Genomic DNA, 72,089 nt, shown 5'->3' with positions numbered 1-72,089 from the left:
CGTGAGGTGTTTTGGCAACCTTCTTTGTAGGGACTAGATTAAGGATATGGGCGGCAGTCTCTAAGGCATACCCCCAAAATGAGATTGGTAGCAAAGCTCGACTCATCATGGAACGAACCATGTCCAACAAGGTCCGATTGCGCCTCTCAGCTACACCATTCAACTGTGGTGTCCTAGGAGGTGTCAATTGTGAGATAATCCCACATTCCTTAAGATAGTCAAGGAACTCAGTACTAAGATACTCACCACCACGATCGGATCGAAGCATCTTAATGTTCCTGCCCAACTGATTCTCCACTTCTTGCTTAAACTCTTTGAATTTCTCAAAGGTTTCTGACTTATGCTTGATTAGGTAGACATATCCATATCTACTAAAATCATCAGTAAAAGTCACATAGAACCGATTAGCATCTCTTGTGGCGGTTCTGAAGGGTCCACACACATCCGTGTGTATGAGGTCCAACAAACCTTCGCCCCTAGCACAAGTGCCAGTAAAAGGTGACTTTGTCATTTTACCAAGCAAACAAGATTCACAACTATCATCTGACTTTAGGTCAAATGACTCCAAGACTCCATCCTTTTGGAGTTGGACTATGCGTTTCTTGCTTACATGTCCAAGACGACAATGCCATAAGGATGCTTTATCTAAGCTAGTGGAAGAGTTAATACACAATACATTATTTCCTAGATTATCTACAACATATACAGTTTCATACACGCCATCACAAGGTAATGCTTTAAAATAAAGAACATTATTAAAGAAAGCATCAATACTACCATTATTATTATCAAAATAAAAGGTAAAACCTTGTTTATACAATGCATGAAAGGAAATAACATTTCTTTCCATTTCTGGCGAATAATAACATTTATTCAAATCTAATGTAAACCCACTATTTAGCACTAAGGAATAAACTCCTATCTTGGTGACAGGTGAAGCTTTCCTGTTTCCCATGATCAAGTTTATCTTTCCCTGCTCCACATTCTCACTTATTTTTAGTCCCTGCAAATCACAACATCTGTGAATACCACAACCTGTATCAAGGACCCAAGACTTAGAATGAGGTGAGTTATTAGACAATATAGTGTATATACCTGCATGGTTGGGTTTTACTTTCCCATCCTTCAAATCTTGCTGGTACTTTGGGCAGTTTCGCTTCCAGTGCGACTTTTCATGGCAATAGAAGCATTTAGCCTCATTAGGGTTAGCAGAAGGAGTGACAAAACCTTTCCTGGTTTTGCTTGAAGAGGAGCCTTCAAGGGTCTTACCCTTGGTAGCCTTAGAAGGGTTCTTTCTCTTCTTCCCTTTGCCATGCCCGATTGCCAAGACATTGGCCGCAGTTGGAGTAGGAGTAGGAGTAGTAACAACCGACTTACCCTTTAGACCACTTTCAGCGGTCTTCAAGAGTCCTTGAAGTTTGCTGAGGGTGACTTCTTCCTTGTTCATGTGATATGTCATGCGGAATTGATCATAACACGATGGCAAGGAGTGCAAAATGATGTCTATTGCTAACTCCTCAGGGAAGTTCACATTCAGCTTCAGTAAACGGTCCACATACCTTTGCATTTTCTGCATGTGGCCCGTGATGGGTTCACCATCCTTCATTCGGGTTGTTATCATGGAGGAGATTATTTCATATCGCTCTTGACGAGCACTTTGATGGTAGCGGTCCATCAAGTCCTGGTGCATCTCAAAAGGATAATAGTCCTCATAGGACTTTTGGAGCTCGGCTGTCATGGTGGCCATCATGATGCATGCCACTTTTGTAGCATCTCTTTCATGTACCTCATATTCAGCAAGCTCTTCAGGAGTAGCAGTTGGCTCGGGTACCTTCAGCTCCTTGTCGAGAACATATTCTTTGTTCTCATACCGAGTGACCATCCTGATGTTTCTGATCCAATCTGTAAAGTTGGACCCATCAAAGATGACTCTCCCACAAAGATTCATGAGAGAGAAAGAGCTAGTAGGGTTTGAGCCAGAAGCATTGTTATTGGAAGACATCTGAAAAGAAGAGGGGATAAATTAGATTAGATATAGAGATAGTCCTTAACAAAACACCCAAATGTAATATTAAGGCTAGGACCCAACACAATATTTTATAACTTAGAAGAGGGATGCCGTAATCTAAGCTATAAGATATTTGAAGGTAGGTGAATGACGATTCACCAATTTCCACCATGAAAAACAAAATATTTAATTAGGTTTTAATTGGTTTAGAAACTCCTAGATTCTTTGAGATTCATTGAACTTTCTTCAATGGCATGTTTCAATCTCGAGTGTGCCCTTCAAGTTTTGTGACTGGGATGCCGAGGATCACAAAACAAGGTGTGAAGTAACCATGCAAATTACTTGGTACCCTTAATGTATTACCCCTCAATCGATGTGCCGGTTAACCACACACGCTCCATCGATACTATGATAAACATTAAGTCACCCTTTACCTACCTTGTTAAGTTCAAGTTAGTGTGCCGGTTAACCACACACGCTCCACTAACGACTTAAACAAAGTGTAAAGTGTAATTTCATGGATTAGCACCTTATTCACATTTTCCTAAAATAACTAAGATTGGGAATTCAATAAAGTTTAGTTACTTTAGTATTATCATTATACTTTTAATGAGAATTTATAAGTCCTTGTCCTACCCGTTCGGCTAACGACCCTCCACCGATCAAGGAAGCGGTGGGTGAGAGTGGACACCCATTAAGTTGCCATTTTATAGGCAACAACCTTATACCCCCTTATAGACCGGCTTCGTGAATGAGGCGTACTAGCGGTAAGACGACTTGATCTTATACATATATAAATATTATTAAACTTATAATATTATAAAGTATAAGGGTTGAATTTTAACTTTTAAAATTCTAGGGGTTGGAACTAAAGTTTTTAATATGACTTTACATGTTCCAAAACTTGAGGGAAAGTTTTGTAAACTTTCAAAACTTTTCATTTCTCATAACTTATGAGTTAATGGTTATTAAAAATGAATACTCTTCATTTTTTGTAACCTATGTGTTCTTTTAATGGTTATTTATAAATGTGACTTTTGGTTATCCATAACTTAAGAACTAGTTATGGACTCCATTAAAACACATAAAGATCAAGAATTAATCTAATCAATTATTAGCACATAATTTCTATGATCTTCTAAACTCATATGTTTATGAATGTTCATATCAAAAATTTCAAGAATCGTAAGTACATATACAAAACTTGAAATTTTGATACGAGCTTTTGAACAAAACTTCGATTTTCAAGTTTTTTTTTTTTTTTTTTTTTTTTTTTTTTTTTGCATCAAGTATCAAATAAACAAACCAGGCTCTGATACCACTGATGGGTTTTCAGCATTCTAACACTCCTATGGTGTACATGCAACCCTAGAAACCTTGGATCTATGTTTGACTAAGATACATGCAAATAATTATTTTTCCAAGGTTCTTATCCTAACTAGCATGGCATGTGGTACTTGAATCAAATAAAACTAGTAGAATTACTTACCTTGTAGTAGTAGTTGATTGCTTGGAGTTTGAGAGCCTAGCACCAATAATGTGGATGACTCAAATGGAAGTCACAAATCACCACAAACTTGGAAACTTGAGAGAATAGTCACAAACTTCTTGAAATCGGCCCTCTTAGTTTTCACACATCAACTAACGCAATTTCAAGAACCAAAGCCTCCTTTATATAGTGTGGTGGATTAGGGTTACATCCATGTAAACCCTAATACCCATGTCTTTTCATTTCCATGAGATCCATGGGTTAAAGCTCCACGGAGTAGCCATGGACTTTCCATGCAAGCCTAGCCCATTCCAAATAAGCATTAGCCCACACTATATAAATACAAGAGCCCATATTTAATTAGTCATACTTTTGATCTCTAAATTAATTCTAAATTAATTATAGATCAACACTAATTAAATAATATGATTTTATATTAATATATTAGAACTTATAATATATTAATAAATCATAACTTATACTATTCTCAAAAGATTATCCGTAAATTGTTTGGGTGAAGTGCAACCCAAATGGACCATGCCGGGTCGGGTCAAGTACATACCAAATATAGTTATGGACTTAGACACTATCTCCAACACTTTGGGACGATCAAGGAGGGCATGATGGAGATCATGCAGGAGAGGATCAGGTCATTCAGATCCGAGATTATTGCGGGCCAGATCGGCGCCCGAACTCCCTCGTTTCAGGAGTTCAAGGTGTGAGGAGCGCCGAAGTTTTTCGGGGTCAGGGACCCCATTGTGAGCAGACGCTGCGTGGCAGATATTGAGAACGCCCAGCGCACGAGTTCTTGCCCGGATGCGGCAAAGGTGGGCTTTGCTTCATGTATACTGAGAGACAGAGCCCGAGACTGGTGGGGCGAGGTGACTAGTCAGGTGGGAGCAGCTGGTGTGGCTGAGATGACATTGGCCGAGTTTGTTTGGCAATTTGACTTGGAGTTTGTAACAACTATTGAGGTGCAACGGATGGTGAGGGAGTTCCAGGAGCTCCATCAGACCACTGAGAATGTGGTGGAGATCACTGCCAAGTTTCGGGAGTGAGCATTGTTGATCCCACAGTATGCTACCGATGAGGACATGCGGAGGACGAGATATCATTCCATGTTGAGGGATGATATCCGAGAGTTTGTGAGCTTCACAGGGTGCAAGACCCTGAATGAGATGGTGGAGAAGGCCCGTGAGCGGGAGATGGAGTTGGATTTCCTCACCAAGAGGAAGCCGGAGCAGGCACAGGCAGCGGTGGGTCAGGCTAAAAGCCTAAAACCTCAGTTACTTCCAGCAGGGGCCAGCAGGGTCGGGGCCGGTGTGCCAGGTGCGGTAAATCGCACAGTGGGGATTGTCGAACAGCAGGCTCAGGATGTTACGCATGTGGCCAACAGGGTCACTTGAGCAGGGAATGCCCCAAGAAAGGCTTGATATGTTTCCACTGCAACCAGACTGGCCATAAAAAGGCCGATTTTCCGAGGTTGAAGGAGGGGGAGGAGCAGTGGCAGCGCCTGCGCCCGCCACGATGAGGATTACTGATGGCCCCCTTCTAAGGCGGATGCTCCAGCGGTGAAGAGCCGCGCATTTCAGCTGACTACCGAGGAGGCTCGGGCAGCGCCAGACGTTGTGGCTGGTACGTGTTTATTCTTCTCTGCTCTATGTTTATCTTTATTGCTTATGTGTAAAGTGTACTTATGTATAGGGACCTTTTTGGTCAATGGTATGTCGGCTCATGTTTTGTTTGATTCGGGTGCTACCCGATCGTTCGTGTCTCTTGCGCGTAGCAAGAAGTTCCGGGATGCGCCGGGAACTTTAGATTCCCCGCTCGAGGTGGAGATTGCAAATGACCGCACTGTGAGTGCTGCGAGGGTGTATCAGGATTGTGTACTGAATATGCTTGGAGAGAGATTTCATGTTGATTTAGTCCCAATACCGTTGCAACGGCTGAAGGTGATTGTCGGGATGGATTGGTTGGGGGCCAATGGGGCCATGATTGATTGCGAGTACCAGTTAGTGAGGGTTCGAACCCCAAGTGGGGGAGAACTAGTTATACATGGTGAGAGAGCCTCGCAGGGGCCAACCCTCTGTTCGGCTGCGAGGGTAGGAGATTTCTGCAGCAGGAATGTACGGGATTTCTGGCTTATATCTCGGATACGAGGGTTGAGACCAAGACAGATGTGGTCAGTGTGCCGGTTGTACAGGAATTTCGGGACGTCTTTCCTGAAGAGTTACCAGGATGCCTCCGGAGAGGCAGGTGGAGTTTCTCATTGATTTGGTGTCGGGTGCCGCTCCGATAGCGAAGGCACCGTACCGGCTAGCACCGCCCGAGATGCAGGAGCTATCTAGGAAGCTTCAGGAGCTGCTAGACCGAGGGTTTATCCGTCCGACCAGTTCCCCATGGGGAGCTCCAATCCTGTTCGTGAAAAAGAAGGATGGATCACATAGGATGTGCATTGATTATTGAGAGCTGAACAAACTAACGGTGAAGAACCGTTATCCATTACCGGGGATAGATGATTTGTTCGATCAGTTGCAGGGTGCGTCTTGGTTTTCCAAGATTGATCTTCGGTCGGGATACCATCAGGTGAGGATTCGGCATGAGGACATACCGAAGACAGCTTTCAGGACTCGGTATGGGCATTATGAGTTTGTGGTGATGCCATTTGGGCTCACTAATGCCCCAGCAGCGTTCATGGATCTCATGAACAGGGTGTATAGACCGATGTTGGATCGGTCGGTGATCATTGTTATTGATGATATCCTGGTCTATTCTAAGAACAAGGAGCAACATCTGAGGGAGGTATTGGAGACCATGAGGGCAGAGAGGCTGTATGCCAAGTTCTCCAAGTGTGATTTTTGGCTGCGAGAGGTACAGTTTTTGGTGCATATCATCAACCAGGAGGGAATTTCGGTTGATCCAACCAAGGTTGAGGCAGTGATGCGGTGGAAAGTACCAAAGAATGCTTCTGAAATCCATAGCTTCTTGGGTCTAGCGGGCAATTATCAGAGATTCATATAGGATTTCTCCAAGATTGTTGTGCCTTTGACTTGCCTGACCAAGAAGAATGTGACATTTCGGTGGGGCACGGATCAGCAGTTGGCTTTCGAGACCCTGAGACGGAGGTTATGTGAGGCTCCGATTCTAGTACGACCCGAGGGGTTAAATGATTTGGTGGTGTACTACGATGCATCGATCTCAGGGTTAGGTGCGGTACTGATGCAGAGGGGGCATGTGATAGCTTACACCTCGAGGCAGTTGAACCCTCATAAGGCGAATTACCCCACTCACGAACTGGAATTGGGGACAATGGTGTTTGCCCTCAAGATTTGGAGGCACTAGTTATATGGAGTGTGGTGCACCATCTATACTGATCACAAGAGTTTGAAGTATTTGATGGATCAGCATAACCTCAACATGCGACATAGGAGGTGGTTGGACGTACTGAAGGATTATGATTGTGATATCCTCTATCATCCAGGGAAGGCCAACATGGTGGCCGATGCTTTGAGCCGCAAGGCGGCAGGTTCCCCGATTGGGAACATTTGTTTGAGGATGAATGTGATCTCTCCATTGTTGGATACGATCAAGGAGGCTCAGGTCGAGGGGGTGAAGAAGGAGAATTGGAAGATAAAGCGGATTTGGGGACAATATCCTTTGTTTGTTAAGGATAGTTGTGGCCTTCTGACACAGTGTGGCCGGGTGTGGGTACCGGTGACTGGAGGAGTGAGACAGAAGATATTGGAGGAGGCACACAAGTCCAAGTTCTCTATACATTCGCGGGCTATGAAAATGTATAGAGATTTGAGACCGAGTTACTGGTGGCCCTGCATGAAGCTGGAGATCACCTGGTTTGTGGAGCGGTGCTTGACCTGCAGGAAGGTCAAGGCCGAGCATCAACGGCCTCATGGCAAGGTTCAGCCGCTACCCATTCCTATGTGGAAGTGGGAAGAGATCACAATGGACTTCATCACGAAGTTATCGAGGACGGCGAGGGGTGTGGACGCCATATGGGTGATTGTGTACAGATTGACAAAGTGTGCCCACTTTATACCGATCTCTGAGAGTATATCCGCCGAGAAGTTGGCGGATATTTACGTGCGAGAGGTGGTGGCTAGACGTGGGGTGCCGGTGTCGGTAGTCTCTGACAGGGATGTTCGGTTTACATCTAGGTTCTGGAAGATGTTCCTCGAGGAACTGGGCACTCAGTTGCAATTTAGCACAGCGTATCACCCCTAGACAGATGGTCAGAGTGATAGGACGATCCAGACACTTGAGTACATGCTTCGAGCATGCGTGTTGGATTTTGGAGGGAGTTGGGATACGTACCTTCCACTGGTAGAGTTTTCATACAACAACAGTTACCATGCTAGTATCGACCGAACTCCATTTGAGATGTTGTATGGTAGGAGATGCGGGACCCCGGTGTGTTGGGGCGAGGTTGGACACCGGGTCATGGGGAGCACTGAGGTAGTGCTCAAGACCACCAGGCTGATTCAGCATGTGCGCGACCGGCTGCGGGTCGCGCAGAGCAGTCAGAAAAATTATGCTAACAGGCGGCGATCGGATCTCGAGTTCCAGGTGAGGGGCTTTATGATACTAAAAGTGTCACCATGGAAGGGAATCATCAAGTTTCGGAGGAGGGGAAATCTAGGACCCCGATATATAGGGTCGTTCAGGATTACGGCCCGAGTGGGCAAGGTGGCCTATCGGTTGGATCTGCCAGATGAGCTTAGACAGATTCACAACACCTTCCATGTGTCGAAGCTTCGGAAGTGTGTCACAGATGAGGCCGCAGTCGTTTCGGTGGACGATATTCAGGTGGACGAGAGCCTGAACTACATTGAGAGACCGGTTGTATTCTTAGATAGGAAGACCAAGGTTCTTCGGAACAAGGAAGTGAAGCTGGTAAAGGTGCAATGGCAGCACCGTAGGGGCTCCGAGTGGACTTGGGAGCCAGAGGACGAGATGCGAGACCACTACCCGGATTTGTTTGAGCGAGCAGACTTCAAGGAAGAAGTCTAATTTAAGTGGGGGAGACTTGTAACACCTGTTCCAGGTATTTATTAATTTATATCATTTTTAGGGTTTTGTGCATGGACTCGACGAGTTGGGGTGCTCCAACTCGTCGAGTAGAGACTGTTAGGGGACGCGGGGTTTGGGTCCTACTCGACGAGCAGGAGCTGTAAAGAGAAACCCTAATTTTTAGGGTTTTCACCCTATTTAGGGAACATAACATGCCCCTTGTGGCCTCCCTTATCACCCTATTAGCCAGAGAAAACCTAAATCGACCTTGCACCTTTTTGAGTGAGAGTAAGAGCTTTTGTGAGTGATTTTGGGGTATTTGTGAAAGGTTCTAGAGCTTGAAGAGGAAGGAGCAAGTGGAGGAGCAGTAGATCCGATATCTACTCTGTCTTGGCCATCATTTTGAGGTATAAAGTCATCACCTTGATCTCTAGTTGATTAGATCCCTTTTCTTGGAAGTAAATGGCCATTTTTGGTGCAAAATGGAGTCAAGCTTGGATTTGGACTTATCACAAGGATATGGTTCCAGATCTGGACCTCTCAAGGTCCCCAATGGCATAAAGTTTCTCAGTTTATGCAGCCTAGCCTCTTTCCATGCACAAAAATCTTTTTGGAAGCCTAGTTTTGGTGCTATGGCCTTAAAGGGCCTTGCATGCATGTAAAGTTTGCAACTTTACGTGGTATCTGCACTAAGGGAGTTTGGATCTAGAGTTTGGGACCTTAGATCCCACTGATAAGGGATGAACTTGGAAAGGACTGAAGGAACTTGTCGAGTCCCTTAGCTGACTCGACCAGTCGGGGTAGGTTTGTCGTTTTTGAGTTTCTGGATGAGTACAGTGAAGGATTAGGGTTTTGTCTGTTTAGACATTAGTTTTCTGGACATATGATGAACTCGACGAGTCACTAGGGTGACTCGGTGAGTTGAGGCGGGATTCAGTGGAATGGACTCGGGAGGAACTCGACGAGTTACAAAGGTAACTCGGCGAGTTAACGAGTCATACAGCTAACTCGACGAGTTGCTGGATGCACTCGACGAGCTGAGGTCAACATGACTGTTGACCTTGACTTTGACCAGGGTTGTCTAGGGTTGACTGTGGGGGTAACTATGGGATTATGACAAGTTAATCGTATGTTTGTTATAGGCAGTTGAGGAGAAGTGGAGTGTGGGATATATCTGATCTTAGCTTGACAGTTCAGCACACGAGAGGTGAGTCTTCTCACCATACCAATGGGTCTACGGCACCAAGGCCCGTCCATTTTATGATATGTGGTACACTAGCTGTAGTAGAGATATGTGGTATGCTAGTTAGCTTTATACTAAGTGGTATGCTAGTGATTATGTGATATTTGCATGGAAGACCCCGGGGGGAGCCCGTGACAGTTGGATATAAGACCACGTGGGGGGGGCTGTGGCATTCCTAGGTAAAGACCATGGGGGAGAGCCCATGGCATGATGGTGTAATACCTTGGGAGGAGCCCACAGCCTCCTTATATGTTTATGTATGAGTTATGTAGTATGATAGATACTTCTGTGATATATGATATGCTAGTTGATTATTATGTTATTACATGGAAGACCCCGGGGGGAGCCCGTGGCAGTTGGATATAAGACCATGTGGGGGAGCCCATGACATTCCTAGGTAAAGACTATGGGGGAGCCCATGGCATGAAGGTATAAGACCCTTGGGGGAGCCCACGACATCCTTATATGTTAGTATGCATGGCTTATGTGATATATGTAGCTTTTATAGCTAATATGATATGTGTTATGTGGATTGTGTGTGGGGTATGCTCTGGGGACTCACTAAGCATTAGCTTACAGTTTGTGGAATTGTTTCAGGTACATATGAGCCCAAGGGCAAGGGCAAGGCTTGATGGCGTGGCGTGCACTCTCTCAGGCATTTTTACGGGACACTATGATATTTGCAAATAATGTTGTCATGAATATGAATTTGAAAACAATTGTATTGAGATTTTATGGTTTATAGTAAAGTGCTTTGATTATTTAAAAATGAAATTTTTCTTTGAAAAATTGGGTCGTTACAAGTTGGTATCAGAGCCTTGATTTGAGGTATTCAGGCACACTCTCGGGCGTGTCAGGACTCAAACTAAGGAAACGGTAAAATTGTTTTGAAAAAAATAAGATAAAGGTTAAAACTTTTAAAGTATGGAAAACAGGAGAGTGCAACGCGCGTGATCAGCTGAGCCAAGTAAGTAGTTCCCCAATATGTTAGCCATGTGACAATTCTAGACACCTCTCTCATTTGTAGATCAATCAGTATATCAACTTGGAATCATTGATAAATCTTGCTTATAGGTTCATAATAACGATAATGAACTTAAACATAAGTTACACTTAAAGTAATATAAATGTAACTTAACTTACAAAGATTTCTAGCGAAAAGTCGGGAATTTGACTGGCAGAATTCCGACTCGAGAGCTTCTATTTTTCGGGCTCTCTGACGCCTTAGAGCCTCGCTAAGATACTCCAAAACCCCGAAAACTTTAGAAATTTGGATCTATAGAGAGAGGGATGTTTGGGAGTGATGTGTGATGATGAAATGAGGTAAAATCATTTATTTATAGGCTATTCAGGGAATTCTCACGTCGTGAGACATGCCTCTCATGTCGTGAGCATGCGTAGGCACCAAGCTTCGCCTCTAGTACTGACACATGGCACCGGACGAAGGTAAAACTGCAGATCTTCAAAAATTCATATTTTTCTCATACGAGCTCCGTTTTGACATTCTTTATATCCACGCGTAGGTATTTCCGAGTACTACAACTTTTATTTTGACCCTATCGGCTAATTCTCGACCGATCTTAAATTTATCAGTCTGAGAAGATTACACTGTTAATGATCGTGTAAAATTCATAACTTCTACATACGGACTCCGTTTTTTACTATATTTTTATTGTTGAACTTCTATTAAGGAAATCTTCAATTCCCACTTAGATCATTTCAGCTAAAAATCGACCGATATAATATTCGATTTTTGTGTCCGTACTGTTGCGCTGAAACTTCGAAAAATCATAACTTCCTCTACTGAAGTTAGATTTGGACGTTCTCTATCTGCACGCTCTCATTTTAACGAATACTATGACTTTCTTTTAAATTACTAAGGCTAAAAAGAAAATTATCAAAAATTCACTTTTTACGATACGCAGAGTCATGCCGGGTTAATCGCGAAACTTCGAAGAAGCATAACTTCTTCATTCGAAGTTGGATTTTAGCGTTCTTTATATGTACGGAATCCTTGTCACATATACTATAAATTTTGTTAAGATTATTTGTCCTAAATAATCTTCCATAAAAAAGTCATTTTGAATGCTTATTATCTCTAAATTGTCTAGCCCGAATCTGCGGGCGTTACAATGTGACATGTAGTAAGTGTAAGAACAAGGGCCATAATGCCAGGACATGCAAGGGGTAGGGGAATGGAAGTACCAGTCAAGCAAATGAAGTTTGAAGTGTTGAAGTGTTGCAGGGGTAGGCTACTAGATTTTGTGTTTTATTTGTGGTTGTAATAGTTGGCAATGTTTTAAAACTCTAGTTATTAAGTAATATTTATGCCCTTTTGAACTTGGTTATGTAATAGTTATGCGATATTGAACTTGTTTATGCATGATGCGACATCGACCTCCGGCGAGTCTTCTGGTCTTCTGCTGTGGCGGAGATCTGGACATCACAGTGCAAAGTTGTTAGAGCCGTCCCAGGGACTGTGCCCCGGGAGCGGACTCCGACGGTCAAGTTAGATCAGCTGATAGATCTGAGATGGTTCTCTTTAGCTAGAGAGGACTATCTTGGTGCTGGTGGTGGCGTATGGTGGCTGACGGCAGCGGGTGGCGGCTGAGCCATGGGGGAAGAACCCTAGGGAAAAGGTCATAGGGAAAAGGGGGTTCTGGAAAAGTCCTCCTTCAAGGAGGAGGCACTATTCTATTTATAGTGGACAATTAGGTCAAGGGGAATTGGGTCAGGCCTTGGGCCAGCCCAATTCAGGCCCACCTAGCAAGGAGCTGGGCAAGGCCGCCCGGAGGCGCCGGGCGGGGATGGCGGGCGCGCCCCAGGCAAGGCTGGCAGGTGCGCACCAGGAAAGGATGGCAGGGGAGCGCCAGGCGAGGGAGCGCCTGGCCGGGCCGGTAGGAGAGTCCCCAGTAGGGCTGGCAATGGAGTCCCCAACAAGGCTGGCAGGGGAACACTAGGCAGGGCTGGCAGGAGCGCGCCAGGCCAGGCTGGCGCGCTAGAGCAGTCTAGGCCATGCTAGTGGACCATATATCATCAAGTCTCCCCCAGTCTGGTGTTATTGGTACGCGGCCAATGACATCGGACTGGAACTAGTCAAATAAATTGTGCGTCGTCAAGCCCCCCTAGTCTGATGCGATTGGGTTGCTGACAATCGGATCGGACTAGATGAAGCACCAATACAATAAATAATCAAGAGGAATGACCGAACCTTGCCCACGAGAGCCGTGGGGTTGTGTGATAAGCCAAAAATTGCTTATTCAGCTTGAGCTGGCTTGATACTCCTTCGTTGAGAGGAGTGTGAGTCGATCGGTGCGATGCAACGTAACTGTTGCTGCGATTATGCGGACCGAGGCTGCTAGAGAGTGTTACGCGACACTGATGTCGATAAAATGTCGGGCCGGGGTAGCTAGGAGCGTAAGCTTGCCATTCAGTCCATGAGACTGCTATCCGACTCCATTGTTGTGGTAGTCATGCGCAGATGGGATGTCACTTGTAACCATCTACATAGTCTGCATTAATAACCGTCTTGAGGGTCTTTTCTTGCTTGGGCTACACCTAGCTGGATTCCCCCCAGTCTGATGTGGGTAGCGTAGGTAGCCGCATCAGACTATGTTGTCAAACCAATAAACCGTAAGGTTGTTGACCATAATATAAGTGGAAGATATTCCGAGAGCTGTGCGATTAGGTTGCTAGTGAGGGTCACGCAGTGAGACTATTGCCGATATCCAGACAATAGAATTGTTGAGGTATAGGAAGTGAGGCTATAGGTTGGGGTTGCATAGCAAGACCGTTTCCGAGAGCCAGGAAACAGAGGTGCTGTGGGATACGCGATGAGGCTACATGTAAGATTGCACAGCAAGACCGTTTCCGAGAGCCAGGAAACAGGGGTGTTGTGGGATACGCGACGAGGCTACAGGTAGGATTGCACAGCAAGACCGTTTCTGAGAGCCAGGAAACAGAGGTGTTGTGGGGTACGCGACGAGGCTACAGGTAGGACTACACAGCAAGACCGTTTCCGAGAGCCAAGAAACAGAGGTGCTGTGGGGTCGTAGGATGCAGGGCCGCTGTCGGGATGACCTTATCGCTGGAGAGTATCCTCACTATAGCAGGATGTAATGTGGATAAAATTTCATCGTTCGTCCGATCACAAGAGAACCATGATGACTGTGAGAGAGGAAACATCGAGATCATCGTGTTAGACGTGGAATAGGCTTGATATGTGCGACTTACGGTGCGCGACGATGCGCGACTTATGTTGCGCGACTTAGGAGAATAGCTCGTGCTTAGCAGCCAACGAACATGGAGATGTCATGCAGGAAAGCATCGCATGCAACGGATCGGGTTTGGCTGCTAACGATCGTAGATAGATCACGCGAGAGAGCATCGCGTGGAACAGATCGGGCTTGGCTGCCAGCAATCGTAGATAAATCACGCGGAAGAGCGTCGCTTGGAATGGTCGGAGCAAGTTGCTATAATGGAGTCGGGCTGAGAAGCCAGGCGACTCGAGGCGAGGGTACTGAACCTCGTATGCGGAGCATGCCGCTATAATGGAGTCGGGCTGAGAAGCCAGGCGACTCGAGGCAAGGGTACTGAACCTCGTATGCGGAGCGTGCCGCTATAATGGAGTCGGACTGAGAAGCCAGGCGACTCAGGGCGAGGGTGCTGAACCTCGTATGCGGAGCGTGCCGCTATAATGGAGTCGGGCTGAGAAGCCAGGCGACTCGGGGCGAGGGTACTGAACCTCGTATGCGGAGCGTGCCGCTATAATGGAGTCGGGATTAGAAGCCAGGCGACTCGAGGCGAGGATACTGAACCTCGTATGCGGAGCGTGCCGCCCTACAATTTATGTGTCTAGCCCATGTGATAAGTCTGGGTTAAAGCGGAATGGTACCTGATGCTTTGCTGCATCGCTAGTCGTACTAATAACCGATGCATCGCTGTCTTGGCTGTTTTCGGAGAGCTATGTGGCGGTGCTACTTAGAGCTTGATAGTGTAGCTGCTGTTAGGAGGTGTGTAACGACGTTGTTGTCAGGAACTGGTCAGCAGGGCCGCTGAGGCCCGGGCAGCGAGCTGCTAGCGATAGGTGAGCAACACGACTATTGAGAGTTAGGCAACAAGACTACCGGGAGTTAGACCACGAGGCTACTCTTTCAATCCGGAATACCAATGTCACCTCGGGGATGCACCATCATGCATAGTGTCGGTTCTTCATGTACTTCAACTCTTCCCCTTGGGAATAAAAATCACTTCTACATAGTGTCATACCAACACTATCCCCCCCCCTTCTCTCTCTCTCTCTCTTTCTCTCTCTCTCTCTCTCTCTTTCTCTCTCTCTCTCTCTTTTTTTTAGAGGAGGTGAAGACGGATGTATAGCCGCTGAAAGGCGAGATACATAGCTGCTGGAAAGAGCTAGGCAACCCAAGCACTAACAAAACTGGGTAGCACGGCTGGCGAGAGCTAAGCAGCGCGACTGCTGGGAGTCAGACAAAGTAGCTGCTGATGGTTGGGCTTTGCAGCTGCTGAGCTAGGTCGTGTCGCTGCTGAAGGTCGAACTATGCGACTACTAAGAGCTGGGCGGTAAGACTAGCAGGGGTCGGTCAACATGAATGTGAGAGTTGATTAGCAAGACTTCCCGGGATTAGTCAACACGGTTGCTGATGATCGCGCAGCGCAGTTACTGGTGGCTATTTCAGAATGCTTCACAAGTAGTAGTAGTAATGTACTACTCTTCTCCCTCCCCCATTTTTTTTATGAAATTATCGTGTGATCCGGGCCGCGACGCGTATTCTGGTTGAGCGGGGCTTGCGGTGCGCAGTCTTTAGACAACTTATTTTGTCTTGCAAAGGTATCCCATTTTATTTGTTGATGGAGTAGCCCAATAAAACACAAATACTGATTTCGTGAAGCCCAAAATGGAATTGGAAGAAACCAACTTGAAGAATTAGGTCCATATGTGTTGTTAAGATTGTTTATAAAAAAGCCAAACATAAGCCAAAGCTGAGAAATACAACCCATATGACCAGCCCAACTTTATTTTCTCCAATTTTGTGTTGGGTTGTATTGGAATGGATACCAAAGGTTTTAACATGTAGTCCATTTATAGGAATGATAGCCCAAAGAACTTACAACCCATGTATAACTTCCTTCTTCTTTTTTTTTTTTCTTTTTCGGGTGTGAGTTTGTGAGAAATGAACCAGGCCTAAGTCATTTTCTTTAATTCTTTTTTGCCTGTACACATGTTTGTATACACGGTTTCGTACTAGCAAGACAACATTTTTCAATATGCGGGCCCTACCTTTCTTTTATCAACTTGGACTAATGAGGAAGAAAAAAGTTATCTAGCCCATATTGTTCCTATATCTCGATCAACATAAACGAAAGACATTGGCAATTAGGGATGTTATCCCCTTCTCCCCCTGATGATGACGACCATTGATGGAGCTAAAAATGACTAGCGATGCCGACAGACTGCAGGTGATGGTGAGATCGACGACGACTGGTATGCGGCTGGGGCGGATGTACGGTTGTCGATTGGTGGTCGCTTGGTGGGTTTAGTTCCTCATCGGGACTCATGACTTGTAGGTGAAGGCCAGAGCAGCGACGAATCAAGGAACTGTGGTGAATGAGCGGTGGTGATGGGTTGCACCGGTGGCGCTGCGTTGCTGGGTTGTCGTTTTAAGGTGGCCGGCGATTGGAGACTTGGAGGGGGAGGTAGTCAACTGGTGGCTGGAGCGTTCTTCCGGCGAGAGGTAGCGTTAAGCGGTGATTTTGGTTTCAGCCCATGGCTGTGAATCGAGAAACAAGGGCCGGTGATGGATTTGGTGGTTCTTTATTGGGATTCGTCACCTGCAGGTGAAGCTGGAGGTTGATCTTGGTAGAGGAGCTGTGATTTTTCGGGTGGTTCTACTCTCTTGTGCCACCTGTGCTGTAGGTGGGTGCCAAGGAGTTGACTGGTGGGACGTAGCTTTGGTTGTTGCTAGCGAATTGCGGGAGATGGAAATCAGGTACCGTCTGCGACGACGAGGGCGAGAGCCGCTGTCGGAGGGTTCTCAGCGGAGTCGGGAGCCAGCGGGCGACGGGATGAGATGGCGATTTAATAGTTGATCCGACCCGTCGAGACCCGAGCGGCCAATTGAAAAAGAGATGGCCTGGTGGGGGCCACCTTTCCTTTTGTCTTTTGTACTATGCGGGGGGTTTTTCAAGAGACGTAGGACGCTCCTAACATCTCCTGACGCTGATGTTGCTTGATGTTGCTTTACAGATAGCATGAAGATGGTGGTACTGACCATCTCTGCCGCTTTTTTTTATTGTCAGCTTGACTGTAAATGTGAGCTTTAGAGTACATTTGCTTTTTGTACGAATCTTTTTTGTGTATCACTTCTTCTATACAGTTTTTATCTTTCTTTCTTATTTTGCTGGAAGAAATCAAGAATATATTTTCTTTTTAACTGGTGCTCTTCACATGTAATACCCATTGTATATATATATATACTTTTTCTTCTTCTCTTTTCTTATTGAAACGATTTTTTTTATTTAGAAAACCATTAATGAAAATGGTAAAACCATAGGGGTAAAAGTAATTTTTACCAATGTTTTGAAATGCATAAGGATCCCAAACACAACATAAGTAAATTTATACACAAACTTATTACTAAAATGAATTTTTTATAATATGTGTGTTGGAAGATTGTAACATTTATAAAAGCTTCATTTCTCCTCAACCTTCTGAGTAAATCATCAGAAAGAATGACAATCTGACAAAACTGATTTAGGATAAAAATGGTTTTGCTGAAAGTTTCATAAGGTAAAAAAGTATAAGAACTTATTTTCTTCATTCCACCTTCTGAATAACTTAAATCAGCTTGAAAATCGTAAACTAAATGGGGTTTTCTGAAAGATACATAGATTGCAAGTGGGTTAAGGCCCATCAAAACTTTTCTTCCCTTCTTTCTCTAGGTTTTTTTGAAGAGGTGTTGTAAAATGTACAAGCTACACAGCTGTGTGTACAAATAAATGTTTCAGACATTGAAGTTCTATACATAAAATCTGGATAAAAATCGTTTTTCTTTAACATATAAACTAAAAATCGTTTTTCAAACTTGTTGAAGAAAACCCCAAGATATAACTTAAAAACAGATCTGATAGGGTTTTGTGTAAGCTTGAAAGATGTTTGAATGAACAAAAACAAGAGCAAATCTACAGATCTGAAAAAATTTGTTTTCCTTCTTCAGCTTGCTCAACAAACTATCAAGGTGTGAGCAAGAGCAGATTTGTAAAAAATTTCGTTTCTCTTCTCTAAGCTTTAAAGAGAACACTAAATAATCAACAAAAATTTCTTTTCTGATTAAACTTGTTGGAAAGACACCAAAAGAAAAACGAATTTGATAGGGTTTTCTTCCCATAAACTTTCTTATCTTCTCAAGATGTGAGCAAGAACAGATCTTGAAAAAATTTCGTTTTCTATCTCTAAGCTTCTAAAGAAGAAACACCAAAAATATGAACAAAGAGTGGTGTAAAAACTCGTTTTTTTGTTTTTTGAAATGTACAAACATCTCAGCTGTGTTTACAAGTAGCTGATGCAAATAATGAAGTTGTTCATAGAAAAGGTTAACTGAAAACGATTTTCTGATAATATATGGGCTGAAAATGAGGTAGAAACTCATGAACATTTCTTTTCTCTTCATACTACTCAACAAATCCCCAGGATATGAACCAAAAAATAATTCTAAGAAGATTTTTGCAAACTTGGGGAGTGTTTGAGTGAAGAAAATCATATAGATCCATAGATCTGGACTAAAAAAAACGTGATATATCTACAGATCTAAAAGATGGTGAAGCAAATTTGAACAGATCTTGGCAAAAAATAAACAGATCTGAACAAATGATACTAGAAATTAACAGATCTGAGGAAACCTGAGATGAAAAACCCATCAGATCTGAACAGATGTAAGGATGAACGAGCTTGAAACCAACTGAGGCTTTTGCTACTTGCTAGAATCCGGGATGGCGCCAAATGATGCGACATCGACCTCCGGCGAGTCTTCTGGTCTTCTGCTGCGGCGGAGATCTGGACATCACAGTGCAAAGTTGTTAGAGCCGTCCCGGGGACTGTGCCCCGGGAGCGGACTCCGACGGTCAAGTTAGATCAGCTGATAGATCTGATATAGTTCTCTTTAGCTAGAGAGGACCATCTTGGTGCTGGTGGTGGTATATGGTGGCTGATGGCGGCGGGTGGCGGCTGAGCCACCCGGTCGGAGTATAGTGTCGGCTGAGCCATGGGGCAAGAACCCTAGGGAAAAGGTCCTAGGGAAAGGGGGTTCTGGAAAAGTCCTACTTCATGGAGGAGGCACTATTCTATTTATAGTGGACAATTAGGTCATGGGGAATTGGGTCAGGCCTTGGGCCAACCCAATTCAGGCCCAACTAGCAACGAGCTGGGCAAGGCCGCCCGGAGGCGCCGACCGGGGCTGGCGGGCGCCCCCAGGCAAGGCTGGCGGGTGCGCACCAGGAAAGGATGGCAGATGAGCGCCTGGTTGGGCCGGCAGGAGAGTCTCCAGCAGGGCTGGCAAGGGAGTCCCCAGCAAGGCTGGCAGGGGAACACTAGGCAGAGCTGGCAGGAGCGCGCCAGGCCAGACTGGCGCTCTAGAGCAGTCTAGGCCATGCTAGTGGACCATATATCATCAATGCAATAGCTATGAACTTTTAGTAATGTTTAATGGTAATTTTGGGTTTTTTTCTTATTGTTAAAGCAACTTTTGGTAATGTACTTTTTGGTATTGTGTTATGGTTAACATCATAGTTTTCAATTACACCAAATGTTAACAGTTAACATTTTTACCATTACACCATACACCATTAACATAACCATTTCAACTGAGATAATTTATAATAAAAACTTACACTTTCATTAAGACGAGTTACGATTAACATTCTTCCAAAAACCACAACATTACTACATTCTTAGATTAATCCTTCCAGACCAGCTTAAAAAAACCAACACCAAAACACAGCATTACAACAATCTTCCAAAAACCACACCCTATGTAACGTCCCCAAATATGATCCAAAAATCTCATTTTTAATTTAAATAATACAGTATTCCAAAACATTATCCATACAACCAAATTGAAAATAAGTGTATCAAACATCATACCAATAAGAGTAATATCCCAAAAACGAAAACCATGTGGTGTGTGCAATGTAGTCATCCCGAGCTCTTCCTCTTGTAATCGGAAGTACTTGAAACATAATCTGAAAACCGTAAGTACAAAGCTTAGTGAGTTCCCTAAGATACCACATACCAAACATAAAACACATAACGGGCACCGCCCAAAGAGTATAACGGGCCCCACCGTAACTCGCATAACGGGCCCCACCCAATGAGTATAACGGGCCCCGTCCTAACTCGCATAACGGGACCTGCCCAATGAGTATAATGTGTACTCGCATAACGGGCCCCACCCATATACAATTCATACTACATAATAAGTAATAGCATACAAGATAATCATCGGGCCCCGCCTAGTAAGCACACAAGCACATACACATACTAGTGTCACACAGACAATGAGTATTCTAACATATCAGATCATGGGTCAACATTGGTGCCTTCGACCCGCTATACATGGTGAGGAAACTCACCTCGACTGCTAGATCTCACAGGAAAATATGTGGCTGCTGGTCCAAAAAATCCCCAAGATATCAATATAAAATAACACCCAATTAAGATTTGGGTCTCAAACCATGACCAACAATCCATACTTGGGGTAAAAAGACCACTTTACCCCTTGCCTGGTTTGGTCCAAGACTAAGGCCCAAACTCCCCATTTACAAGGCCCAAAACCAAGTAATAATCTACAGTCCATTTATGGTCCAATTTTCCAAATTGGGCCCAAACCATTTCATGGGCCTTACCCTAAAGCCTAATAAGTTTTCCTATTCCAAAACACTTGTTCTCAGTTGGCCCAACAAGGACCCAAGCATCCAAGCCCAATAAAATGGTTTAAACGTGAAGCCCAAAACGCTAAGCCCAACAAACTGAGTACGCGGGGCGTACTCAGCTGTACGTTAAGCGTACTTGCTAAATGACTTGTACGTCGTGCGTACAGACTTGTACGCCTAACGTACTCACCTAATAAGCCAATACCCACATTAAGCACTTAATGCTTAAGACCAAAAGCCCAAATCACAGATCTGTAACATCCGGATTTTCAGGGATATTATTGTGTATGTTAATCTTGAGATTGAAGGAGAGACTCGATAAGTTGAGGGACCAACTCGCCGAGTCGAGTCGAGTTGCTCATGTGGATTTAATGAGTGGACTCGATGAGTCAGAGGAGGGACTCGCCGAGTAGGTGCTGGGGAGAGAAAGCCTAATTGTCCGGGTTTGTGACCTATTTAAAGGCCCTTATGGCCTTCATTTGCGGCCACACTTTCCCTGGAGAGACCCTAATCGATCCAGAGAGCATAGAGAGAAAGAATGAGCTAATTTTCATCATCTTGGTGCATTCTTGCAAGGAAGAAGGAGAGTGTTCAAGCTAAGCTGACTTGAGGGGGTCAGATCTTCTGCTATTTCATTCAAGGCTGTTGTTTAAGGTATGAATCAATACCTGTTCTCGTATGAATAGTAGATCTCATGAAATTAGGGTTTCTTTACCCTCTTTTAAGTTGATTTATGGAATATGTGAAGTCCCTTTGAGGCTTAGACAACAGATCTGGACCTTGAGAGGTCCAGAGAGTCCCAAGAACCCAGCTTTATGCAGCCACATAAGAGTATTGAGCCTAAGACACCATTATGGAAGTTATTTTATCAAATAGAGCTAGATGTTGTTGGATTAGTGTCTAAGTCCATAACTATAATTGGTATGTACTTGACCCGACTCGACATGGTCCATTTGGGTTGCATGGCATCAGAACATTTGGATAGACCGTTTGTGAGGAAAGGACATTTGTGACATATTAATATATTATAAGTTCTAATATATTAATATGAAATCATGTTATTTAATTAGTATTGATCAAGAATTAATTTGGACTTAATTTAGTGATCAAAAGAGATTAATTAAATATATGGGGATTGATGAAATCATTCATTCTTATATATGTGGGCTTATGATCCATGATTCCTTATGTTGGGTTTAACCCATGTGGTGATCCATGGATACTCCATGGAGGTTAAAACCCATGGAGCATAAGGAATGGGTAAAGTCATGGGTTACATGGTGTAACCCTAATGTGCACACTATATAAGGACCCCTTTAGAAATTTGCACTAGTGATACATATATGAGGGCTAGCCGATTTGAGCATGAGTGTCTTCTTTTCATGTTTATTCCATGTGTTGGTGATGTTGTGTGAACCATTTGTGGTGTCACACTTGGGGCACTAGGCTCTCGAGCTTCATGGAGTCAAGCTACATCAACAAGGTATGTATTTCTATCTAGTTTATTACCCAAGTATCAAAGATTGTATGCTAGTTAGGGTAATACCTTGGAATATTCATATTTGCATGTATAATAGAGAAAACATAGATCCAATGTATTTAGGGTTGCATGTACACCATAGGAGTGTTAGAATTCTCAAAACCCAACAGATGTGTGAGGCATGGACATAAAGATCGAACCTTTACGTGATTAATGAGCCTTGTGAGCATAGATCTGAAGTTTGGGAAAGTATCTTGCACTAAAATAGTCTGAATGCAAGAGAGTCTGAATAGACTTGCGGAGTTCAGCCGCTGACTCGGCGAGTAGCCAGGGTTTGGTCCCGAAGAACTAAGTCAGGTGGTGACCCGACGAGTTAGGGGTTAGCTCATCGAGTTAGAGCTTGCTAGGGTTGCCATGAATTGACTGGACTCGACGAGTGTCCCGAATGCACTCGACGAGTCTGGTCAAAGCTGGAGTTGACTTTTGTTGACCTTAGGGTTTGGTCAAGATGAGTAAAAGAGGTCAGGTAGGGTAGAATGGTCTTTTACCCATCTGAGAGAGCATAGGAAGGGAATAGTCTAGCCTTTGAGAGCCATTGTTAATTAGAGGTAATTTCTGTATGTGATTAGGCGGAGGCTAGATCAGTGTTTCGAGTTCGAGATCATCCGAGGTTACCCGAGGTGAGTCTTCTAACTATACTTTACCTAGAGTGGTAACTATGTGTGACCAGAGGGTCTTATGTGCTTGCTTGAGTTATGCATTTTCTGTGTGATATATGTGTTGTATGTCATATTATGTGATACATAGACCATACCGGAGGGTCCAACGTATTATGAGACCGGAGGGCTCTGAACCAGACCGGACCGGAGGGTCCAACGAGCCATGGGACTGGAGGGTCCCAACCAGACCGGACTAGAGGGTCCAACGAGCCATGAGACTGGAGGGTCCCACTGAGACACATTGACCGGAGGGTCTTGCAGAGCTATAGCCTCGAGTGGCTAATTATTGTGCGTGGTATTTTGGGGAACTCACTAAGCTTCGTGCTTACCGTGTTATGTGTTATGTGTTTCAGGTTTTTCTCAGGATCACGGGAAGGCACCGACTTGATTGTACACACCAGTGAAAGAGTTACATTCTGAGGATCCTGGATTTGAATCAAACAATTACGGAGTTGTGATTTGTAAATTAAGTAAATGAGATTTTCGTGAAATGTGTTATGAGAATTATGCGATTTTTAAATGAAAATTTTGTTTGAAAATTTACGGTGTTACAAGATCTTAGCCCTAATACACGTTTAGAACCATAAAGTCACTGACTTGGTGACTTTGCATGCCCCAAAAGATCCCAACTTCAATATATAACATTTTACTTTCACAAAATGGGCATAAACTCATGCATGGATGGATCTAAACCTTAAAGGTGACAACTTTATGCATCTAGAACCTCAGAAACACCAAGAGTGGAAACTCAAAGCTCCTGGAGTGGTATCAAACCACTAGATCTCATTCTTGGGGCCAAATGGAACTCTAATGATATATGGTCCATTAGCATGGCCTAGACTGCTCTAGAGAGCCAGCCTGGCCTGGCTCGCTCCTGCCAGCCATGCCTGGCGTTCCCTTGCCAGCCCTGCCTCACGTTCCCTTGCCAGCCTTGCATGACGCTCCCTTGCCAGCTGTGCTGGGGACTCTCCTGCCTGCCCGACCTGACTCTCCTTTGCCTAGCGCCCCCTTGCCGTCCCTTCTTGGTGCGCACCCGCCAACCTTGCCCCGCCCGGTGCCTCGGGGCGGCCTTGCCCAACTCCTTGCTAGTTGGGCCTGAATTGGGCTAGCCCAAGGTCTGACCTAATTACCCTTACCTAATTTTCCACTATAAATAGAATAGTGCCTCCTCCATAGAGGAGGACTCTTCCCAAAGTGGCTCAGCTGCCACTAGACTTCCCTCATGGCTCAGCCGCCACACTATACTTCGATCGGGTGGCTCAGTCGTCACCCGCCACCGTCAACCACCATACACGACCACGAACACCAAGATGGTCCTCTCCAACTAAGGAGGACCATCTTAGATCTACCGGCTGATCTAACTTGATCGTTGGAGTCCGCTCCCGGGGCACAGTCCCTCGGGCGACTCTAACGACCTTGCTCTGTGATTTCCAGATCTCCGTCGCAGCAAAAGACCAGAAGAGGCGTTCCTGATCTATGTCACATCATTTGGCGCCATCCCGGACTTGAACGAGTAGCCACCATATCAGTTGGTCTCAAGCTTCTTTTTACCCAGATCCGTTCAGATCTGATGTGTTCTCATCTAAGGTTTTCTCAGATCTGTTCATTTCTACATTCCTTAGTTCAGATCCGTTTGGATCTTGGCAAAAATCTACCCATATCTGATTAGCTATGTTTCAGATCTTTTGATTTCATTGTTGGATTAGTGTCTAAGCCCGTAACTATATTTGGTAAGTACTTGACCCGGTTGTGCATGGTCCTTTTGGGTTGCCTTCACCATAACAACTTGACAGGGTGATTTATGAAGAGAGAGAAGATATTATGATATTATGAGAATAATATATTAAAGGAATAATCATATTATTTAATTAATATTAGTCATAGATTAATTAGGAATGAATTTGGTGACTAAAAGAGGTTAATTGAATAAAGGGGCTTAAACTGTCAAATATGTGATAGTTGTGTTTTGGGCTATGGATCCTTATGAGTTATAGGGTGGCCGAAATTAAGGAGTATGGGCTCCTTGAATTCGTCCAAGCCTTACTCTAGAAGGATCCTTGGATTTCTTAGGGATTAAGTTATTCAATTAGGGTTAAGGATGTAACCCTAGAAGCTCACAGTATAAATAAACCCCTAGGGTTGGAGAAATCGGCCACCTTGCTTCCTTGGGAACCCTAGAGCCGATTTCTACACCTCTCCTCTCTCTCCAAATCATCCTCTTGCTAGTTGGTGTTTGTAAGCCATTAGAGGAGTGACAATTGTGACTCTAAGCTCCAAGAACAAGAAGATTCAAGCAAGCAACTAAAGGTATTCATCTAGATCTGATTTCATATGTCAAGTTTCGATTGTATTCACTAGATCTAAAATTGTATGCCTTGGATACATTGCATGTTCAATTAGAGAAACCTGGATCCAAGCATTAGGGTTTGCATGTGCACATAGGAAAGTTCTTATGGCTCAAACCCATCAGTGGTATCAGAGCTTTGATTGATTTCTATTGAATTGATGCATTGTTTGATTGTTCTTGCCATGAAAAATCATTTTTTGTGCCCCTGACTGACAGACTCTGTGAGTCCCATTGTGGACTCAGCGAGTCGTATGAACTCGACGAGTCCATAATGGGACTCGGCGAGTCGGAGCGTCTGTCAGAGTGATTTTCGGGATTTCTTGCTGTTTTGCTTAAGGATACTTACCTAAAACGTTTTGGGTCCATAAAATCCGAATTTTATCATATGTTTGACTATATCCTTGACAAATCAAAAGATAATTACCATTTTTTAAATAATAATTTCCTTATTTGATATTAATTGATTATTTAAATTAATTGGTGAATTGTCTTGCAAGTAATGTTGACTAGGTCAAATTTAGATAATCATTAAATTAATTAGTTAATTTAATGCCTTCCTGCTATAGCCAGTTCCGCATGACCTACCACATGAATAAGGAATAGGTCTCCTTGAGCAAGCTTCAGGGCTTGTTGAGGACTGCTGAGAGCAACCTCAAGGTTAAATCTGTTGCATCAACTCCAACTCCTGTTGTTGCCCCTGTCTTGGCAATAGGGCAAGGGAAGGGCAAGAAGAGGAAGGCTTCTTCAAGGGGCCACCACAAGGGAAATTCCCATGATGGCACCTCTTCTAGTGGAACCAAAGTTGGTTCTGCTAAACCCAACTCAAATCTTAAAGAAGCAGAGTGCCACTACTGCCACAAGATAGGGCATTGGAAGTGAAGCTGCCCAGAATATATGTAGGCCATCAAGGATGGGAAGATCAAGCCATCTTTTGCAGGTATTTACATAATTAAATCTAATGGTTTATCACATGCTACTTCTTGGGTTCTTCATACAGGATGTGGTTATCACATATGTTCTGATTTGCAGGGACTAAAAAGAAATAGGGATGTGGAGCGTGGAAGGATTAATCTGATCATGGGAAACAGAAGAACGTCGCCTGTCACCAAGATTGGAGTATACTCCTTAGTGCTTAGTAATGGATTAGATTTAAATTTGAATAATTGTTGCTATTCGCCAGATATGGCTAGAAACATCATTTCATTTCATGGTTTATATAGACAAGGTTTTAAATATTCATTTGATAATGAAAAAGGTTCTATTTATGCTTATTTTGATAATGTTTTATATTTTGAAGCATTGCCTTGTAATGGAATATATGAAACTGTGATGGTTGTAGACAACTTAGGAAATGATGTGTTGTGTGTGGATTCTTTCAATAGTATGGATAAAGCATGCTTGTGGCATTGTCGTCTTGGACATGTCAACAAGAAACGCATAGCCCAACTCCACAAGGATGGAGTGTTGGAGTCATTCGACCTTAGGGACGATGACGTGTGCGAGTCTTGTTTACTTGGAAAGATGACCAAGTCACCCTTTACTGGCACTTATGCGAGGGGTGAGGGTTTATTGGATCTCATACATACAGATGTATGTGGACCCTTTAGATCCACCACAAGGGATGCGAATCGCTTCTATGTGACTTTTACAGACGATTATAGCAGATATGGGTATATCTACTTAATCAAGCACAAGTCGGAAACCTTTGAAAAGTTTAAAGAGTTTAAACAAGAAGTGGAGAATCAGTTGGGCAGGAAAATCAAGATGCTTCGATCTGATCGAGGTGGAGAGTACCTAAGTCTTGAATTCCACGACTACCTCAAGGAATGTGGAATAGTTTTGCAATTGACGCCACCTAGGACACCACAATTGAATGGTAGTTGAGAGGCGTAATCGAACCTTGCTAGACATGGTTCGTTCCATGGTGAGTCGTGCTTCACTACCTATCTCATTCTGGGGGTATGCCTTAGAGACTGCCGCCCATATCCTTAACTTAGTCCCTATGAAGAAGGTTGCCAAAACACCTCACGAGATGTGGACAGGGAAAGCTCCCTCGTTGGCACATATCAAGGTTTGGGGTTGCGAGGCTTTCGTAAGAAGAGAAACTCACGACAAGCTCAAACCTCGTAGTGAGCGATGTATTTTCATTGGCTACCTGCAGAAATCCTTTGGATATCTCTTCTATAGACCGAGTGACAATGTTGTCTTCGTTGTGAGGAGAGGGGTTTTCCGAGAGCGAGAACTTATAAACCAAGGAGACAGTGGGGGGCAAATCGATCTTGAAGAGTTTCAAGAGTCGAGCGATGAAGGAACCTCTGACACTGGTGCTCAACCAGAGGAGGAAACTCCAGTTGACCCGATTGACGAGTCCTTACCTCTTAGACGTTCCGAAAGAGTTAGTGTTCCACCCCAGTTTTATGGTTTTCATATTACTACAGAAGGGGATACGTTCATTAGTGATAACACACTAGTGAATATGGACGAACCTAACAGCTATAAGGAAGCCATGGCAGGCCCGGAGTCTGCGAAATGGAAAGAGGCTATGGATAGCGAGATTCAGTCCATGTATGACAACCAAGTTTGGAATTTGGTTGACAATGTACCAGGTCGTAAGACGTTCGGGTGCAAGTGGATCTTTAAGAAGAAGACTGACGTGGATGGAAATATGCACACTTACAAGGCGCGATTGGTTGCGAAGGGTTTCACTCAAACTCCTGGAGTTGACTACGACGAAACCTTCTCATCAGTTGCGAAGATAAAGTCTATCAGGGTGATGCTGGCCATTGTTGCATTTCATGACTATGAAATATGGCAAATGGATGTCAAAACCGCTTTCCTTAATGGGAAGTTGGCTGAGGATGTTTACATGGCTCAGCCAGAGGGTTTTGTCAATGCGAAATATCCCAACAGAGTGTGTAAGCTTGAGAAGTCCATTTATGGACTTAAGCAAGCGTCTCGCAGATGAAATCTTTGTTTTGACGAGAAGGTCAATGAGTTTGGTTTTCTGCGAAGCGAAGATGAATCATGTGTATATGTCAAAGTCAGTGGGAGTGTAATATGCTTTCTCATATTGTATGTCGACGACATACTACTCATAGGAAACGACATCCCGACACTGCAGGAGGTTAAGTCCTGGCTCGGGAAGTGCTTCACTATAAAGGACCTCGGAGAGGCTTCCTATATTTTGGGAATAAGGATAGTGAGAGACAGAAGTAAGAGACTAATAGGACTTAGGTCCTGTTTGATATACGTCTGACCGAGTCGGGTCAGACGTTTTTTGCTGACTCGGTCAGCTAAACTTGTTTGTTAAATAGGTGTTGGATGTCTGACTCGGTAAGCCAGATCCGAATGAAAAAGATATCGGATATCCACTGACTGAGAAAGTTTCCAAAAGTGCCCTCCCTTGTCCTACATTCAAGTTACAACCTCTATCCCGTTTCTTCTCTCTTCAACGATCGACGATTTGAGTCATAAACCCTATCTATCGACGATCTCTTCTCATCAGGTACAACTTCCCTCTTCTCAGTTGCGTTTTTTCTGCTGTTTCTCTACCGATTTCTTATTGTTTGTGTTCCGATTTTTTGTTGTTTGTGTTTCGCTTTTTTGCTTCTTGTGTCGAATTTTTTGTTGTTTGTGTTCTGATTACTTGTTGACTTGTTTTTTATTTTGATTTTTCCTGGTTGTCTTTTGTTCTATGTGCATTCTGATTTGGTGGCTTCTAGTTCGGGAGGGGTGGTGATATCGATGGTCAATGATGTCCAGATCATAAACTGTGGTTCAAGGAAAAGAAAAGGGGGCATGGAATATGGCTGGCGATGGGGTTCAAATCAAGGGTTCCAGGTGGTGCTCGATGTTTTTCGATGTCCAAAATTATCAAATGTAACAACTATGTTTTTGGAGTAATTCTTTCTTTAATTCGGTAGTGGATTATAGTTGTTGGCAATCAGTAGTGAATTGGAACTGTGTAGAGCCAACAATTGTTGGAAGAATTGATACTGGGTTTTTATAAATTTGCATATAAATTTTAAATATATAATATATAAATCAAGGGTGATTTATTATGTTTTGGTAATTGTTTTCAAGTACTATGATTTGGTAAATATTTTGAAAAACTAGCATAGCTTGGAACAAAACGCTTGTATTGTCACCTTAAACTCTATATAAACTGTACTCTATATATACCACAGTTTAGGACACTAATGGTATACCTACAAGTATTTTAGTATAAAATTTATATTTCTATCATTGCATTCCAATAATTTTTCATGAACATCTACAGTTTCATAAAATTTGATTAATAGTATATTTTAACTAATATTATATGTATACAATAATTTTAATTTTTTTGATTAATAGTATATATTTAATAAAAAAAAAGTCTTGAGTGTGACAATTTGTATATTTTTATAATTATTTTTATAACAAATAATACTATGTCAATCTATATGTTTTTATAATTAGTCAGCAACTTCATCAATCATTGTATAGAATATCATGGTAAAATGGTCATTTTGCATGAGTCAGCACATTCAGTCAGATGTATAATCAAACGACATGGTTTCTTACTCAGTCAGAATTTATTACTCAAACAGACATTTCTCAGTCAGCATTTTCTCAGTCAGCAACTATCAAACGAGACCTTAGTCAGAATACTTACTTGGACAAGGTACTAAAACGTTCTAGTATGGAGAATTCAAAGAAAGGGGAGTTACCAATCGAAAGCAATTCTAATTTGAGTAAGACTCAGAGTCCGAGTACTGAAGTCGAGATAGCAGAGATGAGCCGAGTACCTTAAGCTTCCGCAGTCGGCTCGATCATGTATGCTATGACTTGTACTCGCCCTGATGTGGCCTTCGCTTTGAGCATGGTCAGCAGATATCAAGGGAATACTGGCAGAGCACATTGGATCGCAGTCAAGAATATTCTTAAGTACCTTCGGCGGACCAAGGAATGGTTTCTAGTCCTCGGTGGGAGTGATGACCTAAAGGTGCGAGGGTACAGTGACGCCGGCTTTCAGACCGACAGGGACAACTATCGTTCGCAGTCGGGCTGGGTCTTTACCCTCAATGGAGGAGCAGTAACTTGGAAGAGTTCCAAGCAGGAAACTGTAGCTGATTCAACGTGCGAATCAGAGTACATTGCAGCAAGCGAAGCGTCAAAGGAGGCAATATGGTTGAAGAACTTCATTGGAGACCTTGGAGTTGTGCCAGCCATAAAGGAGCCTATGGAGATTTTCTTTGATAATGAAGGAGCAGTTGCCTTGACCAAGGAACCAAGAGATCACGGTAGATCTCAACATATCGACAGAAAATATCACTTTATTCAACATCGGGTGGAAGAAGGACTCCTCGTAGTGAAGAGGGTATCGTCAGAGGATAACCCAGCAGATCCGCTTACGAAGGGACTGAGCAGGGTTAAGCACTTGCAGCACGCTAGGAGCATTGGGCTGAAGGACGATATTAGTTTAGATTAGATAGTTTAGAAACGTGTAATAGATAAAGTTGTAATTAACATTCGATGATTAAATAAAAGAGTATTATTTATAAGTAAAGTTACTGTCTTATGTTAATCTTTTACCTATTGTTTCATTTTGCATGTTTTGACTTCTTGAATAATTGAATTATTTGATAATAATCGAATTATTCGAACGGTCCACAGTCGTTCATATGTTGGAAGTAAATATGAATGAAGACTGTCATGAATTGGTGTGTAGAATGTCTAAAAAGTATTAGACATAGCAAAGGTTTACTACAACGTTCATGAGTGCCTATGAACTTGATTTGAGCATTGGAATAAACCCACACTTGCTGGAATCACTTCATGGAATTTATCACGAGTGATCGCAAGATGGTAATATCATATGGTCTTAAAACCTAGATATATGGTTTATTGTTTGCTAATTGGTTGTGCATTGATAATGCGTAAACGCTCAGTAACTTGATGATTATAAAATGCATTGTTGTGTATGATTTGATTAGTGGATAGTAAATGCATATAAGTCGAAGTTTATCTATTCCTTTTATCCTAAGAGGGTAAAAGCGATATCAGGGCCCCTCGATGATTTGATTTGACTTATATGCCGGGCCCGGTCAGGACTGAATTGATGTGTTCAATTAAGTTCTATGTCAAATGAATCTGAGATCGAGAAACAAATTGCTGGACAATAAGTATGACAATGTTCCATGTAATTGTCCGCACAATATCTAGAACAGAGGATTATACGATCCCTTATCTGAAGGACAGGTTACTGATAAGATCAGAGTTTGACAGCGTCTTTGAGAGCTATGATTGCTAATCGGAATATGCTTACATTATAGTTACTAGAATTATCCAAGTGGGAGACTATTGGATTAGTGTCTAAGCCCGTAACTATATTTGGTAAGTACTTGACCCGGTTATGCATGGTCCTTTTGGGTTGCCTTAGCCATAGCAACTTGACAGGGTGATTTATGAAGAGAGAGAGAAGATATTATGAAATTATGAGAATAATATATTAAAGGAATAATCATATTATTTAATTAATATTAGTCATAGATTAATTAGGAATTAATTTGGTGACTAAAAGAGGTTAATTGAATAAAGGGGCTTAAACTGTCAAATGTGTGATAGTTGTGTTTTGGGCTATGGATCCTTATGAGTTATAGGGTGGCCGAAATTAAGGAGTATGGGCTCCTTGAATTCGTCCAAGCCTTACTCTAGAAGGATCCTTGGATTGCTTAGGGATTAAGTTATTCAATTAGGGTTAAGGATGTAACCCTAGAAGCTCACAGTATAAATAAACCCCTAGGGTTGGAGAAATCGGCCACCTTGCTTCCTTGGGAACCCTAGAGCCGATTTCTACACCTCTCCTCTCTCTCCAAATCATCCTCTTGCTAGTTGGTGTTTGTAATCCATTAGAGGAGTGACAATTATGACTCTAAGCTCCAAGAACAAGAAGATTCAAGCAAGCAACTAAAGGTATTCATCTAGATCTGATTTCATATGTCAAGTTTCCATTGTATTCACTAGATCTAGAATTGTAAGCCTTGGATACATTGCATGTTCAATTAGAGAAACCTAGATCCAAGCATTAGGGTTTGCATGTGCACATAGGAAAGTTCTTATGACTCAAACCCATCATTCATATCTGTAGATCTACTTCATTTTTAGCTCATATCTCTAGATATGAACGTTTTTGTTCACTTAATCACCTCTTAATTTTAAAAACACCAGCTCAGAACCGTTTTTACTTATATTTTCGGTGAGAAAATAGTTTTTTCGGAGCTTTTCTCCATCTTTGTTCATATTTTGGTGTTTTATGCAAGCAACTTGAGAGTTGAAGAACTTTTTGGTAAATATTTACTTTATTTTCAGTTTATGTCGTAAAGAAATCACCTTCACTTTATGATTTTCTTTACAAGACTTCTTTGAAGTTGTCTATTTCGTGTTTTCTTCAAAACTTAGAGAAGGAAAACGAAAAATTTTCAGATCTGCTATTGTTCATGTTCTGATGTCTTGTTGAACAAGCTGAAGAGAAAAGAATTTTTTATTAGAAGAAAATCTTGTTAGATCCGTTTTTTGTTTATGTTTTCGGGTCTTTTCAGTAAATTGAGAAGAAAAGAAATTTCCTATTAGTTTTACCCCATCTTTTGTTCATACATTATTAGAAAACTCTTCCCTAGTTGTGCATTTTCGTATACATTTTTACCCACTGCAACAACTATTTGTACACACGTAACAACCCGTTATTTCGACTTTATGTAATAGAATAAATCAATAATAAAGTGAAATTTTTGTATACTATGTGCATTTACATAATCGACCCTCAAAAATGAAATATTAAATAAACTTGTTTGGGATGAATATAGTAGTAGAAATTGTGTCAAGGGTTTCAAAACTATAAAGAACGCCCAAATCCGAGTTATAACGAAGAAGTTATGACCTATCGAATATCCACGACAAAACCGGCAAAACATTGTTTAACGTAAAAAGAGAATTTTCAATAAAATGATTTTTAGTCTTAACTATCTAAATAAAAGTCGTAGAATACGTTAAACCGTGAATTTCAATAAACAGAACATTCAAATCTGACTTCGTATGAGGAAGTTAAGATTTTTCTAAGATTCGGCATAGCAGTATACAGCCCTGAAAGATCTAATTATATGGTTTGGGCTAGGCATCAAATGTATAGATGAGTTAGGGCATTTGTCATTGTATTTTGGAGTCTTTTGTGTATTTTTGGTGTTTTCGGTCTAGATCACTTTCGGTTGGAAGTGATCGAAAACAGGCTTTCGGTCAGCCTGACCGAAACCTGTTTTCGGTCTATATTGGTATATATAGGTGGTCAGGTTGTCAGTGGTTGAAAGTTGTTTACTGTGTGGTTTTCGGTCCATTGAGTTGTATCAGACGGTTTATAGCTATAATCGTATGCAAGCTCAATTTCAATCATTCTTCTACTCATCTTCTTCTTTATTTCATTTGCTTGATTGATCATTGGTATAGATCCTACAATTCAAGGACCTTACAGTTGGTATCAGAGCAAAACCGGTGTCAATCAAGCTTGTTATTCAGTTCTCGGTTTTCACAGCTTTGTTCTTCACGTTCTCGGTATCTAGGAGCTTACTATTTGCTCGAGTTTTGAAGATCAGATTAGAATCTGCATCGTGTGGAATTGAAATCAGCTTGGAATTCAACTTTTCGGTTGAATTCTCATTGTTTTCGGTTGGATCTTCATAAACCGAAAACTTATCTTTAACCGTTTTTCTGTCCGATCTAGTTTTTTTGGAAGCTGTGTTTGAGGTTTCAGTGTGTGGAAATCAATTTAAGATCGAAAATCTAAGTTTTTCATTGAAAACTGTTAGTTTTCGGTTCAATCTTCAGAAACCGAAAACTATTCTTCAAGTTCTTCAGAAACCGAAATCAGTTTTCATCCGGAAAACTTCAAAGTTCTTCAACCGAAAATCATTTTTCTTTGAATCTTCAGAAACCGAAAACTGTTCTTCATCCGGAAAACTTCAAGTTCTTCAACCGAAAATCATTTTTCTTTGAATCTTCAGAAACCGAAAACTGTTCTTCATCTGGAAAACTTCAAGTTCTTCAACCGAAATCATTTTCTTTGAATCTTCAAAAACCGAAAACCCTTGATCTTCATAAACAGAAAACCTTTTATCCTTCAGAAACCGAAAACCTCCTTAATCTTCAGAAACCGAAAACCCCTTATCATCATCATACCGAAAACATTGTTTTCGGTCAAGACCATTCGGCCGAAAACCTATTTTCCTTGATCTTTTTGCTTGTTTTTCAAGTTAAATTTTTATTAAAAATTTTAAAAAAGTCAATTTGAAGATCGAGTGATTTTTAGACAACACAACCTAAAGAAATCCAACGGTAAAAAGACAGACGAAAACAGACGTCGGATGAAGAAGTTATGAATTTTTAACGGACTTTTCCTGTCCCGGCCTGTTAAAAATATAACTTTAAAAATAAATTCAAAATTAGCCGACGGAGTCTAAACGAAAGTTGTAGAGCATAGTCTCACCTACGCGTGGATATAAAGAACGTCAAAAACGGAGCTCGTATGCAAAAGTTACGAATTTTTGAAGTTGAAGAAATGTGAGTACGCCCAGCGTACTCGGAAACAAGGTCAGGGACCGGCCACGTCGACGCTCTGTTACCCTCTCGCTGCATGCGAGCCATGCATGCATACTAGCTCCGACGCGTAACGACTAGGCTGGGCACGTACGCTACGCCCAACGTACGCAGCGTACGCCCACCGTACGGGGAGGCCTCAGCCTCCTATAAATAGAAACCGAGACCTTCGGGTTTAGGTTGCAAATTCACAACATCTCTCCTACTTTTACATACTTTTAAGCTCTCCTAACTGCCCCGATTCCCCGGTGTCATATCCAAGCTCTGACGAAAGCCCGAAGCGCCGAAATTCTCGAGAAACTAACATCTTTCCAATCGAAGTGCTGCCCGCGTAAAGTCAACTTTTCATCAAAAACTCTCTTCTAAGAAACGAAACTCTGCCCGAATCACCACCTATCAAGTGAGTTCATACCCCTACATTTTTTATGATTTTTAACTATTTTAGGGGGGGAGGGGAATACAAATGAAACACAATAAAAATTGTGTTAATATCTTAAAAGATTATTAAATGTTTTAATATATTTTAAATTGTTATAATTTGACCCTATTTCCTATTCCTTGTTTGGTTGTGGGCTTGGAGTAAAATTATTTAATCAAAGATTAAATTAATCACAATTATATTAATATTATATTTATATAATTATAAAATAGTTTTCAAACTATTTGATACTACTTAGATACAAACAAAGAATTTCATGGAATAACAGTATTACAGATTTTTACAATAAAACAAATAGCTAAACTATAATAGGTATAGTTTACAGAACTCATTCATTAGTTTCAAGTTTCAAAGTACATAACAGGAAAAAAAACATGGTACATATCGGAAAACAAACAGAGTATAACTATTAGAAAACAAACAGATTACTTTACTAAAAACAAACTTATAAACTATATTGTATACAGTTAAAGAATTCTATTTACAGAGTTTTATTACAAAGTAATCTTTCAATATTTTTACGCTTAATCATCAATATAGTTTTATTGAGATTTCCTTCATGTACTTTTCCAAGTACCAACAAAAGTCTTGAAATTATAACCAGAATCTCCTTGAGTGGGAGCATGACACTTGTGTATAGATCTATACGGGACTGACAATCCCGCACCAGAGCTGCTTGCAACAGCTAGGTCGGCAGACCTGTGGTGACAAATGTTGTAACTTTTACGACGCCTGAAGAACGTCGTGTTCAGGCCATCCTAAGCCATCTAGTACTGTTAGAATAACTCACAATTTGGTATTGAACAAAATAATTAGTGTATGAATAAGTAACACTTCACGTAGTTTTATTTAATTATAAGACTATAATATAATATATTAAAAGTATAAACACAGATTACCATTTCAATACAGAGCAAAACTTACTTTCATAGTTTTATGGGAATTTAAAATTATTTCATACTAGTTTAGAACACAAATACATATACAACAGAAAATATAGGATTTTCTGGGAAAAACATGTTTACTTTATCAATGAACAAGAAAACAGATTTCAGTTACAAACATCCTTATGAACTCGCCAACTTAATTGTTGACATCTTTTCAAAATCTACTTGTATTCTCAGGGAAACAATGATACAGGTACAGCCACAACTTTTTGAGAAGACGGAGATCTATAAACTCATGTCTTTTAAACTTGTACTTTTGAGTTTATATACTTTATGTTTTGAATACAATTGTAAAACTTATACTTTGTAAATGCAATGGTTGTTGTACTTTGATTAATATTGTGCATTGTTATGATACTACATGAAGTCCTCCACCCTTGAATGTTTCTGTCGTTCTGGTTTGGGGGTGTGACAACACACAACCATATGGATTGTACATTTTACAAAACCTTCACAAAACTCCCTGATGTCATCCCTCAACATGTCATGATATCTCGTCTTCTTCATCTCCTCATCTACAACGTACTGCGGAACCAACAAAGCCCTCTCGCGGAACTTGGAGTTAATCTCCACCACAATCTCAATAGTTTGGTGAAGTTCTTGGAACTCCTTGCCAACTGCTGCACCTTGATCGCTGGTGCAAACTCCCTCTGGAATCTCGTAACAAACTCCTCCCAAGTCATGACCACCACTGCCGCAGGCCCTGCAGCTCGGTCAACCTCATCCCATCAGTCACGTGCTTGGTCCCTCAGTAGACAGGATGCAAATCCTACCTTTTCCCCCTTAAGGCAACAACTCGTCCGATGATTATTCTCCATGTCATCGATCTAACGTCGACTAGCGATGGGCTCCTTAGCTCCAAAGAACCCACGAGCTCCACAAGCCTTGAACTCCCGAAACGAGGAGTCCGTGCGCCTAACTGACCCGCAACGATCTCGACCTGGAAGGCCCCAAGCTTCTCCTCCATAAGCTACAAAATCCCCTCCTTGATGGTACCAAACATTACAGGAGTATCATCCAAGATACTGCGAGTAACCTCGTGTCACACTCCCAAACCAGACGACGGAAATGTCCGGGGGTGGAGGACTTCATTTGTAGTATCACAACACATGCATCATAGTAATCAAAGTACAAACAACCATTGCATTTAAAAGTATAAGTATTTACATGTGTTCAATCATTGTATATTGAAACCAAAATAGTTTTACAAAAGAAGAAGATATGACTGAGTATAGCTCCATCTTCTCAAAAGCTCGGGGAGTACCTGTCTACTGATTCCCTGAGAATACAAGTAATTTGAAAAGAGAGTATCAACATAAAGTTGAGTGAGTGCATAAGTATTTATGTTTAAAAGTATGTTTCTGTATCTTGAATATGTAAACTGCTCCAGAAAATCCTATATTTTCTGTTGTATATGAAAAGTAGTTTTATTCTCATAAAATCGTTATATTTGTAAATCAATGTTCTGTATTTGTATCCCTTTATGTAAAACTTGTATCTGTGAGTGTGCCTGGTTCCACAAGCTGTTATTGTAAACTTTAATGTACTACTGTAGTTTGTATTTTGTAAACTAGTACTTTGAAAAAAGTACTTACGTTTAGTTGATTATACACTAACGTATTGTTAATATCTTTTTAATGAGTTATTATAACCATACTGAGACTAGATGGCCTGAAACAAACGCTTTGTAGGCATTCAAACTGTTGATAACAATTGTCACTCATTGGCGTGTATGCCTGACTGTAGCTACCAGCCTGAGTGCGGGGTTGTCAATCCCAATATAGATCTACACACAACTTGTTTCGATCCCCTGACTGGAGATTCTGGTTATAATATCAGGACTTTAACTATGTTGGTTAAATGAATTAAACAACCTGAATCAAATGACTCATAAAATCATATAAACGTTACATGTATAATAGTTATGAAAACCCAATCATCCTGAAATAATGATTGATTGTATATTCCTGAATTAGTATTCTTAACATGTATTTGAAAGTTGTATACCCTTGATTTGTTTTGAATCAAACCTTTGTTTCTTGTAAAATGGTGTATTCTAGTATACTTGAATCATGAATTAATGTTCTATGTATCATAAATTATACCTATTATAAATTATATGTACTTTTTGAATTGGTATTAACTGTTTTTGAATATAATTCGTTGCTCAACATGTTACAAAGGGTATTTAAACTGAATCAAATAACTTTTATATTTATATACATATACAATTATATATAAGTAAAATTTAAACGACATTCGGACAAATAACCGATACTGTAAGCCCACATCCAAACAAGGAAAATGACCCAGAATGAGTTATCAGTCCTAAGCCTTTTAAATCTTATATATATATATATATATATATATATATATATATATATATATATATATATATATGTATATATATATATATATATATATATATATATATATATATATATATATATATATATATATGAATTTTGGGGAAAAATATAAGTTTATAAAAGAGTTTAATATTTTGAAGTATTTTTGATGACTTAATTTCATTTTATCACGATTTGAAATCATTTGTTTGTAACACAAAATTCTTGTGTTAGACTTCTATTTCCCCCCCTTAAAACAGTAAAAACTATGAAAATACGGGGGTATGAAATCACTTGATACGTGGTGATTTGGATAGCGTTTCGTTTTTTGGAAAGGAGTTTATTTGATGAAAAATCGGCTTTACTTGGACAGAGTTTCGACTGGAGAAGGTTGTTTTTCTCGAGAATCTGGGGGCTTCGAGGCTTGCTTAGGGTTTTAGATATGATACCGGGGCTGTGGGGGTTGTAAGTAAGTTTGTGGGAGTGAAAGAGGATGGAAAATGGTGTAAAAATGGGGTTAAAACTGAAGGATCTCGCAACTATATATTGGCCGAAGCCTCGGATCCGAAGGAAGGGGGAAGGGACGCATGTCTTGGACAGGTGGTGAGGGGCAGGCTTCACATCGGACAGGTGGCGAGGCGCGTCGGCTTCTTACTGGGCTGCGACTTCGGTCGAATCACGAGAGGACACGGGGCGACACGGGGCGGTCTCGCTTGCGAGGCGACGTGGCCGGACACGCACCAAGCGAAATTTCCCGGTTTTCAAGGATTTCTCGATTTTTGTGCCCAAAAATTGTGAAATTCATAACTTTCGCATACGAGTTCCGTTTTCGACGTTCTTTATATGCCGCGTAGGTAAAATTATACTCTACGACTTTCTTTTAGACTTTTTTTTTTTGCTAATTTTGACTTTATTTTTAATATTATTATTTTTAACAGACTGGGACAGGAAAATCCGTTAAAAATTCATAACTTCTTTATCCGAAGTCCGTTTTTGTCTGTCTTTTTACCGTTGTACTACTATTGGTGAGACATTCGATTCTCGTTTAGGTTGTGTCGGCTAAAAATCACTCGATCTTTATTTCGAGTTTTTAGCTGTATACTACTATACTGAAATTTATAAAAATCATAACTTCCTCATACGAAGTCAGATTTTGACGTTCTTTTGATGAAAGTTCTCGGTTTAACATATTCTACAACTTTCATTTAGTTGTTAAGGCTAAAAATCCTTTTATTGAAAACACACTTTTTACACTAAATAGTGTTTTGCCGGTTTTGTCGCGGATCTTCGATTGGTCATAACTTCTTCGTTATAACTTGGATTTTAGTGTTCTTTATATTTTTGGAAACCTTGTTACAATCTCTACCACTTTGTTCATCCCAGTCAAGATTATTTAATACTTCATTTTTGAGGGTCGATTATGTAAATGTACACAGTATGTTAAAATTTCTGTTTATTATTTTAAAAAGAACTACAAATTGACCTATATTATTACATAGGTTTGAAATAATAGTTTGTTACATTATTCCTCCCGTTAGAGAGAATTTCGTCCCACAATTAGCATTAGAGTTTGACTAGGGAAAAAGATGTGGATATTTCTGTTGCATTTGATCCTCCCTCTCCCAAGTGAATTCAGGTCCCCATTTTGCATTCCAGCGAACCTTCACTATCGGGATACGACTTTGTTTAGTTTTCTTAACTTCACTGTCTAGAATATCTACGGGTTCTTCCAAAAAGTTGAGGCTCTCGTTTAACTCGATTTCCTCGAGTGGGATCACAAGAGTCTTGTCGGATAGACACTTTTTCAAGTTCGAAACGTGGAATGTAGGATGAATGTTACTTAGTTCTTGGGGTAGTCAAAGTTTTTAAGCTATAGGACCGATTCTGGCAAGAATCTTGAATGGTCCTATGTACCTTGGATTCAGTTTGTAATGCTTTCCAAAGCGTATCATGCCCTTCCAGGGTGAGACCTTTAACAATACGCGGTCACCAACCTGGAATTCCAAGGGTTTTCTCCTTTTGTCAGCGTAGCTTTTCTTTCTATTTGTAGAAGCTTTAAGTCGCTCCCGAATTTGTACGATTTTCTCTGTAGTTTCTCGAATAATTTCCGGACCAGTGAGAGCACTGTCAGGAGGTTGACCTCTAGCTAGCTGCGTGTCACCCACTTCAGCCCAACACAGAGGTGATCTGCACTTGCGGCCATAGAGGGCTTCGAATGGAGCTGGCTTTATGTTAGTGTGATAACTGTTGTTATAAGAGATTTCAACAAGGGGTAAATGAGTATCTCATGCCTTTCCAAAGTCTATTACACAAGATCACAACATGTCTTCTAATGTTTGAATCGTTCTCTCACTTTGTCCGTCGGTTTGTGGATGGTAGGCTGTACTCATGTCCAGCCTAGTTCCCAAAGATATTTGTAAAGACTGCCAGAAACGAGAAGTGAATCTACTATCTCGGTCCGAAATAATAGATATTGGCACACCATGCAGTCTAACGATCTTATTGAGATAAGTTCTTGTTAGTTTCTCCATCTTGTCGGTCTCCTTGATTGGTAAGAAGTGTGCGGATTTGGTTAATCTATCAACGATTACCCAAATAGTATCATAACCACCCAATGTCTTGGGTAACTTAGTTATGAAATCCATTGTAATCCGCTCCCACTTCCATTCAGGGATTTCAGGTTGTTGCAATAAACCTGAAGGTTTCTGGTATTCTACCTTGACTTTGGCACAAGTAAGGCACTTGCCCACAAAGGTAGCGATTTCGGCCTTCATGTTAGGTCACCAATATAGTTTCTTGAGGTCTAGATACATCTTGTCTGAACCTGGATGAATGGAGTATCGGGTTTTGTTTGCTTCATTCATAGCCACGTCTCTGTAACCACCGAACTTTGGTGTCCAGATCCGGTTCATGAAATAATAGACTCCATCATCCCTGACTTTGAAGTTCTTATCCATTCCTCTCAGGGTTTCACCTGCCACGTTTTCAGGTTTTAAGACCTCGGGTTGAGCCTCTCTGATCTGTGTGGACAGATGTGAATGGATTGTCATGATCAACGACTTTACTCGGTGTCCCGAGTATTCTTTTCTACTAAGGGCGTCAGCTACTACGTTAGCTTTACCAGGATGATAAAGAATCTAACAATCGTAGTAGTTCAGTAGCTCCACCCATCGTCGTTGTCTCATGTTCAGCTCTTTCTGATCGAAGATATGCTGGAGACTTTTATGGTCCGTGAATACTGTGCATTTCGTGCCATATAAGTAATGTCTCCAGATCTTCAGAGCAAATACCACTGCTCCTAGTTCAAGGTCATGTGTTGTATAGTTGACTTCATGTGTCTTTAGCTGTCTTGAGGCTTATGATATAACATTTCCTCTTTGTATAAGAACACATCCAAGCCCTTGATTAGAAGCATTACAGTACACTATGAAATCCTCTGTCCCTTCAGGAAGAGACATGATCAGTGCACTACACAAAGCCCTCTTTCGCGTTTGGAACACTGTTTCTTGCTTTTCTCCCCAGCTAAAAGTTACACCCTTTTGCGTCAGGGTGGTAAGAGGCTTAGCTATTCGAGAGAAATTCTGGATGAATCTGCGATAGTAGCCAGCAAGACCTAAGAATTGACAGATTTCTGTAGGTGTTTTGGGTGCTGACCAGTTTTCAATTGCCTTTATTTTGGAAGGGTCAACGTGTATTCCTTCTGAACTGACCACGTGACCTAGGAAATCAACATTCCTGATCCAAAATTCACACTTTGAAAACTTCGCATAGAGTTTCTCTTATCTAAGAGTTTGCAATACTTGACGAAGATGTCGGACATGTTCCTCTTCACTTCTTGAGTAGATAAGGATGTTGTCAATGAAGACTATGACGAATTTGTCCAGGAATGGACGACACACTCTGTTCATTAGATCCATGAACACAGCAGGTGCATTCGTCAATCCGAATGGCATCACTACAAACTCGTAATGACCATAACGAGTTCTGAATGCGGTTTTGGGAATGTCATCCTCCAAAATCCGTAATTGATGATACCCGGATCTTAAGTCTATTTTTGAGAAGTAGCTCACACCTTGAAGTTGGTCAAACAAATCGTCAATGCGAGGCAGAGGATATCGATTCTTGATGGTAAGTTTATTCAGCTCGCTGTAGTCTATGCACATACATAATGATCCATCCTTCATCATCACGAACAAAACTGGTGCTCCCCAGGGTGAGAAGCTTGGTCTTATGAAACCTTTGTTAAGGAGTTCATTAAGCTGGCTGGATAATTCCTGCATTTCAGAAAGTGCAAGACGATAGGGGGATTTGGCTACAGGGGTAGCTCCAAGGATTAAGTCGATTCTGAATTCGACTTGTCGTTCGGGAGGCACTCCTGGAAGATCGTCGGGAAAGTTGTAGCCCTTAGGAATGCTCGTGATGTCTTTCACTTCTTGATTTTTGTCTACCATGTGAGCTAAGAAAGCACAATACTCCTTACGAAGGTACTTCTATGCGTTGATGCAAGAAATGATCTGAAGGTTCGTTCCGGGCTTGTCGCCGTAGATAATAAAAGTTTCGTTAGTTGGCAAGTTTAAGCTAATAGCTCTTTCATAACATAGGATGTCAGCATGGTTAGAGCACAACCAATCCATACCTATTATGACGTCAAAACTTTTTATAGAGACCGACATAAGGTCTATTGAGAAAGAAAAGTTATTCAAGGTAAGGGTTCATCCTATGTCTATATCATTGGTGGATTCGGATTTCCAGTTAGCGATTTCGACTGTGAAAGTTTCATTTAGTGGTTTGGAGTTTTGATTTAGTAGGTGTTTAAAATTATGGCTCACAAAGCTCCTCTCGGCACCACAATCAAATAGAATGCATGTATAAGTATTGTTAACAAGAAACGTACCCGTGACCACCGCAGGGTCTGCCACCACTTCTTCGTGACCCAGTGCTAGAATCCTCCCTACTCCACCGATATTTTTATCTTTTGGACAATCTCTCTTGAAATGCCCCACATCACCGCATTGGTAGCGTGCTTTACCTACTCCAGCGACAGGTACTTGATTAATTGGTTGGGGTGGTGTTCTACAGAATCGGGCAGTATACCCTTTTCTGTTGCAGTTACGGCACTGCATTTCTCAGCAATTTCCATTGTGGTGAAAATTGCACTTGTTGCATTTAGGGAGATTACCAACATAAGGCTTAGCTGGTGCAGGGTTAGCAGGAACAGCAACAGGTACAGTAGCAGCATTGACTGCAACTAGTTGTTGCTTCTTTGAGGATTCCTGTGAAGACTTGCCCTTCCTCTTGTTCCAACCTTTCTTCTTGCTGTTGTTGTTGTTATTATTGTTGTTGTTGTTTCCCTTCGGTTGTTCTGGTGCTGCAACCACTGAGTTTTGACGGGCTCCGTGGTCAATAAGAGACTGTGCCAGCTCTTTGGTACTGTCAAAGGTAATAGGCCTCGAAGCTAAGACACTTGATTGAATTTGGGGCGACAGTCCCCAAATATATCTCTCAATCTTTTTGCTCTCCAGAGGAACCATATCCGGACAAAGAATTGCCAAATCACATAATCTACTAGTATAGGTTGATGTGTCAGAACCAACCATTGTAAGACCCCAGAGCTCTTGCTCGAGTTTCTGAATTTCCCCTCACGGACAGTATTTCCGCATTAGCATGGCTTTTAAGTTCTCCCAGCTTATCGAGTTAGCCACTACCAGAGTCAGTGACTTAACATGGCCATTCCACCACGTTAAAGCTCTATCCGAAAAGGTACAAGCAGTGAATTTGACTTTGCTGCTCTCTGGACAGGAGCAGATTTCAAAAATTGCTTATGTCTTCTCAATCCACTGTCTTAATGCCATAACTCCTCCAGTCCCATTAACGGTCCTGGGTTTGGCATTCGAAAAATCTTTATAAGTGCACTGTCGCGAGTTCCCATGACTCTCGCCATGGTTAGGAGGATGTGCACCAGCTCCCGACCCACTAGTACCAGGAGTATTGATATGAGACATGGCAGCCGCTATAGCCGCCGTGACCGCTGCTTGGAACATAGCAGCGTCGAACTGAGGAGGTGGTGGCGGAGGTTGCATCGGTGCTTCATTAACAGTGTTACTTCTTGGATTTCTACGAGGAGGCATCTTTCTCTATAAAAGCTAAAAGATACAAAGATGGTAAGATATCAAGAGTGAATATGAATTTTGATATCTCTGAACTAAAACATTTAGTTCAACATGAATCTTGTAATGAATTGGAAATAGAAGTCTATGACAAGTACAACTTGCAACAGGATGATATGAAATTGAGTGGTTATTTTTCAAAGAGTATGAAAATGCATGTCGATTAAATTGGCATATTGAATACATAAAGTCTGGAAAACTTGACCCTAAACAGGTCTACAATATACCAAATTCTGGGAAAAACATCGACATCATACCGACCTACCGAAAATGAAATTTTCGCGGTCGTACTGAAAAACATGAAAAATAACGCTAGAACATATTCACAGACTTAACTATAAGCAAAAGAGTGAACAAAGAACGAGTAGAGTATTATCCCTTTCTTAATCAAAAGAAAGGATGAGTAGAGCATCTCCTACTAGCGACAGGTATCACTTGGACGAAATCTCAACTCAGCCAGCTGACGCTCCACAGCAAGCAGATGTCTTTCATACACTGTCAGGCGTGCTCGAAGCTCTATGACTTCAGCTCGAGTTACAGCTAATTCTTGCAGCAGAGACTCATTGTCTCTCGTAGCTCTCTCGCGAGCATCTTCAAGACGACGAATGCAGACTGTATTAACTCCCACATTGGAATCAACTTCCATGATTCGGTTAATGGTCGTCCTACCCTGTATTTCATTTCGAGCAACCCTGCAGACCAGAATTGGCAGGACTCTGTCTGATGAGCCTCCTTCGCTCAGGTTGTAGAAGCTTCTGTCTCTGTTGTATGGCATGGGTTGACCCTGCTCTTGACTCCATGTTTCCAAGCTTTCTGCCCACATAGACATCGCCCTTGAAAAGCCGGACGAGGGTTAGGATTTTGGGCAACTGGTGGTGGATTATAGGCTTCTGATTCGGAATCATTGTCTTCAGGAAAATTTTCTGCAAAATCATCATCTAAGGGAATTTATTGATTTTCTTCTGGCTCTGCATCTTGTCCTTGATTGGGAAAATAAGGGTTTCCAGGTAGATGAAATCCAACCATTGTTATCTAAGCGAGAACAGGGATAAGAGATATATAATATAGTTAGTAACGATAGATTAAGGATACAAGTTTCTACGAGAGAGACCTATAGTTATAAAGTAATGTATTCTTTATGACTTGTTCTAGATATTACTATAACTATAAAGTGTATACTAATTATATATAACTTGGGTATAACTGACCTTCGATTAAATGACCCGGCTCTAAATCCACAACCAAACAAGGAACAGGAAATGAAGCTAGATCACATATTCTAAGTCTATATAACTTTAATTATATATAACTGTAATATACCCTTAATATTTATAGTTCTACCCTCAATTGTTCTATTGTTTTCATGTGTTTGTTATTAGTATATAGTGCCTAAAATACCCATATAGTATTTTAATCTTTATGTTCTGTTCTAGAGTTCTTCTGAATATGTATAATTGGTAAGTTTTAAACATGTCGCAACACCACTATCACTCCCAAACACATGTTGGTCATATCTCAAATCAATATAGTTGATCAGGCTATATTAATCCTAGATATAATTACATAACTACCTAGGTTTGACTGTAATGTCCAACATCCAAATACTTTTAAGTTCTTATGACTGTGATACTGTACTTGTAGGTATTAGTGTTAGTATACTTCTTGTAAAAATACTTAAATTTTTAAAAGTATACTTGTAGTCAGAGCTCTTAGCCCCAAATGTATTTATAGTTTGTATATCTTTTATGGATTGATATACTGAGTTCACTATAAACAATGCTCTCATACCAATCTGTCACACCCCCAAACCAGACGGCGGAAACATCCGGGGGTGGAGGACTTTATTTGTAGTATCACAACACATGCATCATAGTAATCAAAGTACAAACAACCATTGCATTTAAAAGTATAAGTATTTACATGTGTTCAATCATTGTATATTGAAACCAAAATAGTTATACAAAAGAAGAAGATATGACTGAGTATAGCTCCATCTTCTCAAAAGCTCGGGGGATACCTGTCTACAGATTCCCTGAGAATACAAGTAATTTGAAAAGAGAGTATCAACATAAAGTTGAGTGATTGCATAAGTATTTATGTTTAAAAGTATGTTTCTGTATTATGAATATGTAAAATGCTCCAGAAAATCCTATATTTTTTGCTGTATATGAAAAGTAGTTTTATTCTCATAAAATCGTTCTATTTGTAAATCAATGTTCTGTATTTGTATCACTTTATGTAAAACTTGTAATTGTGAGTGTGTCTGGTTCCACCAGCTGTTATTGTAAACTGTAATGTACTACTGCAGTTTGTATTTTGTAAACTAGTACTTTGAAAAAAGTACTTACGTTTAGTTGATTATACACTAACGTATTGTTAATATCTTTTTAATGAGTTATTATAACCATACTGAGACCAGATGGCCTGAAACAAACGCTTTGTAGGCGTTTAAATTGTTGATAATAATTGTCACTCAATGGCGTGTATGCCTGACTGTAGCTCGCAGCCTGAGTGCGGGGTTGTCAATCCCAATATAGATCTACACACAACTTGTTTCGATCCCCTGACTGGAGATTCTGGTTATAATATCAGGACTTTAACTATGTTGTTTAAATGAATTAAACAACCTGAATCAAATGACTCATAAAAAGCATATAAACGTTACATGTATAATAATTATGAAAACCCAATCATCCTGAAATAATGATTGATTGTATATTCCTAAATTAGTATTCTTAACATGTATTTGAAAGTTGTATACCCTTGATTTGTTTTGAATCAAACCTTTGTTTCTTGTAAAACGGTGTATTCTAGTATACTTGAATCATGAATTAATGTTCTATGTATCATAACTTATACCTATTATAATTTATATGTACTTTTTGAATTGGTATTAACTGTTTTTGAATATAACCCCTTGCTCAACATGTTACAAAGGGTATTTAAACTGAATGAAATAACTTTTATATTTATGTACATATACAATTATATATAAGTAAATTTACACGACATTCGGACAAATAACTGATGCTATAAGCCCACATCCAAACAAAGAAAAGGACCCAGAATGAGTTATCAGTCCTAGGCCTTTTAAATCTTATATATATATATATATATATATATATATATATATATATATATATATATATATATATATATATATATATATATATATATATATATATATGAATTTTGGGGAAAAATATAAGTTTATAAAATAGTTGTCATTTTATCACGATTTGAAATCATTTGTTTGTAACACAAAATTCTTGTGTTAGACTTGTATTCCCCCCCCCCCCCCTCTTAAAACAATAAAAACTATGAAAATACGGGGGTATGAAATCACTTGATACGTGGTGATTTGGATAACGTTTCGTTTTCTGGAAAAGTGTTTATTTGATGAAAAACCGGCTTTACTTGGACAGAGTTTTGACTGGAGAAGGTTGTTTTTCTTGAGAATCTCGGGGCTTCGAGGCTTTCTTAGGGTTTTAGATATGATACAGGGGATTTGGGGGTTGTAAGTAAGTTTGTGGGAGTGAAAGAGGATGGAAAATGGTGTAAAAATGAGGTTAAAACCGGAGGATCTCGCAACTATATATAGGCCGAAGCCTCGGATCCGAAGGAAGGGGGAAGGGACGCGTGTCTCGGACAGGTGGCTAGGGGGAGGCTTCGCATCGCACAGGTGGCGAGGCACGTCGGCTTCTCACTGGGCCACGACTTCGGTCGAAGCAGGAGAGGACACGGGGCGGTCTCGCATGCGAGGTGACGTGGCCGGACACGCGCCATGCGAAATTTCCCGGTTTTCAAGGATTTCTCAATTTTTGTGCCCAAAACTTGCGAAATTCATAACATTCGTATACGAGCTCCGTTTTCGACGTTCTTTATAGCCACGCGTAGGTGAAATTATACTCTATGACTTTTGTTTAAACTTTTTTGGCTAATTTTGAATTTATTTTTAATATTATTATTTTTAACAGACTGGGACAGGAAAATCCATTAAAAATTCATAACTTCTTTATCCGAAGTCCGTTTTTGTCTGTCTTTTTACCGTTGTACTACTATTGACGAGACATTTGATTCTCGTTTAGGTTGTGTCGACCAAAAATCACTCGATCTTTATTTCGAGTTTTTAGCTGTATACTGCTATACTGAAACTTAGAAAAATCATAACTTCCTCATACGAAGTCAGATTTTGACGTTCTTTTTATGAAAGTTCTCGGTTTAACATATTCTACAACTTTCATTTAGATTGTTAAGGCTAAAAGCCTTTTATTGAAAACTCACTCTTTACACTGAACAGTGTTTTGCCGGTTTTGTCGCGGATCTTCGATTGGTCATAACTTCTTCGTTATAACTTGGATTTTAGTGTTCTTTATATTTTTGGAAACCTTGTTACAATCTCTACCACTTTGTTCATCCCAATCGAGATTATTTAATACTTCATTTTTAAGGGTCGATTATGTAAATGTACACAATATGCTAAAAATTCTCTTTATTATTTTAAAAAGAACTACAAATTGACCTATATTATTACATAGGTTTGAAATAATGGTTTGTTACACCTCGGCTGATATGAGCTCTTGTAGTCTCTCATCAATTAGTTTTGTGCCAGAGCCAGAACCGGAACCTGAACCGGAACCGGAACCTCCTCCTTGAGTGACCATCACCATACTTGAACTGAAATACAAACATATAAATGATCAACATAAAACTTGAGGGAACTCACGATATTACAGGTCTCCTTAGAATCCCTAGGTTCGTCGTTGTCTCGAGTACAAATCTTGTGCTTCTAGTAGTACATGCCCAATACTACCTTTCACACCTATATGTACCTTCCTCAAGAGCCATCCTGATTCCTCTAAGTTACCACACTGAATCTATATACCAATCCTATGCTAAACAACATACATATCCTAGACTTTCCTAGGAATTCTTAACTCCACCGCCCGTAATACCGAGAACCTCAATCACCACCGCAGGTTGCCTATGCATGCAAGTTATACACAAAATGGAATCACATAGAATGTCAAATGATGATTCCACCCTAAGTCCACAACCAAACAAGGTACATGAAATGAGGCTAAATCGATCATTCTAGGGCTATATGATCCTAATCGTATACAACTTTAAAAACATACACTTAGCAATTAATTGAGCCGATATCAATTCCAAGTAATACATAACATCCAATCCTTATAGGCTATAAGGCATCATACAAATCAAATAATTCTATCATATGATTTATAAAGGTATCCTTAGCCCTACTTCTAGCATGCAATTCACATATCAAGCATACTGATCATAATACATATGCATGGGTAATTTGGAACCACTTACTTAAGCTCGGCTGATTGCACACATCGCACCCCTTTTTACTTAGTAAAAACTTTTTTAGAAATTTAATTCCTTTTTATTTTGAAACTAATATCATTTCCTCAGTTAGAGTTCTGACACACCCGAAAGTGTGCCCGAATCCCTCAAACCAAGGCTCTGATACAAACTTGTAACATCCCCAAAAAGTGTGATTAAAATTTTCATTTTAAGAACCAGTAGTTTCATTCATCAATTATCTCCAAAACCACCACCAAATACAATATCGAAATATCAGAATACATTTATTCAAAAAGTGTGGAAACCACGAGGGGAGAATGTCGTGCCATCATGTTGGGCCCTTCCCTTTCGTACCGGAAGTACCTAAAACCATAAACATAAACTGTAAGCACAAGGATTAGTAAGTTCCCTCAAAGTACCACATACCAAACCTACAATTGGGGCTAGCCTTAGGGTATATTCCAACCCAATACACACATATGGGACTAACCCTGGGGTTTATTTCAACCTGATCAAACAATAATGGGCCCAGCCATGGGGTTTATTTCAACCCGATCATATAATAATGGGCCCAACCTTGGGGTTTTATTTCAACCTGATCATACAAACATATATGAGTCACATAACAGTTAGCAGTTTACATAACAAAATTATAGGCTGGTATTGGTGCCTTCAAACCACAGGTACGGTGAGAAGATTCATCTCTGACAGAAGATAACTGTACCGTAGACTTGAGCTGCTGCTAACACGGATCCTCACACTAATCATAACCCAATAATAACCCTAATTAATAATAAGGGTTTAACCCACAAATAATGTTCCAAAACATAATTTATCTTACCAAGGGAAAAAGACCATTTTGCCCATCCACATATGGCCTAGACAACCAAATCCCAAAACTCCCGTGTGACCCAAATCCCAAAATAGCCCAAAAGGCTTCCTGAGCGTACGCCCGATGTACGCCTTGTTACGCCCAACGTACAGCTCGACCTCGGAAGAGTTACGAGGTCGCAACCTGGTACGCCCAGCGTACCCTGCGTTACACCCAACGTACTCATCAGACTTTAATAACTCTATTAAGGTCTTAATACCTTAAGACTTTACGTCCAAACTTCAGATCCAAATGTAATGAATGTCTGGAATCATTAAGTTGCAAACTTTATAGATTTGCATGGCTACAAGGAGTCCAAAATCCAATTCTAAGTCTTATTCATGACCAAAAGCTTAATATATCCATTATGCATGATTGGGAAAGACCAAGATCCCATTTTTATGAACCATCATGCTCTAAAATGAAAAGAAATTCTCCTCATTAGGTCTGGAGTTGCTCAAACTTTCTAGATCCAAGGCTATGAGGCAATTAATGAACGTATCTTACTATAAAGCTAGATCTAAAGAAATATGCATCATGGTTGGAGCTTTATACCTCTAGAAGGTGCACAACGATGAGTAATTGTTGGATCTAAAGGCTTGAGTGAAACACCACAACTCTAAGGGTCTTCCTTCACCACCAAGAACACCAAAATCACCTTCTAAGGCTTCAAAACATACACATACACACACAATTAGGGTTTCAGAATGGAGTCTAAGAGAGGTGAAGGTTGGAGTTAAGAAAGGGTGTGAGGCCATAATGATCTTTAAATAGGGTCCAAACCCTAAAAATTAGGGTTTTCCCTCTGAAGTAGTACGCCAACATACCTATGCATACGCCCAATGTACGCAAGGCATCTGCGATCATCATTTAAACGCCTACGCCGGATGTACATATCTCGTACGCCTAGCGCAATGACCAAATTTGTAAACTTTTTAAAGAATTGAGCCACAGTAGAAAATACATGGAACACTGGTGTTACACTTCAAGCCTAAGAACCTTAAAATAACATGTTGGTCGGCCAGAGGGGTGAAATGATATGATATATGTTTATTAGATTAATTTTTTCTTTTTTCCTATGTTTTTTGTTACTAAATAATAGAAAGCAAAGCACCAGATTTTTGAATTATTAGTTATCAATCCCAAGTGTTACTTACTACATTATATATATTTTCACCAAATTTATACTAAATGTTGAGATGATGTTATCATAATTTTGGTATGAAAATGGAAAATGTATGATTTATTTAATTAATCTTAATTTAAGATTACTTTTAGTCATTTTAGTAAATAACTTCCGATTAAATTATAACCATAAGATTAATTATGATCAATGGTCTAAAATTGTTCCTACATTCTCACTTCTAAAAATGAGTGAGGGACATTTTTGTCAATAAATCAAAATTAAATTGGTATCCAAAAAGGGTTGTTTTTAAGCATATTCTTGAATTTCCCATTTTATGAAATACCTTTTGAGCAGAAAAACCCAAAAAAAACCCGTAAAAATCATAAAAATGCATAAAAAAAATACTTAGAGATCAAAAAACTTTTTTTTTATTTTATATATGAAAAAATCGCATATTTATTTAAAATTCACTGAAAAAAAAAATAAAAAAGCAACTTTTTTAAATTGTTTTTTTTTCAAAAAAAAATTTCAACGAATTTGTAATAAAATGTGCAATTTTCTCAAAAAAAAATTCAAATTTTTTTTTGTGATCTATAAGTGTAACGCCCGGTTCCCGGTACGTATTTTTATTACAAGTTTTTACATATTTACACAGGGAATCGACGAGTTACAGGCCCAACTCGTCGAGTAGATGCGAGTAATTGGACGCGGATGGAAGAGTCTACTCGCCGAGTCGGAAGCCCCGACTCGACGAGTAGACCTGTTTGAGTGAAACCCTAAATTTGAGGGTTTTCACCATATTTAAACAACTTATAGGGTCTCCACTCCAGCCTCCATCACCCTCAGACTCTCTTCACGAAACATTAAACGAATATTGAGTGTTCTTGAGCCTTTTGTGCCATTTGTGTCTTTGAAGCTTGAGAAGAAGGAGGAGGCTTGGGAGATCAAGAGAAAGCAAGTAGATCCAGAGGTTTTGGCACATTTCCAGCTCATATGAGGTATAAAGCTGATACCTTGACTATTCATTTCTTAGATCTCCATTTAGGGCTATTTTCTACATTTTCTAAGCCTTAGTGAAGCCATATTCGAGATTATGAGTATCCATGGAGTTGTACTTCAGATCTTGAACCTTTAAGGGTTCCCATGGCATAAAGGTGCCAACTTTATGGCCATGGGGAGTCCCATGCACCATGTAGACTTCATTTTAGGTCCTTATGAGCTAGTTAACCCATGCCTGCACGTAAAGTTTGTAACTTTACGTGCTATATCGATCCTAGGAGGTCAGATCTATGTTCTGGATACATTAAGCCCGACTGAAATCGACTTGGTAGACTTGGACTTTAGGGGACTCGGCGAGTCGCTCATAGGACTCGGCGAGTCGGGTCATGGTTCCCCAAACTTTTCTGTTTCTGATCGATCTAGTTGGGTCTAGAAAAAGACTCAACAATATGGACGTGAATATGGACTTTAAGATCAAAGAACTCGATGAGTTCAAGGCAATGTCCATACTTATATGAAGAAGAACTCGACGAGTCAAGGACTAAACGCTTCAACTTGTATGAAGAAGGACTCGACGAGTCAAAAGCAAAAAGGTCCCGATTCTGTATGAAGGAGAACTCGACGAGTTCTTGAAAGACTCGACGAGTAGGAGCGAAGTTCTAGGATTTTGGTGGATTATGGAACTCGACGAGTTGGTGGACCAACTCGGCGAGTTGAGTCAACTAGATGTTGACTTTGACCAAAAGTTGACTTTGACCAGGGTGTTGACCTTGACTTTGACTTTGACCTGAGTTGACCCTTGAAAGGGTTAAGAGTATGAAATGGTAATTAAGGAAAGTTGTTATGTTTAGGAGTTGAGAGGAATTAATCCCAGCATCAAGGACAGTTCAGACACTTCACGTCATTGAGGTGAGTTGCCTTCCAGTAGAAGTGGGTCTACGGCCACAATGTCGGCTCACTTGTAGGAGTTGTTCGTTAGATGATTGTCTTTGTGATAATTATCTAGGTTTGCTACTACCTGATATGCTTTGTGTGCTAGCATGATATGATGTTAGGTGATAGTGGTAGTAGGGGGAATAGTCCCCGTGTCACGGTCGTAAGGACCGCAGGGTAGGTCGGGCACCCTAGAATTGCCTGGCAGTATGTGTATGATATGTTATTACATGGTAGTAGTAGTAGGGGTGAAATAGTCCCCGTAGCTAGTTCAGATAAACCGGAGGGCAGGTCGAGCACCCCTGAATGACTTGACATGGGTAGGTCAGGCACCCCAGAATTGCCTGACAAGGTAGGTCGAGCACCCCAGAATGGCTTGACATGGGTAGGTCAGACACCCCAGAATTGCCTGGCAGTATGTTTGTTATACGGTATGTGGTATGATGGGGGAACTCACTAAGCCTTGTGCTTACAGTTTTCAGTTTTGTTTTCAGGTACCTCTTCATCGAAGGGGAAGGAGCCGGCGCGGTAGCAGCGCATCACACACTCACACACACAGGATTTCCATGTTATGAGATTCATGGGATTGTACTCTGATATTGTTACTATTTTATGATATGGTTTGTGATATGTGACTATGGTTTTATGAAATGATAAGATTCAATGATGTTTTCCAGTAAACAATTTTATAAGTTACTTAATTAAAAACAAAATTTTTGGTCATGATTTTGGGATGTTACAAGTTGGTATCAAAGCCTTGGCTTGAGGGATTCGGACACACCTTCGGGGGTGTCTGGACTCAAATCGAGGGTTTAACAGATTTTTACAAGAAAATAATTTTTTTCTAAAATTTAAATAGAAGGTTTTGAGAAAGAACAATGTGTGTGATGCGTGCAACCGACCAAGCTCAAGTAAGTTTTCCACAAGATACCCATACATGTTCTATTATGATATGATTATGAGAATTGCATGCTAGGTTAGGGCTAAGGATCTAGGAATGATGCCTTATATGTGTATTGTATATGTATGAGAACTGCATGCTAGATTAGGGCTAAGGATCTAGGAAGATGCCTTATGTGCCTGCTATATGTGCTAATTGAGTTACATGCTAGAACTGATTAGTCAGTAATATGATGGCCTGGATAGGATATGATTGGTATGATTACTCAATGCCCGAATGCTGCTTGATTTGTGCTTTTAGGAGTTCTAGCTATCTTTAGCTAACTAGTAAGCGAATACATTAAGTTACATATTGCGAGGACTAAATAATTTCAGAAGGCTGGGTCTATCCCTATTGCGCAACTCTTGTTTGAGTCCAACCGTCGTAGGGTAGGATCTTTCATTCGAAGAATTATCTGGTCTTAGTGATATAATGGTATTCGCAAGCTAGTTAGGTAAAGGTGGCAGGAATCCCTTATGCAGCTGATAACGGAGAGTAGGTCGGAGAGTTATCCTAGGGTAAGCCTAGGATGAGAATAGTGCAGCGAGCAGTAGTAGTAGAAGGGACTTGGCGAAGTCAAGGCAATCCTTGAGGAAAGTACGGATAGATGTGGAAGGTAGTATGGGCCCGTACTACTGAAAGCAGAGGATCCATACTCGAGTCAAGGAAGGTTGAGATAGACCCAGGGAACTTGTAGAATATGTGATACCTCTCGAGATTATGTATGACCCTGACAATTACATGTTTTGTTTCATAATGGTGGTGATTACGCATCACAGAGCAGGAGGTTCAGGGTCAGGATCAGCTTCAGGATCAGGTTCGGGATCAAGTGTCGAGCCAGTTGATGAGGGACTACGTGAGTTCATTGCTTCTGAGATCACGAGAGGCATCCTTGAGTCGACTCCGTTGATTTTTGGGTCGATCAAGGAAGGGATTATCGAGCTGATGGAGGATCGCCTCAGGGAATTTCGGAGTGACATGGCTGCCACTCAGTCAGGGACACGCACACTCTCCTTTAAGGAATTCATGGGATGTAGTGCGCCAGATTTCTACGGGGTGAAGGACCCCATTGTTGCCAGGAGGTGGCTCGCAGACATGGAGTCTGCTCAGTTTACGAGCTTCTTCCCTGAGGGGTCAAAGGTCCGGTATGCTACAGGGTGTTTGAGGGACCGAGCTCGAGATTGGTGGGAGGCGGTCAGTGATTCTTTGGGAGCCCCAACCGTTAAGGCTAAGTTTGGTCAGACTTTGTGACCAGGTTTAGGGTTGAGTTTGCACCGGCTGTGGAGCTTCAGTAGCTAGCCAGAGAGTTTCTTGATATGAGGCAGACGACGGAGTAAGTGGCGGAGATTACCGTCAAGTTCAGAGAGAGGGCCTTATTGGTACCTCAATATGCAGGGGATGAGGAGATGCGGAAGACCCGCTATCACGACATGTTGAGAGCTAACATTCGAAAACATGTCAGCTACTCGGCATGCCCGACATTGGATGACATGATTGCGAGGGCGAGGGAGAGGGAGATTGACATTGAGCACATTCGGAAGAGGAAGACAGAAACGGAGCAGGGTACTGGGGTTTCGGGGAAGAAACCCAAGGGATCCGACACTAGGTCGAAGGGCCAGCCGGGCCAGAGCCGCTGCAGGAAATGCGGCAAGCCACATGAGGGGGTTTGTAGATTGGGAGCATCGGGATGCTACAAGTGTAGCAAGACTGGGCACTTGGGAAGGGATTGTACTGCCCCTACCCCTACTTTCCAGACATCAGACCTGATTTGCTTCCATTGCAATCAGAAGGGCCATAAAAAGGCCAACTGCCCTAGATTGACAACAGTCGTGCCAGTGATGGCGCCAGCTCCAGCGACCCTGCAGATTACGGATGGCCGACAGGGAAGACAGATTCCCCGATGGTGAAGAGTCGAGCCTTCCATCTGACCGCCGAGGAGGCGCGTGATGCACCTGATGTGGTGACTGGTATGTTTTCTTCTCCCTAACTCTTAGTTCATGTCGATTATGATATTTATGTGCTACATTTGGGATCGTTCCATGTGAACGGAATCTCAGTTCAGGTGTTATTCGATTCAGGGGCTACCCGATCATTTGTTTCTCTCACGCTTAGCAAGAGGTTTTCTGAGTCTTTGGACATGTTGGATTGCCTTTTAGAGGTCAAGATTGCTGACGACCGATCAGTTCGGGCATCAGAAGTTTTCAGAGATTGTGTTTTGAGACTACATGAGGAGCACTACCTAGTAGACTTGGTTCCCATTTCATTTCGTGGGAACAAGGTTATCATAGGCATGGACTGGTTGAGCCCTAATGGGGCGGTGATCGACTATTCACAGCAGCTGGTGCGTATCAAGACCCCAAGTGGGGGAGAGCTGGTGATTCAGGGTGAGAGGTCACAACGAGGACCAGCTTTGTGCTCAGCAGCGAGGGCTAGGCGCTACCTTCAGCAGGGTTGCGTAGGGTACGTCGCCTATGTTATGGATACCCGGGAAGCGGGTAAGGCGACCGTGAGTGATGTGCCATTGGTGCGAGAGTACCCAGACGTATTCCCAGAGGAGCTGCCTGGTATACTTGTTGGTTTTTAGTATACTACAACATCCTATGGTGCATATATAACCCTAAATGCCTTGGATCTATGTTTTCTCTAATTATACATGCAATATTGTTTCCAAAGCATTAAGCCTACAACTAGCATACAATTTGACATATAACTCATAAATGTAAGTTAGAAGATTACCTCTTTGTTGTAGCTTGTAGACATTGGCCTTTTAAGAGCTTAGCAACTCAAGTTTTGTGCCTCAAACAAGTCACAAACATCATGAACAATTGGATAATAATGACAGAGAAGTTATGAAGCATAAAAATCAGCTTAATGAACTCGTAGAACACTAGGGTGCCAATTTGGTGATTTCGGGACTCATTTTATAGTGTGGCATAACTAGGGTTACAACCAGGCAAACCCTAATGCTCAATGACCTTTCATATTACTTAGGCTCCATGGGTTAAACCTCCATGGACTATCCATGGACCACCATATTGGTTTAGCCCATCCTAAATAACAATTGGCCCACACTATAAGAATCATTGATTTACCAAATCAATCCCCATATAATTAATTAGTCTCTTTCGATCACTAAATTAATTCTTGATCAATACTAATTAAATAATATGATTCCTTAATTAATATATTATACTTATAATATATTAATAAATCACAAATAACTTCTTACTCAAATATCCATCCTATCAAATTATCCAGATGAAGGCAACCCGAAATGGACCATGCTACTCTCGGGTCAAGTACATACCAATTATAGTTATGGGCTTAGACACCTAATCCAACAGGCTCCCACTTGGATAAGTCTAATAACTATTATTGCAAGTACGACTCCAAAATCCTGACTAGCAATCGTAACTCTTAAAAGCCGTTGGCGAACTCTGAACAAATCAAATGACGCGTCCATTAGATAAGGGATCATATATTCCTCCATTCTAGATATCGTATGAACTGAGACATGGATTATAATCATTCTCTCTGTTCATGTGTTGTTTCCCGATTTCCGATTTGAGACGAACGACTAATTGAACAAATCAAATCAGTCCAGGCTTGGCCAAGCACTTAGGGTTGTCATCACTAAATCATCAAGGGGCCTACAAATATCGCTTTTATTCCCTTAGGGTAAAAGGAACAGATAACCTACCTACAACTCATATGCTTTCCCTATTTACTCATCAAATCACACACAACAATACGTTTTATAACACCGAGTTACCGGTGCGTTTTCATATTATCAATGTGCAACCGACTTGTAAAATGCAATTCATATGTCTCTGTTTCAATAATATAAGATATTATCGTCTCATGATCACTCATGATAAAATCCATGAAGTGATACAAATGAGCGTGGGTTGAATTCAATACTCAAATCTTATTACAAAAGTACTCATGAATACTATAGCAAACTTGTGCTATGTCTAACACCTTAGACAATCCTACAGACCCATTCATGACAGTCTTGCCTGAATACCTACTTCCAAAGTATGATCTACCGTGGATGGTTTGAATAACCTAGTTATTCGGGAAGTCAAAACATGCAAAGTGAAACACAAGAATAATACTAATCCTATATGGCCCCAAAATTTTTGAGTGTAAATAAAACACCTTTTATCTAATCGCCATATTGATTACTCATTATTCATTGTATAATGTTTTGAATAATCAACTTAATACTTGAATTAAAACAATAGTTATCCCATGCTCCAAGCATGCACACTATGTTTTCCTATGGTCCTTTCTTTGTGAAATAGATCAATTGACAACATTTTAATGATGCTCATTTCACAATTCCAAATCCTTATGCTAAATGTAAGAATACCAAATTTTTGCCATCTACTAAAATTTGTTAGATTCTAAACTTATATGCAATGATCCTCTTGTAATGACTATGCACAAAAGTCACAAAAACTTGACAACAGACAATACAGAGTATTCCAATGGAGAGCAATTCCATGGAAACGAAGTCTCACATTCAAAGTACATTCCTTTGAACATCCTTCTTGCATTAAGTTTTCTAATCTTACACAGATTTAACGAATAACTTCCACTTATGAAACATTTCCATATTCTCATTTTGACTGTCACAGCCCCAAACCAAGGATGGCGGAAATGTCCGGGGGTGGAGGACTTCATGTACAGTATCATAACAACAATTGAAATAGTAATTCAAGCAAACACAACCAACATATATATAATTGAAAAAGTTACATCATTGTATGAAATACATGTTTACGAATCAATTACAATATGTTGACAAAATATGAAATAGTAGACGCCTTAGCGTCCCATCCTCAAAAGCACTTGGTTACCTGTTTAATGATTCCCTGAGAATACAACTTGTTTGAAAAAGTGTCAACACAAAGGTTGGTGAGTTCATAAGCTTTTGTTTGGTATTATTAAAAGCCTTTCGTTTGTAAAAGTAGTATTTGTTTTAGAAAAATCCAATATTTTCCTTAAAATGTATATATAGTCTTAAATCCAAAGACCGAAATGTATAAGTAACTTTTCTTACTTATAATAAATAATGTAAGTTTAAATCGACATAAACTCGTTTAATTTTAATGAAGTTCCCGTAAATTCCAATATTCATTAATACTTTATGTGAGTTTATTAAAGCCTTTTCTTGTAAAAGTAGTGTTCGTTCCAGAAAATCCAATATTTTCCTTAATGTGTAAATGTAGTCTTAAAACCCAAAGACCGAAATGTACAAGTAGTGTTCGTTCCTTATAGTAAAACAATGCAAGTTTAAATCGACATAAACTCATTTGATTTTAGTGAAATCCCCGTAAATTCTATGTTTTTTAATACCACATGTGAGTTATTATAACCATGCTATGACCTAGTTGGCCTGAAACGACGTTCTTCAGGCGTCGGAAATGTTATGACATTTGTCACCCCAGACCTGTCGGTCTAGCTGTTGCATGCAGCTAAGGTGTGGGTTTGTCAGACCCAATATAGATCTATACACAAGTATCACGCTCTCCCTCGAGGAGACTCTGGTTATAATACAGGACTTATTTGTAAATTGAATCGAATGTCTCACAGAAGTCATTAACAAATTTACGTGTAGTGTAATGAAAACTTGGTACCGTATGGCCGTACCTTGCTTAATGAAAATATCCTTTGTATAAATGTACCCTTTTTAAATGTATGTGTTATGTAATGTTTCATAAAGTCATTAACGGAATTACGTGTTATGAAAACTTGGTACCGTATGGCCGTACCTTGCTTAATGAAAATATCCTTTGTATAAATGTACCCTTTTTAAATGTATGTATTATGTAATGTATCATAAACTATACCTATTATAGTTTATCAACCAAGGGTAGTACGTAGTAATGTATGCAAACTATATTCAAAATAGTTTATTAAATGTATGAATGTATCGGTTGTACTTTGATTATAATCACTTGTTATTCTTTATATTTTATATGTCCAAATCCATTTGTAAACTGATGTGTGTCTAAATATTAAGATAAAATGTCATATATTGCAATAACATATAATCACATAAAAATATACACCTTGCTCAACATGTTACAAGGTGAAATGAAATTGACAGCAACTTTTTGTTGTATACAGTTTCTGTTACTGTTCTTAGAAAATTTATAGAAAAATCATCAAAACTCTAAATCCAAATCCGCAAATTCTGAGAGTTTGGAATATGAGTCTAGTTTGTTCGTAAATTTTATCATGATTTTTAGTGATCTCTAACAGAGGTGAAAATGTTCATAATCACAGACTGGTCCGGGTTTGCCTTTGAAATGATAGGCAGTTTTGTAAAAATCACCATAAATTGTAGAAAAATCATATGGAGATGTGCAAGTAGCCATTTTAAAGCTAAGAGTTTGAACTATTTGCACCTGGAACAGTTTTGAAAACTAAAATATTTAAGTTGACCAAAACCGTCTGTGATCGAAGTTTATCTTTTCTGATGTAATCTGATAGAAAAAGTTTAATTGTGTTCTTGATGATTTTACTTGTATTCCCCCCTTAAAACTTAAGAAAAACATGTAAATGTAGGGGTATGAACTCACCAACCTTTGTGTTGACACTTTTTCAAACAACTTGTATTCTCAGGAAATCATTAAACAGGTAACCAAGTGCTTTTGAGGATGGGACGCTAAGGCGTCTACTATTTCATATTTTGTCAACATATTGTAATTGATTCGTAAACATGTAATTCATACAATGATGTAACTTTTTCAATTATATATATGTTGGTTGTGTTTGCTTGAATTACTATTACAATTGTTGTTATGATACTATACATGAAGTCGTCCACCCCCGGACATTTCCGCCATCCTTGGTTTGGGGGTGTGACAGATTGGTATCAGAGCACAGTTTATAGTGAATTGAGTATATCAAACCACATAAGATATACAAACTATAAACACAATTGGGACTAATAGTCTCTGATTTGTGCATTTTTCAAATAAATATACTTTTAGAAAATAAATGATTTTCTTGATTAAAGTATACATACATACATTACATGCTCGCATGGTATCATAACTAGCGAAAACATAAAGCAAAAGAAGAAGAGTTGAACATTTTGAGTATGCCTTAGTATATGTGGATTAAGTCTGGGAAGGATATAGCCTGATCAACTATATCTGTCCGGGAATTGACTTGCATATACCGGGGGATGGTCAGGATGGGCAACAAATCTAACAAACCTAATAACACACTACAAAGGATACTTTAAGAACTCAAAACTAAACATTTACAAATACTATAGGAGTATTTTGTGTTACTATAATAAATTATCTGAGAATTAAATAGGTCTTTATTTATAGATCAATAGCTGCTAAGTGGATGCGCTAAGGTCATATGTAACTAAGATGCTATAGACTTAGAATTTATGTATCTTTATTTCACTTCCTGTCCTTGTTTGGTTGTGGTCTTGGAGTTAGGGTCATCTATTCGAAGGACTATTATATCTTAATCACATATGACTGGTATGCACTTTGCAACTAATGAAGTAATCGATAAAGATCTTTTTAAAACATAAATATGTTAATTATGTCCCGACTAAATTAGTATATGTGAAACTTTTTCAAACGGTCATATACTTGGAAACAAGAAGCTGCTTTCCAAATGTTAAAACAAGCCCTATGCAGAGCACCGATCTTGTCTCTCCCAGAGGGAAACGAAGACTTCGTAGTGTACTGTGATGCTTCGAATCAAGGCCTCGGATGTGTGCTCATGCAGAGAGGGAAGGTTATCGCGTATGCATCAAGACAGCTTAAGACGCACGAGGTTAATTATACTACGCACGACCTGGAATTAGGAGCAGTAGTATTCGCTTTAAAGATCTGGAGACACTACCTCTACGGCACGAAATTCACTATCTTCACTGATCACAAAAGTCTTCAGCATATCCTCAATCAGAAAGAGCTCAACATGTGACAGAGGAGATGGGTAGAGTTGCTGAATGACTACGAGTGCGAAATTCGTTATCATCCGGGCAAGGCCAATGTAGTGGCCGATGCTCTAAGCAAGAAGGAGTACTCGGGCCGCCGAGAAAAATCCTTAACAATGACAATCCATTCCCACCTGACCATACAAATCAAGGAAACTCAACTGGAAGCTTTGAAACCAGAAAAGGTGGCAGGAGAGACATTAAGGGGAATGGATAAAAACTTAGAAGTCAAGGATGATGGAGCACGTTATATCATGAACCAGATTTGGACACCGAAGTTCGGTGGACTCCGAGACGTCGTCATAAATGAAGCACACAAGACTCGATATTGCATCCATCCCGGGTCAGATAAGATGTATATGGACCTCAAGAAATTATACTGGTGGCCGAACATGAAAGCTGAGATTGCTACCTATGTGAGCAAGTGCCTGACTTGCGCCAAGGTCAAAATCGAATACCAGAAACCATCCGGGCTATTACAACAGCCGGATATACCTGAGTGGAAGTGGGAACGAATAACCATGGACTTCATAACCAAGCTGCCTAAGACATCGGGCGGGCTTGACACCATATGGGTAATCGTAGACAGATTGACCAAATCAGCACACTTCCTACCGATAAAAGAAACCGACAAGATGGAGAAGCTGACTAGAACGTACATCAAAGAGATTGTACGACTCCATGGTGTGCCGATATCCATTATCTCCGATAGAGATAGTAGATTTACCTCACGGTTTTGGCAGTCTCTACAAAAATCCTTGGGAACTAGGCTTGACATGAGTACGGCCTACCACCCACAAACCGACGGACAGAGCGAATGAACCATTCAAACGTTGGAAGACATGTTAAGAGCTTGTGTTATAGACTTCGGTAAAGCATGGGATACCCATCTACCGCTTATCGAATTCTCCTACAATAACAGCTATCATACTAGCATCAAAGTCGCTCCATTCGAAGCTCTTTACGGTCGCAAATGCAAATCACCCCTGTGTTGGGCTGAGGTGGGGGATACACAGCTAGCTAGAGGGCAAGTCTCTAATAGCACCCTCACTGGCCCTGAAATCATAAGGGAAAAGAGTCTCGAGATCGGCAAAAGAGTTACGCAAACAAACAACGCAAACCCTTGGAATTCCAGGTGGGTGATCGTGTACTACTAAAAGTTTCCCCTTGGAAAGGAATGATACGATTCGGCAAACGCGGGAAACTAAATCCAAGGTACATCGGGCCATTCGAAATCCTTGCTAGGATTGGGCCAGTAGCATACAAACTTCGATTACCTCAGGAACTCGACAAAGTACATCCCACATTTCACGTGTCGAACCTAAAGAAGTGTTTGTCTGATGAGACACTCGTAATACCACTCGACGAAATCGAAGTTAACAAAAATCTCCACTTCGTGGAGGAACCAGTCGAAATCATGGATCGGGAAATCAAACGAACGAAACAAAGTCGTATTCCCATCGTGAAGGTCCGTTGGAACGCTAAACGAGGGCCTGAGTTCACCTGGGAACGCGAAGATCAAATGAAACAAAAATACCCACATCTTTTCCCAAACTCTTGATGTCCCAGTCAAATGCAAATTTCGGGACGAAATTCCTTCTAACGGGGGGATGATGTGACAACCGTCAAAATTGAGTCAAGTCAAAGTCAAACAAAGTCAACAAGTCAAAACCAATCGACTCAATTAACCCTTGTATATTAGGGTTTACACTATGTAATTACTGTACAATGCAATATTTTAATGAGAGAAACATTATTTGGAAAGTTCGTGTGTTGAATTTCCTAAGTCTCAAATGCAGTAAACATTGAACCAAAACGATAAAAAAATTATTGCACACTCATCGGGAGTGTGTACGACACTAAAACACGGTTTAACGGGGTTTACGAACCTTGCGTTGTGAAGCCGGACACTCAAATTAATCACAAACGAAACCTCTCTAAATCGTTTTCACTCTATCTCTTTCTATTTGAAATCTCTCCCAAATCTCTCTAAAAAGTTACTTTAACTTTTTGTAATCATTCGGGCCATCCTGACCCTTAACCGGGTCAAAAACCACTTGAAACGGGGTAAAAACGGGTAAAATAACCTTAAGGAACCAAAACCCTCCTATTAGAAGCGAAAACTCTCATGAGAAGCCTCTCAGGACCGAAGCCTCTCATGAGAAGCCTCTCAGGACCGAAGCCTCTCATTAGAAGCCTCTCAGGACAGAAGCCTCGCATGAGAAGCCTCTCAGACAGCCCATGCGAGAGGTCTCGCAGACGGCCCCTTTTTACCGGTTTTTCGACTACGACTTCGTTTTAACTCCGTTTTTCATTATTTTAACGTGGGATTTTCACCCAAAACTTTATTTTATAAACTAAGGCCCCAAAATATATAAATCTCCAGGGTTTTTATAAAAATATATTAAAAGAATTAGTGGTTGAACTAATTATTGAGGGAATATTTGCTTTTCCTTAATTTATGGCAAAAGCAAACCACCACCACCTCACTCTATGATCAGCCACTCTTTCCCACTACTCCTTGTCACCTTAGTGGACCTTTACACCCAATCTCCAGCTCTTCCCACGTTCTAAGAGCTGGAGGATTGATCCTCTCTCCTCATTCTCCATAAAGTCCTTTCATTCTACACTTAACAACCAAAGAACACTCTCCAAAATTCTCTCATCTTTTCTCTCAACTTCAAGGCTTTATCCAGGGATTTCTTTCTTCAATTAGTAAGTATCTTCATCATTCATATAATTATTACACTCCATTATACTCAAATCAATGATATCTTACACAAATTCCATCTTATTCGGTGTTAGATTCTCGAATCATCAAGACATCTTCTTAGTGTTCTTGGGTTGAATACTTCCTCTCTCTCACTTTCATCTACTGAAACCACATAAGGTGAGTTCATACCCCTACATTTACATGTTTTTCTTAAGTTTTAAGGGGGGAATACAAGTAAAATCATCAAGAACACAATTAAACTTTTTCTATCAGATTACATCAGAAAAGATGAACTTCGATCACGGACTGTTTTGGTCAACTTAAATATTTTAGTTTTCAAAACTGTTCCAGGTGCGAGTAGTTCAAACTCTTAGCTTTAAAATGGCTACTTGCACATCTCCATATGATATTTCTACAATTTATGGTGATTTTTACAAAACTGCCTATCATTTCAGAGGCAAACCCGGACCAGTCTGTGATTATGAACATTTTCACCTCTATTAGAGATCACTAAAAATCATGATAAAATTTACGAACAAACTAGACTCATATTCCAAACTCTCAGAATTTTCGGATTTGGATTTAGAGCTTTGATGGTTTTTCTATAAATTTTCTAAGAACAGTAACAGAAACTGTATACAACAAAAAGTTGCTGTCAATTTCATTTCACCTTGTAACATGTTGAGCAAGGTGTATATCTTTATGTGATTATATGTTATTGCAATATATTACATTTTATCTTAATATTTAGACACACATCAGTTTACAAATGGATTTGGACATATAAAATATAAAGAATAACAAGTGATTATAATCAAAGTACAACCGATACATTCAAACATTTAATAAACTATTTTGAATATAGTTTGCATACATTACTACGTACTACCCTTGGTTGATAAACTATAATAGGTATAGTTTATGATACATTACATAATACATACATTTAAAAAGGGTACATTTATACAAAGGATATTTTCATTAAGCAAGGTACGGCCATACGGTACCAAGTTTTCATAACACGTAATTCCGTTAATGACTTTATGAAACATTACATAACACATACATTTAAAAAGGGTACATTTATACAAAGGATATTTTCATTAAGCAAGGTACGGCCATACGGTACCAAGTTTTCATTACACTACACGTAAATTCGTTAATGACTTCTGTGAGACATTCGATTCAATTTACAAATAAGTCCTGTATTATAACCAGAGTCTCCTCGAGGGAGAGCGTGATACTTGTGTATAGATCTATATTGGGTCTGACAAACCCACACCTTAGCTGCATGCAACAGCTAGACCGACAGGTCTGGGGTGACAAATGTCATAACATTTCCGACGCCTGAAGAACGTCGTTTCAGGCCAACTAGGTCATAGCATGGTTATAATAACTCACATGTGGTATTAACAAACATAGAATTTACGGGGATTTCACTAAAAATCAAACGAGTTTATGTCGATTTAAACTTGCATTGTTTTACTATAAGGAACGAACACTACTTGTACATTTCGGTCTTTGGGTTTTAAGACTACATTTACACATTAAGGAAAATATTGGATTTTCTGGAACGAACACTACTTTTACAAGAAAAAAGGCTTTAATAAACTCACATAAAGTATTAATGAATATTGGAATTTACGGGAACTTCATTAAAATTAAATGAGTTTATGTCGATTTAAACTTACATTATTTATTATAAGTAAGAAAAGTTACTTATACATTTCGGTCTTTGGATTTAAGACTACATATACATTTTAAGGAAAATAATTGATTTTTCTAAAACAAATACTACTTTTACAAACGAAACGCTTTTAATAATACCAAACAAAAGCTTATGAACTCACCAACCTTTGTGTTGACACTTTTTCAAACAACTTGTATTCTCAGGAAATCATTAAACAGGTAACCAAGTGCTTTTGAGGATGGGACGCTAAGGCGTCTACTATTTTATATTTTGTCAACATATTGTAATTGATTCGTAAACATGTAATTCATACAATGATGTAACTTTTTCAATTATATATATGTTGGTTGTGTTTGCTTGAATTACTATTACAATTGTTGTTATGATACTATACATGAAGTCCTCCACCCCCGGACATTTCCGCCATCCTTGGTTTGGGGGTGTGACATTGACTATCACTTCTGAACAAGAGTCACCTCTTTTCAGAATATGTCAATATGGTCCTTCCAAAAGTTTCACTATATTTCCAACTGTCCATGAGCAACCAATCTTTGGTAAACCTCAGATCGTCCTCGACAATTGCTTAACCACTTTAGTCATATCTTGTTTTAGTCCCTTTTTCCCTCTTAATTCCCTAGGCATTCGGAAAATTAGAACACAAGAATATTATAGCATATGCAATCGATATTATACCCGAAGCATATGGGACACGATTCATAATGTCTTTACATAAAGACATGATACTTGATCAGTCTTTTGCTATAATATTTCTATTTTCCATGTTCTCACAATTCGAACTATGAAGAGGGATGTCATAATCATAATCAAATTTGAGAACGCAATTAACATTTCCAAATATAGAATTTCCTTATGTTTAACCATTCCAACATAGTATTCATGTATATCCTTGACTAGTTTGATTAAAAACTCAATCTAAGCTTTTAGATTTGAAATGAAGTATAAATTCCTCTCCCTTAATTATAGCAAAACAACTTTTCAAACCCTGCAACTTTGCGAATTGAAACTTTTGTTTTTTATAATTAACATTGCTAGCTTGCAACACTTAACATAATGATTATGCTCCCACTAGCATAATAATTATTATCTTACTAGCATAACACTTATGCTCCCACTAGCTTTGACATGTACTCCGAAATAAGCTGGACTTCTAGAAATCAATACTTATTGAATTTCTTACCAAAGTTCAGATTTTTGACACGAGATGCTTTGATAAGCCTTTATCTAAGCTTCTCAAACTCATACACCTTTCCTTAAGACAGCTCACATGTGTGTCTAAACTATTCAGAACTTACAACAATAAGTTCAAAAATGTTCAAACTATTTGCCATTTCTCACAATTTGAACTATGAAGAGGGATGTCATAATCATAATCAAATTTGAGAATGCAAATATCACAATTGCTATCTTCTTAAAATCTACTTAGTGAAAACGTTTCCTCACAATCATTTTCATGAATTGGAGAGAAACCTGATGTGACATAGATTTTTATGGTGTATGTGTTCCTATCCATGTGAATCTGTCATAACCATAATCACAAGACAAGTTTAGTGACAAATCCAAACTCATATGGACTGATCTTGTTCAATCTTAATTTCTTGCCACTTGGCAGCACAAGGGCCTTCCATTGCTTCCAGGATGTTATGCAAACAATCGAGAACTCATAGAACTCACATGCGTAGTCAACTGGAATGGGCACAGAAACAAGAATATGTCAACACGATAGGTTACAAACCTTAAGTCGTGTGCTAGCGATAAACGATAGGTTTTATTCTTGATTAGTTCTTGAAACTTTCAAGATCTTTAAGACTCCCACTGACCTCTTGACATATAATATTCACTTTGTCAAGGAACATTACTTGACAAACAAATATTCAAGAGTTAGTGCGGTTTCTTATCAAGAGAAAAACTTCACACAATTGGTCTTAGTTGGTCTTTGTCTTATCCAAGACATCACAACTTATCAATTTCAAATGTACAAGAGTAAGAAAACATTTTACTCTACATTTGATAAGTGTTATAAACATTTCTTAAGATTATGTCACTTAAGGCACAATCTTGGAGTATGACTCAAAGACTTGTTTTTGGAACGAAGTATGACTCATCTTCTTGACTTACCCATTTCAACAATTGACGATTCCTCTTCTTAGCCATACAAATGCACTAAGAGGATCGATTGTGATATGGTTTTCCATAATCATTAAGATGATCATAAAACACGATACTAAAGTACTCTCCCATCTTTTCAGATTGGAGAAACTTTTATCTTTCTGCCTAATTTGATTCTTCTCATTCGTTCTGCCAAACATTGAAACTTTTCCAATGACTCGGAATTACACTTAAACTTGTAAGCATAACCACATTTACTAAACTTTAGTAAATTATAAAGAATAGTCTTATCGCTCTTTGTGGTGGACCTGATCAGCGCACAACCAAGTGTACCCAATCCCTTAGTCCTTCACTTGACTCACATATTCATGCGAACAAGGAATTAGTCCTAATTTCTCAAAGATGAAGGTTCTCATTCATCACACAACACAAGTTGCATGATTCCAAGTTTATATCCAATCGAAACTTGGGCAATGAGAATCTTTCCTTATTTGGTAAATTTTGACACTACCACAAACGAAAGAATTAAATCCATTTTCCAATATTGCTATTAATGGGATCATATAAACAACAATTTTCACAAATGTCATTGTAAGGAAACTTAAATAAGATAAAATAAAAAAAAACTTTTCTTTATTTATAAAAGTTGCGGAAAACTTTTCCTTACAATGCAATTACAAACGAAAACTATGTTGTTATCTATTCCTAAGCAATCTATCACAACTCTTAAGCAACAACTCAAAATTCTGATCACCGAACCATGCAATCGAAATCCATCTCTACGCGATCAGAATCAACTTATTCTTCCTTTAAGTTTCCTTTCTTTTCTTCGATTCTCCAAAACATCAAAAATGTAATTACATTACATCATGTATTAAGAATCTCCAAATAAGAAATTAATTGAGTTATATATTGGAATTACCTGAAGTAGAGTCAAACTTTTTGACTTTACCATCCTTATAATCTTTCAGGTAAATAGAGCAGCTTTTCAATTGACTTTACCATGGCCGATCCCTTTCCATTGGGAAGATAAAGCTTTTTTGGACTTCCAATGTTACCATTGTCAATGTCCATGGAAGTTTGGGGAGTAGACCTTCCAATCAAATTTGCTTTACCAATGCACCAAATCATTGCTGATTCAGCAACAACAAGAAAATAGGTAAAATCGATAAGGGTCATGTCGTGGTCTTTCATATAATAGTCCTTAATGAACCCGCTATATGACTCATGAAGTGATTGAAGAACCCAGTCAACAGCCAACTTCCTTGAGACTTTGACACCCAACTCTCCCAGCCTGTCAATATGTAACTTTATCTCCAAGATGTTGCCATATACAGACTTCCATCTTTGTGTCTGCTTGCCAATAGGGTTTGAGTGACCTTAAACTTTTCAAGTCTTTGAACTTGTGGGTTAGGGAGAATAATTGGAGGAGGTGGAGGAAGTGAAGTATGATTTCCAGTCCCATTAATGCACGACAAAGGGATTAATCTTTCACATTGATCGCCATGTGGGATATCATCTTCATTGGAAAGCTTTTTCCAAAAAGATAAGGAAGACCATAGTTCTATAAGGGAGAAATTCAAGTTAGTTGATTTAAGTCCTTAATATAACACCCAAAACGAAATATTAAGGCTAGGACCCAACACAATATTCTACAATTACGAAAAGGGATGTTGTAATCGAATTGTAGAATACTTGAAGGTAGGTAAATGACGATTTACCAATTTCCACCATGAAAAACGAAATAGATTAATAAGTTTTAATTGGATTTGAAATTCCTAGATCCTTTGAGATTCATTGAAATTTTCAATGGCATGTTTAAATCTCGATTGCCCTTCAAGTTTATGACTGGGATGCCGAGGATCATAAACAAGGAGTGAATTGTTGGATATAGTGTCTAAGTCCATAACTATATTTGGTATATACTTGACCCGACCCGGCATGGTCCATTTGGGTTGCATGGCATTGCAATAATTAGATAGACCAAAATGAGAGAAAGGACACTTAAGGTTTATTAATATATTATAAGTACTAATATATTAATAATATTATTTAATTAGTATTGATCAAAGAATTAATCTTGAATTAATTAAGTGATCAAAAAGAGACTAATTAAATATATGGGGTTGATTATCTAAATAATCTATTCTTGTATAGTGGGCTAATGATCCATGGTTTGTATGGATTGGGTTAAGACCCATAAGGTGATCCATGGATAGTCCATGGGGGTTACAAACCCATGGATCATGGAATATGGAAAGCCATGACAATTAGGGTGTACATGGTGTAACCCTAATTGTGTCACAACTATATAAAGGCTCATTGTTTAGAAAAATTGGAGTACTACAAGTAAGTAAGAGGGATTGCCAATTTTGAGTATAGTGTAATTCTCTCAAGGTTATTCCAAGAATTGTGGTGTTGTGTGAAGCATTTGAGGCATCACATTTGGGGTGCTAGGCCCATAAAGTCATCAAGGAATCCAAGCTTCTAAAAGGTATGTTATTCTACTTGAATATGTATTGCAAGTTATTATGAACCTTGGAAAAATCTTTTTGCATGTATCTTAGTCAAACATAGATCCAAGGTTTCTAGGGT

The sequence above is a fragment of the Lactuca virosa genome, chromosome 2 (genome assembly GCF_052849685.1).
Source record: "Lactuca virosa cultivar CGN04683 chromosome 2, Lactuca_virosa_CGN04683_v6, whole genome shotgun sequence".
Taxonomy (NCBI): Eukaryota; Viridiplantae; Streptophyta; class Magnoliopsida; order Asterales; family Asteraceae; genus Lactuca; species Lactuca virosa.
This window is presented reverse-complemented; position numbering follows the sequence as displayed.